Source organism: Crocuta crocuta, unplaced genomic scaffold, assembly GCF_008692635.1.
Source record: "Crocuta crocuta isolate KB4526 unplaced genomic scaffold, BGI_CrCroc_1.0 scaffold130, whole genome shotgun sequence".
In the NCBI taxonomy this organism is placed as follows: domain Eukaryota; kingdom Metazoa; phylum Chordata; class Mammalia; order Carnivora; family Hyaenidae; genus Crocuta; species Crocuta crocuta.
In genome coordinates this window covers 2,218,038-2,289,581 of record NW_027527920.1, presented here as the reverse complement: position 1 = coordinate 2,289,581, position 71,544 = coordinate 2,218,038, and the positions used below count along the sequence as shown (strand labels likewise).

General features: G+C 44.5%; 2 protein-coding genes and 1 pseudogene across 5 annotated transcripts in view; 1 reads left to right on the top strand and 2 right to left on the bottom strand.

The window, feature by feature from the left end:
* The window catches only part of BBS4 (Bardet-Biedl syndrome 4), a 56,353-nt gene extending 48,558 nt beyond the window's left edge, over window positions 1–7,795 (top strand). For all 3 annotated transcript variants that reach the window (XM_077746067.1, XM_077746060.1, XM_077746069.1), the window contains 8 exons: window positions 532–586; window positions 1,527–1,595; window positions 2,607–2,759; window positions 2,862–3,033; window positions 4,808–4,877; window positions 5,474–5,615; window positions 6,139–6,340; window positions 6,850–7,795. In XM_077746067.1, the coding sequence (XP_077602193.1) occupies window positions 532–586; window positions 1,527–1,595; window positions 2,607–2,759; window positions 2,862–3,033; window positions 4,808–4,877; window positions 5,474–5,615; window positions 6,139–6,340; window positions 6,850–6,959 (973 nt within the window). In that variant the 3' untranslated portion in view covers window positions 6,960–7,795. The remainder of the gene's footprint in view (window positions 1–531; window positions 587–1,526; window positions 1,596–2,606; window positions 2,760–2,861; window positions 3,034–4,807; window positions 4,878–5,473; window positions 5,616–6,138; window positions 6,341–6,849) is intronic.
* Window positions 7,796–12,155: 4,360 nt separating this feature from the next.
* ADPGK (ADP dependent glucokinase) lies at window positions 12,156–46,559 on the bottom strand. Of its 2 annotated transcripts, none has more exons than XM_077746038.1 (7): window positions 46,283–46,559; window positions 38,855–39,080; window positions 35,566–35,628; window positions 21,395–21,515; window positions 16,909–17,105; window positions 16,209–16,307; window positions 12,156–13,760 (listed from the first exon to the last, which is right to left on the bottom strand). In XM_077746038.1, exons 1-7 carry the CDS (start codon window positions 46,507–46,509, stop codon window positions 13,206–13,208), a joined length of 1,488 nt encoding a protein of 495 aa, XP_077602164.1. In that variant the 5' UTR covers window positions 46,510–46,559; the 3' UTR covers window positions 12,156–13,205. The 2 variants fall into 2 exon arrangements, with proteins under 2 accessions (XP_077602164.1, XP_077602174.1); XM_077746048.1 differs by having other exon boundaries at window positions 12,156–13,757.
* A 1,704-nt stretch (window positions 46,560–48,263) lies between these two features.
* On the bottom strand, window positions 48,264–48,341 carry LOC144219064 (U4 spliceosomal RNA; annotated as a pseudogene).
* Window positions 48,342–71,544: the final 23,203 nt, after the last annotated feature.

The following is a 71,544-nucleotide window of genomic DNA, read 5'->3' as shown; positions in this document are numbered from 1 at the left end:
TATCCTCCTTCTTTTGTTTAGTTTGGCTATTTAGTATGGCTTTTTGTTTACTATGGAGAGCAGAGCATTAGGGCCAGTGGGCTCCTAAATCACACAGAGAAGCCGGCTGGCTGGCATAGTCAGTACAGTGAGACCAGGAAAAAGAAATCCTACAAGAGGGAATTGGCTATAGCTGTGTGTCTTCTAGACTGACTTGATTTATGGAACATTAGTCTTTAATTATATCAGTATAATCAGGACAGTCACAGAATATTCCATAGGTTCTTCTTAGGACTTTGGCCCTAAAAATGGTCCTGAAAGGAGTCTGGATGCTAAGACCCATTTTTTTCTTGCTGAGCAGTCCACATTGTAGCCAGGCTTGAGATGACTTAATTTAGTAGGAAGTTTCCAAATCACCTTCAGGAATGCTCATGGGGAGTCGGAGGCACAGAAGTGTCCACCAGGTGCCGCATGAGCATGCATCACTGCGCAGGTGTCCTGCTGTGTCTCGTACACATCAGGTTTCCCTCTGAGCACCTATCTGTGTTGCAGGTTCTCACCTGAGAATACAGAACTTCTTACGACTTTGGGATTACTCTACTTACAGGTAATGAGAACCCTTTACTCATTCGTGCACTGGTGTTAGAAATGCTTTTTTGGATGTGTGTGGATTGTGGTTTCCCTGAATTTTGATTTTACTTTCACATATCTTCCTAAAAGGTCACGAGACACGTGAGCCTTACTTTCTGCATCTGATGTTCTCTGTCCGATAAAGGAAGTAATTTGCATTCAAATCAGAAGCACATAAGCCTGCTTGAGGCTACTTATCCATTTAAGGGAAGAGCATATATGAGAAATGACCGGTCAGTGGGCCGGCACCGTGTTGCTGGGGGAGAAAGCCTGATGCAGGCTGGCACTGGCACAGCTTTGAGGCAGAGGCCGTTTGTGTCACTTCTTCCAGGCCGGATCCTACAGGAAACAGAAGGCAAAGCGCTGTCTAGAATAAGAAGTCTCCTCCCCCTACAAGTTTTCCTGAACTTGAATGGCATTTTTTTTTTTTTTTTTTTGCACCTCCACTTCTCTGTATCAGCCTGTGGACCTGAGGCCTAGGGATCTCTGAGGGTCTCTCCCTGTCCCGCCCCCAGGAGGTCCCCAAGTTCCTGCTCAGCTGCTCTTCCAGCTCTGCCTCGATGGTGGCCTTTCTGGCTGTTTTGTTTTTCTTTAAAAAGAATCCAGAGCTTAACCCTAGGCCTCCCTGGGCTTTGGCTTGGGAGGTTGGCCCCAGGGGAATGAGGCCAACAGCCCTTTTCCTGCCAAGAGGCATTAGTGTGCAAAGTATGGCAGAGATGGTTCCTGGCAAATAGATACTTTGACCTTATCAGAGGACAAATCAACAAATATGGAGATTTTTAGTTTTCTTTTTTTATCTGGTATCTGTAGCTGTTTTCTTTTTAATCATGAGAACTCAACATGTTCAGGGCGTGGTTGGCCACTCCTTAACTGCCAGCAACCCCTGATGTAATTCTCTGGTTTACTTTTTCTCCAAGCTCGGCATTTACCAGAAGGCATTCGAACATCTTGGAAATGCGCTGACCTATGACCCTACCAACTACAAGGTATTGCAGACCATCAAACCCCAGAGCCTTTACTCAGATGCTCCCAGTGCTGCCAAGGGCGATCTGGCCCTAGAGAGCATTTTGGATACCTAAGCAATTACGTTTTTCTTAGCAAATTTTAAAATAGACGTGGCCCTTCTTATCTGAAGATGCTGTAAAATGTTAGCGCTCTGCTTCATGTTTTCTAAAAGAGCACCTGCGTTATAACAGGCCTATAACTTCTGCAGAGAGTGAGGTTGTAGTGCTCGTGGGGTTTGTGTGCCGCTTAGGAAGTGAGCAGGGCAGAGCCTCCACGACTGCCATCAGAGGTCATTCTGGTGACATGGCTTCTGGATTCTTAATGGATTGGTGATGACAACTCTTGTCCAGATATGACTTTGGGGCTGAGAAGATCGTGCAGAAGATGAACATGACGGAGGGAGACGCAGAACGGATTTGATGACAGACATAGACTCAGTCCTGTCTGAGAAGTCACAGAAGGCATGTTCGCCTGACTCTGTCAGCTCCCCATCTTGATCCCTTTCCTTGGACAGGTGCAAGGGCCGGCCTGATGAGGCCTGAAGCTCGCTCACCCTATCTGGTGGCTGAAGGAGCTGTACCTTCAGTGGCCAAGGACAGGAGCTTCTGAATTGTTTAGAGCACTTGGGGCTACCAAGTAGGGGGTGCTGGGGGGCAGATTAAAGGTGGTTTTTCCTTAAAGGGCCTTGACTCTCTGAAATGTTGACTTCCTTGACCAGAGGTAGGAAACAAATGAGCCGGGTAGAGTCACTGATATTTTCTCTTTTCTTTTTCTGGACTGTGCCGAGAAAGCCACAGTGAGGTGTGGGGACATTTGTCACCAGCATTTGTCCCAGTAGCTTGAATATGTCTTCTGTGTCCCTGTAAGAAGTTTTTTTATGTCCTGTCTATGCTGATGGGCCTGCTGAGTATCTACACCCAGAATGTCTACTTCACCGCTATAGCCATTTGGGAACAGCCGAATTACAAGCTGTCCATGTCCTGTGTTTTCAGGCCATCTTGGCAGCAGGCAGCATGATGCAGACGCACGGGGACTTTGACGTTGCCCTCACCAAGTACAGAGTTGTAGCTTGTGCCGTTCCAGAAAGTCCTCCACTCTGGAATAATATCGGGATGTGTTTCTTTGGCAAGAAGAAATACGTGGCAGTGAGTATCTCTCCACCTTCCCTGTTCGTGTTCGTACATGCGAGTTACTGGGTCTGCCGAGCCTAGCCCAGCCTCTCATCTCGTGTCCCATCTCTCCTGCAGGCCATCAGCTGCCTGAAACGAGCCAACTACTTGGCACCCTTCGATTGGAAGATTCTGTATAACTTGGGTCTTGTCCACTTGACCATGCAGCAGTACGCATCAGCTTTCCATTTCCTCAGTGCAGCCATCAACTTCCAGCCGAAGATGGGGGAGCTCTACATGCTCTTGGCCGGTAAGAGACACTTAGGTGGAGAACCCCCTTTGTGGTCTGTGAGGAGGGGAAAGGACTTAGAATCATAAGAGGCCAGTGGTTAAATGTCCCATAGAAGCCCCTGCCTTGCAGATCCCACAGGAATCTAGATTAGTGTCCTAGAGCCTGAAAAAGATGACAGAATAGCTAGTTGCTTCTAGCCTGGGGGCATTTCACTCAGAGACCAACAGGTTAAAATCAAGATCATCCCTAGTTCATCCCTTACCAGTTGTTTTCCCTTGGCTGACAGTCCATTTATATAAAGAAGAGGAGTGGAGAAAAAAAGAGCGAGAGTCCAACTAAATTCCAGATACCATCAGGTGTTAAGAGCTTGGCTCTAGGAAGGGTCCCGCTTCCACTACTTACTAGATATACTTCTAGTACAAGGGAGGATTACATAATAGTTAAATAACCAGTGAATAGTAACTATTGGTTTTGTTGTCATTATATCAGTGGCCTATTATTATTAGTGTGAGTGTTACTATAACATTAACGTACTGACTCATATTCTTTCTGGGGGATATTTCTCCACATACTGGCCTTAATAAGTGTAAGCCCAAAAGCAGTCTTTTGAAAAAAAGGATTTTTTTTTTAATGTTTTATTTATTTCTGAGAGAGAGAAAGAGAGAGACAGCATGAGCAGGGGAAGGTCAGAGAGAGAGGAAGATACAGAATCCGAAACAGGCTCCAGGCTCTGAGCCGTCAGCACAGAGTTCAACGCGGGGCTCGAACCCACAAACCATGAGATCATGACCTGAGCTGAAGTCGGACGCTCAACTAACTGAGCCACCCAGGCGCCCCCAAAAGCAGTTTCCATATTCTCATTGACAGTGGTCTTCAGGTAGTGGTGGTGATTATTAATTATTATTATTATTGTGGGGTGCTTATTTATTAGAGAACAGTTGCAGAAGCAAAGTGAATAGTGGTTAATTGGGGGTTGCCTGAATACAAAGCGAGCTCAGTTCTGTGAACAGATAGCCCTACTGTAAGGCATGAGCTGCATTTCTAACTTCCCAAACTGGAGCTGGCCTTCGTGCTGCATTTTGAAGGCTAAGCTGGAACTCACTGGCTCGGCAGGTGTGGGAACAAAGGCCTGCAGCCACGGACGCACCATGTGTCCTGCGCCGAGTGAGTGGTCGTCTTGTGCAGTGTAGTGGGGAGGAGTCGGGAAAGTTGCTCTGGGGCCACGTGAAGCGGGGGGCAGGAGCAGAATGCTAGGACTTTGGCCTTTTATCTTGGAGGCCGAGGTTATCTAGCCATATTCTTAGATCTCTTCTTAAGTGTCTGGTAGAGCTGAGTATATAGCTGGTGGGGATGTGGAGTGGGCCTGGCTTTCAGAACAGCTCTGTTTTCCTTTGTTTTATACATCAGGTTTCCAGAAAATGCTGATTACAAAGGAGAGTGTGTTCTGTTGCTCTACAAAAGTTTAAAGATCATGGTTATGGGCAGTGTATTCTTAAGTAGGTTGGTGACACGGTCAGATTTGTTTATAAGGCAGGAAGATGCCTGGCAGCTTGGTGACAACATGGATGGAGGCAGGTGGGGACACTGCCATGGGGAAGAAATGGAAAGCCTGAAACCGTCGAAGCAGGTGACACTGGGCATCTAAGCTGGGTGACCGAAGTTGGTGGTGCCAGGAGCTGAGAGGGCAAAGGAGGAGTTCAGTTTGGGGGCTGAATGAGCTGTGGTCTTGAAACATTCCTTTTGTTTTCCACACGGGGCTTTCCAACCACGGTGCCCACTTTCTTTGTTGCAGTGGCTCTGACCAATCTGGAAGACCCAGAGAATGCCAAGAGAGCCTACGTGGAAGCCGTCCGCCTGGATAAGTACGCTGCTCCCTCACGAGTGGTACTGGGACGGGTCGGATCTCAGAAGCCACCAGGTGGCGCCAGAGCCCAGTTTTGGGTAGGAGGTGCCTGACTGCGGAAGGATGTGGTCCCTAAGCACACTGGCTCAGTGGGAACGGACACTGGCTCTCTCTGAGAAAATGTTTCCAGCCCCAAGTTAGCAGGAGGCTGAGAAGGAGCTGGCAGTGGGCTTTGGGTGCTGATAGCCATGGGCTAGCTGGAATATCAGATGGGACTCTGGATTTAGTTTAAGATCAACTTAACTCTCCTGGGATTTATTCTGCTGGTAACTGCCAGGCAGCAAGGTAGAGATCCCCTTTCCAAACCTGACCTGGTGGCCTCCGTTGAGGGCTGAGACATCAGACTTGGTCCCAATACCTCTTGCTTTGCTGGTTGGGTGGTTACTTCCTTGATTCTTCTCCAAAGGTCCACGTGGCATGTGTGTTCTTACTTTGCTGTGGAATAGAGAAAGACAGTCTTTGTGTATTGTGTAATGAGAGAGAGAGAGAGAAAGAGAGAGATCTCTGAATGACACTGCTGCAGAGCCTGAGCCCCACAGATTCCATTTGCCACAGGTGTAACCCGCTAGTGAACCTGAACTACGCTGTGCTGCTGTACAACCAGGGCGAGAAGAAGGGCGCCCTGGCCCAGTATCAAGAGATGGAGAAGAAAGTCCACCTGCTGCAGGACAGCAGCTCTCTGGAATTTGACTCCGAGGTTTGTCTTTTATTAGCTCCCAGGAGGCTTCTGAGTCAAGCCCAAATAATCCAAAAATATAAGGTATTCTAGAGGTTCATTCCTGTTTTGGCTTTGATGTTCCTGGCAGCATGAAATCTCCAATTAGGAATAGCCTCAGAAATCACTTCCCTAGAAGAAAATAGTACGAGGAAGTTCAGGCTTACTGAGTTATGTTATTGATAATACAACTGCCATGAGGTCTTTGTCTCTTTGCAGCTCCTCCTCACTTCTCCTCATGTGGGAAAGGCAGGAGTTGAGCTCTATAAGGCACCAAAGTTGAATTGTTAGGTTTTGAGATCCTATATGCGCTCCCTTGCCGTTCACTGAGGGCCATCTGTGTTCTCTGCTGTTTGAGAATGACTTCCTTGCAATGAATACTTCCTCTTTCAAATACGAGTACCATTAGACAGAATTCCAGATGAACTCCCTGGTGGAAGAGGTGGGTAGGCGTCACTCTGCCAGTGATATCTGTGACTCTTTTTTCTTCCCATGTGGGCACAAGATGGTGGACATGGCCCAGAAGCTGGGAGCTGCCCTCCAGGTCGGGGAGGCACTGGTCTGGACGAAACCAGTTAAAGATACCAAGTCAAAGCACCGGACCACTTCAGCCAGCAAAGCCGCCAGTCTGCAGCAGCCCCTGGGCTCTAATCAAGCTCTAGGACAGGCAATGTCTTCAGCAGCTGCATACAGGAAGCTCCCCTCAGGTAGGAGGCTATGCACAGCTCCATGGAGTCCTTGTGGGTACAGGCTGCATGTGCCAATAGAGAGATGACCGCTGTAAGTGAGGCTGACACTTTTCAGACTCAGAACATGTCCAAGTAGTAGTTCCTAGAAGGGGAAAAAGCCATATGCTGGCCAAACGGGCACTTGCTTCCTTAAGGCAAGTTGTGTCGTAGGGAACAGGCCTCGTCGGATGGTTTACAGTATTCAAGTTTAGAAATATATGACACCACCTTCTGTTCTGCTAAAGCATGACAATTAAAGCAAGACCGCGTAAGTCAGCATGGCGCAGGTAAAGGTTTTTTTAGTGAGTCATTGAGACAAACTTGACTGTCGCTTTAATTCTTAGCTATGGTAAAACTTCATAGCTGCAAAAATACATCACAGTCCCCACTGGTCCTTGAAGATACAGGGGTTCCATTTGAAATTTGACAATAAGTGATTTCTTTGAGAAGCGTGGCACTGGAATCCAAGTGGTTTGTTTTGTTGCTAGGTGCTGGAGGAACTTCCCATCTCACAAAGCCACCATCTCTTCCGCTGGAGCCAGAGCCCACTGTGGAAGCACATCCAAATGAAGCATCAGCACACATCAGAGAAAAATAATATTTTGACCCCAGCGTAGGGGTTTCTCTGGCGAGGATGTAGCACATTCGGAGAGGTCACGTGACACAGGCAGCACAGACGGCATGTTCCCTGGGGCACCAAGCAACGCAGGATGTGCCGTGATGATCCCGAGGAGCCGGAGGCCGAAGCAGCCGCTCATCAGCCCCGTCTGCCGGGACCAGACAGGTCCTTTCAGAAGAGCAGAGGTCATGGCTCTGTGTTTATGGCTCTAGAAGCCGGCAGGGTACATGATGCTGTTTGTTTTTGAAAGGACTTTTGTCTCCTGGATGACTGCCCCCGTCCTTTGTGGAAGGAAAGTCTGAGACAGACCTCTGCCCAGTAGCCTTTTATGATGAAGCCTTGGCTTTGCCAAGGTGGTCCTCAGGCTGGGGGGCATGGCAGCCGTGAAAGCAAACACAAATCTTGGATTAGTAATCCAGCTCTAATAGTCTGTATTTAAGGGGAAATGATGAAAAACCCCTCATAAATTGAGGCCCAGTCTGTTGAATATTCCAGCTCTATTTGTCCAGGGGAATCCAGAACAAGTCCCTGCATCTTGTTCTTGAGAGAGGTCAGCGTGTAGAGTCAGATCATGTTCGTGTGATAAGAAGTAGGAGTGAAGGGCTGGTCTGGTGGCAGCACCAGCAATTAAAAGGAAAAGAAGAGCCTCTTAACTAATTTTTATTTAAGACAATCAATCAGTGACTATCAGCCAGATGCTATCAGTACATTATATGTCCTTTTTACAATTAAGATTATGTATCATCATCCCTTTGGGGAAAGTTGTTAACTTAGGTATAAAAATAAGAGATCACAATAAAAACTTTCTAGAAGAACCTATGATCACACTGTTCCCTTATTACCTACTTCCAAAACTAGTTTGAAACTAAAGAAGGAGCCTCAAGGCCAAGTTCCTATGTAGTGCGAACACGGCTTCCGCTGCAACAGCCCCGATGGATGGTAGGCTAGCAATCTGTGAGGGCCAGTCCCCATTTTGCACTTGAAGTGTCCTATAATTACTATAATTTGAAGGTGAGGACACACCTATTGCCAAGTCAAACTATGGAGTTTTTTATATTATGACTCCCCTATTTTGACATTGAAGCAGTGGCTAAGTGAGCAGGAAACTCTTCAGTTCCCATATCAGAAATAAACAGCAGTGCCCTGGCCCATGCAGCTGGTATGCAGAAGAACCAGCATTTACACCCTGAGCAGCTAAGAAAGCTCACTTTTATATCGGTGTGTAGTTTTTTGTGCCTGTGACTGAAAAGGTCTTGGTGAGAAATGATTAGGGTGTGAAACTGAGAGATGGGGAGGAGGGGGAGGGGCTGAGAGAGAGATTTAGGAGGTGAAATCAACAGAATACTATCGGGGACTGCATGTAGCAGGTACAGCGACTGTCAGATGGGCATCTGCTGCTGGGAGAGCCCACAAACCAGAGAAGAGGAACACGGGGGACTCTAGTGGAGGCTTGTGGGGTCTAGTTTTAGACCTTCTAAGGGTGTCTTTGAGACACCCAGATGGTGATACTACACACTGGAATAGATTTCAGATGTGAAATCTGGCTTGAAGATCAAGGTACAGGAGTGACTTCATTTGAGCGCTAGCTGAAACCACAGATTTGAAAGGAGCCCCCCAAGGAAAGCTAGGAAGAAGAAGATGGGGGACCCAAAATGGGAAACAGTATTTAAAGGGAGAAGCAGAAGAGCCCACAGAGGAGCCAGAAGCAAGTGACAGCGATAGAAGAGACAGAGGGTGGTGTTAGGGAATGCCACGGAAGAAAAGGTTCAGGACGGGACTGGCCTCACTAAACCCTTCCAGGATACTATTATCCCTACTCTGAAAAGGAGGAGTTGAGGTTGGGAAATGTGAAATGAATTTTCCAAGGTAAGTGACAGGATCAGGATTTGAACTCTGCCGCAAAGCTCCTGCTTTTTTTAAGCAGTAAAATATTGAGTACTTTGCCCCTAAGGAGAGGACCAAGGCAAGGATGTCCACTTTTATCACTTTTGTTCAACATTATACTAGATGTTCTGGTCAATGCTATAAAGGCAAGAAATAAAAAGGCATAGAAAAGGGCATGGTTATTTATATAGAAAAACCTAAGGAATCCTAAAAACAAGTAAATGAATATACCACAAGTGATAACCTGATTTGGTAAGGTCAGTGTACAAAAATCACTTGTTTTTATATACCATGAAAGAACAGTTTGGAAATGAAATAAAAAAAAAAAAAATCCAGGGGCGCCTGGGTGGCTCAGTCGGTTGAGCATCTGACTTCGGCTCAGGTCATGATCTCACGGTTCGTGAGTTTGAGCCCTGAGTCGGGCTCTATGCTGACAGCTCAGATCCTGGAGCCTGTCTTCAGATTCTGTGTCTCCCTCTCTCTCTGACCCTCCCCTGCTCACGCGGTCTCTCTCTCTCTCTCTCTCTCTCTCTCAAAAATAAACATAAAAAAAAAAAATCCATTTAAAATACCATCAGGTAGTATTGACCTGAAATACTTAGGAATGAATTTAACAAAATACATGTAAGGCCTGTACCCTGAAAAAACACTGCAGTGCAAAAGGCCAAAATAGAAAGGCCACGTTTACACACTGGAAAACTAACTCTTGCTGAGATCAAAATTCTTTCCAAATAGGTCTGTGGATTCCTATCATCAGCCCAACTGGTTTGGGAATAGAAACTGACAAGCTGGTTCTCAAATGTGAGGGAAATACAAAGGACTCAGCACATCCAAGGCAGTCTTGAACCAAGTTGGAGGACTTACGTTACCTACCTCACTTCCAGACTTGACCAAAATAGCAACCGCACGGGGGCAAATAGATCAGTCTGTCTTTTCATCAGTGCCGGAATGACTGGAGAGCAGTGTAGAAAAAACAGTGGATCTGATTCTAATCTGTTAGCATCCACAAAAGTAATTCAAAATAAATTATAGACCTCAATGTAAAACCTAAAATTTTATAGCTCCTAGAAGAAAATTATGAGACTACAGGCAGGACAGGAATAGCCCAGCGCGTGAGACCAATAAGCCATGAAGAAAATGAGTATCAGTCTACAGACTGGGAGTATATTCTGGGAAAACACAGTCACAAAATATATCTGACAAAGAGCTTATATCCAGAATATATAAAGAACTCATACAACTCAATAAAAAAAGTAACTACCCAAACAGCAGATCTAAAACAACCCAACTGGAGGGGGTGGGGAGGGGGAGAGTAGGCAGATTTGCACACTTCACAAAGATACATGAATGACCAATAAGCATGTAAAAAGAATGTTATAGATGCAAAACAAACCCTCAGTGAAATACCACTCTGTACCCTTCAAAATGGCTACAATTAAATGGACAATTCCAGATCTTGGTGACATTGAGAAGCCACCAGAGCTGTCCTACACCATTGGTGGGAGTAAAATGGTTCAGCCACTTTGGAGGGATGGGAACACTATCTGGATAGGCATGTGGGTTAGATGGGCACATGCATTTGTCCAACCTACTCAATGGTACACTTGCAATTTGTATAGCTTCACTGTATGCAAATATTTACTTATAACAAGACCCCAAAGTAAAATGTTTAATCATCACTGTGGTAGCTTCTCAATGTTTTAAAAACAAACAGTTCTAAAGAGACCAAGGATATTGCCTGTTCAGTTTAGTAATTGTAACTGACAATCACTGAACTTTTAAATATGTGCCATGTACTGTGCTAAATATTTTGCACAACATTCTCTCTTAATCAACACCCCGTTGTACAGATGAGGAAAGTGAGGCTCAGTACAGGTACTATGCCCTGTCATACAATTGCCATTGCAACACCCTGCATAGAATCTGGATTTCTTCTGATGACTCACTTCTCCCCACTAAACTCGACGGGATAAAATGCAAACTCAGTCTGCAAGATAGAGATTACCGTTTGGGCCAGATTCTTACCTCAGCAGTGTTTTGTGTGCTGACGCTTCTTGGGCATTAAATCAATCTCAAGCAAATATCAGAGTGAGTGTTTGTTAGAACATTTTTAGGAAGGCTCATTTCTCACCAGGCACCCTTTCCTAGTCCAGTGGATTTTTACACTTCTTCACATCAAGTCGGACGTGAAAATTTCTGTAAAATACATTTCGGAGCAATGGGTTGAGAGGCCTGAGGCCCCACCTGTGTCCTGCCCTGCCAGCTCACTTCCACAAAGTCTCTCCTAGGTCCCAAGAGTCCAGTCTTCCTTCTAAAGCTTAGAGGACTCCTCCAAAGGGTGGGCGTTCAGAGGGGCGCGCGTACGTTCCCAACTACACACACTCATTCAGGCCCACGTTAAGGCTTCACAAAACAATACTTGTCCGAGTAGGATGCATCTTTGTGTTAACGACCAAATTGATTTAGTGACTATAAATACTTCAAGACCCATCTTTTGAAAAACACTGCTCTAAGGTACGCGCTGTTTATACCTTATTGACACCACCCGTGCAAACTAGAGAACTTGTATAGACCAAGGGCAGGCGCAGTAGACACAATTTAGATGGGAAGAAAAAGTCACAGGGAAAACACCTCTGTTCTCTCCAAGTCTTAGGTTTACAAAAAGTAAACAATGAATGATTCCAATTCTCCTTGGGAAAACAGAAATCTCTTTTCACTTGAGCCTTTCTAATACAAACAGGCTAGAACGTAAGTGTTAATTTTAGAGGTTGGAAGCAGAGACACAGCAGCCAGAGATTTCCTTAATAAGCTACTTGCTTTGAATTTCAAGTACTAGGCTTAAATTTTCTTTAAAGGAGTAATCAAGCCTTTCCTTCCTCCCCAAAGCAGGGAAGGAGAGGTCATAAATGAAGCGCCTGAGGTAGCTTTGCAGCTCCAGAAGCTGCTATGAGCCAGGTATGAAACCATCACCCCTGACCTAAGTGGGCCTGCCACCCGCAGCCATGTTTATACTGTTCTTTGAACAACTGAGAAGGCTCAACAAACACTTAAAACTGCTGTTTCATAGCGGCTTTGCTACTTGAAACTACAGTCTTCTGTCACCTTAAATCAACAGAGGACAGACTTAATGGCTGAGGCTCAGTGTGCAGGACTGCCTACCCAGTGACGGGAAGACGAGATAAACACTTCAAGAGCAGAGTAACCTACAACTCACACCTTAGTCAAGGTCAGAATTCATACTTTATCTGGCTCCACAGTGGTGGTGGAAGAAACAAAATCATAGACTTACGATTCCTGAAATGTAAATTATTTTTAATATATTGAAAAGCACACAGAAGTCTCCTTGATTTATAAAAAAATAAATACATAACATGACATTTATTCATGATCCTGGGGCTCTTATGAGGTAAAACTTTTTAATGGATGTGGTGTGTTGATGTAAAACAAACATGATCCGTTACACACACAGAAGCATATTCCAGTTGTAAACGCAAATTCCTTCAAGGATCTGAATGAACAAAGATCAGTCCTCCCCTGTGGAAAGTGTGCCCAGAGCTGGGGGATGAGACTGGACCCAGGCATGGGGGCGTCTGACCAGCCAGCCTACAACCTCAGGAGCCAGGGCACGAAGGTAGGGCCTGGCAGCCCCCACGATCGCCCTGCAGGTCAGCTACGCTTCCGAACAAACACAGAACGCGGGGCTCCCTCAAAGGCTGCGCAGGGTCCCCGGCCTCTGCTGTGACTGTGATGCTCAAGAGTGATGGCTTTGTCTTCACTTGTGGCTCTCTCTTAAGGTTGAGAGCAGAAGACTCAGAAGGTGTGCTCATTAAATATTTTCATTGTAACACTGAATGGAAATCATGATCCTGCCCATGAGCGCGGAGCCCAGAGAACGCGGGACCCTCGCATCAGGCTTTGCTGGAGACTGGGAGTTGGGGTGAGCGAGCATGCGCTTATGCCCTTCTGCGGGGCGGGGGGCAGGGGGCAATACGGGAAGTGCTTTCTACACCTGACATGCTCTCCAGGGCAAAGTCTGGGCTAAGAGACTTGACAATGCTACATAAAATGGGGATATGGGAATCAAGTTTTACCCCTGTAACACACAACATAAAAAACCAAAAATCCAGTCGCGTTAGTAGACAGCTAAATTTTGATTAAAACCTGAAATGTTTCTGTGAAATCGTCAACAGGCTGGAATGTATCTGATACAGTTTAATCTGTTGTCTCTTTGGCTATCTTTCAATTAGATCTAGAAACTGTTCTGACACCCACCATCCTAGTTTTCCTGTAATTCTTAAACTGGCTAGCTCTCCCTCAAAAAAGTGACCCACAGCCACCTCCCTAGTAATGAGGGTGAACCTCTGAATAGAAGAGGCCTTCGGCGGAAATGGCATCTCCGAGGCCCACGGTTCGAACGGGATCTTTACACACCAGTACTGGTGTGAAGTGGAAGGACACCCCCTCCCTGTGCCACTCTGCGACCGGCTCGCTGGGGTCTATCACGACCCTGGAGCCTGCCTCCGAGTGGGAGGTCATGAACTCACGGGGTGCCCTCAAGGACACCCGGCTGGTGTCTATGGCGTCTGTCGCACAGGCCTGCGTCCCAGCCACGCGAGCTCCCGCAGCCACAGCTGCCAGCTGGTTGGCCCAGTGTCCATCTATGGTTGCCAGGATGTGATAGACCAGCGTGTGGAAATGGATCCTGGTGAGGTCTGAGGCTCTGCTTTTACTCTTCCCATGTTCCTTCAAGATCCAAAAGAGGATGTCGCTGACCATACCCACATCGGGGACGCCATTCCAGGAAGAGAGAGACGAATGAGGTCCGGATGCTGCCTGGGTGAGAAATAACAGCTCCTGTTCGTTCAGCCCAAGGGAAGTCACTGCGGGAAAGACCTGCTAACAAAAACAAAATGGAGGTTTCTTTCTGATGAACATCTGGCTCCCAAGATGCCTCAGGACACAGCCAATGACTAAAGTCAGGGAAGGCAGGCAGTACAGCATCTTTCTTCTTACCACGGAACTCCCCACCCCTGATGCACGCGCTGGGGAAGTGACAGACCACAAGCTGCTGTTCTATTACACCTCTAACTCCACCTTCATTATCACTCGGGATTTAACCAGAAAGTTGCAGTAACACCGTTTTAGACTCAAGTCTTGTTATATTCATCTAAGACAAAGGGCAGAGGGGACACCTATTTTCTATTGCTTTCCATGGGCCTAGCTTTCGCCTTTGCATGCACAGCAGACCCTCTTCTTACTGGTGGGACAGGGTTCTCCGTTCCTGAGTGCCAGCAGGGTGCTGTACTGGTAAATGGAAGGCCCTAGCAACACACAGTCAGGGTCACATGGTTCCGTGTACACTACCCCAAGAAGCAAGGAGAAATGTTTTAGGTTAGAGCTAAGCATTTTAAGCAGGTGCGGGGTAGGGAAGACTGTATTCAGAAATAACCATGTGCAAAAGGGTACTGAACGGGAGCCGCTGGGCCTGTTTCTGTCTTGAGGGGAACCACTGTGTCTACCTCACTACCTCTTACTTAGCACTTCTCTCCTTAGAGCCAGAGAACCGCACATAAGGTGAATGTGCAAGAAACAGGAGGCCCTGGAGGGTGGGCGGGAGGGTGGGGGTGTGTGTGGGTGCATCTGAATGTATTTGTTTAAAAACCAATGGCCTGTACCTTCGCCAATGTAACAGCACCTCCATTTATGGCATGTTCTGTGCCAGGCCCTGAGTGGATGGCTTTATTTCATTCCATTCTTACTGTAACCCTTTCAGTGGATGGACTGCCTCTGTTTTATAGATAAGGGGACTGAGGCTCAGAAAGGTTAAGTAGACACGTAGACACACAGAAAATGAAATAAAAATGGCTTTTCTTAAAAAGTGAAAAGATAACCTCAAAAGAGAAATGCAAATTAAAAACTCCACTGAGAAACAGCAAGTGCGAAACCCAATGTAAACCACGGGCCGTGGGCAGTGGCGACGCGAATGTAAGGTCGGGCACTCAGCTGCGATGCGGCAGCGGGGGGGGTGGGGGTGTGATGGGCTTGTGTGTGGNGCCGTGTGCTACTCACTTTTGCTGTGAACTTGAAACTGCCCTGAGAAGTAAAGTCTATTAAAAGAAAACACAACTATTCTCAAGTATTTTTCACTCGTCAGATTGGTAAAAGAATACACATTTCTAATCACGTTCTGGTGGTAAGGAAAAGAGGAAATAAGCACTTGTAAAGAATTCTAGTGGCGGTAAATGGGCACAGGTCTCATGGAGGGCATCTGGCAGCATTAAATTTACAAAGGCTTTTTCTGCTCCACCCAGCAGCTCTACTCCTGAGAATTCATCATACATACCTACTTGCTTGCAGGGAAATGAAACGTACAAGTTTCTCCCCTGCACCTCTTTACGGGACAGCAGAGGACAGAAACCAAGACGCCCATCAAGATGGTGCGGGGTAAACAACCTGGGGGCCCCACACGCTCCCTTTTGCCGCCTTACTGTGAAAAGACAGACAGGATGGTCCCCAAGGGATGGTGGAGAAAAGGTCTCCAAAGTCCCATCAGTGAGAAAAAGCAAAGTGCATAACAGTCGATGTGCAGTGCGCTGTGCTGTCTTTTGGGGTAAAAAAAGGATGAATAAGGATATATTCCCACGTTTGCTTATATTTGTACCCAGTGGCTGTGGAGGCATACACAGGAAACCGAGAACATTACTAACAGTGGGAGGGAGACTTCACTGTGTATGTTAGTATTTTTTGGATTTTGAACCACATGAATATATTACCCATTAAACAGGTTAAATACTGAAACAATGAAAGGTTAAGTAACTTGTCTAAGCTGATAAAGCTAGAGAGCGACAAACTGGCCTCCCAACGCCGGCTTCCGGAGTGTGTGTGCAAGCACTACACTCCTGGATCCACCTAAGTACTGCTGCCGTCCAGAGGCAGGAGTTGAATCCTTTGGTGCCTGGTGGTGAGGGAGTGCAGCTCCCCCAGAGCTCCTCTCCTCTGAGCTTCTGGAGGTCCAACTGAGAGCAGCTGAGCGCACCTGCACTTTCTCCTTGGAGTTCTACCACAAACACCATCCACTTCCAACTTCTCCATTTCAGGAGAAACAGGACCCACCAATCCACCAGTTACGCTGCCATACTTCTAACATAGTAGGAGATCCTGTTCCAGAATGGCCCTGGCTCCTTATTTGGATCTCCACGGCCCCGGGTCTGTGTGACAGAACATCCACCTCAGTAAGCCAGGCCCTGAGCCCAAAGAGCTGGCCCCATGGGACAAGGGCGCTTGTCAGCAAGGCCCACAAAGGTGAGGGCTCCAGAGGGCCTCACATGCTGCCCAAGTGGTTACCTGATGCACAATGCTCCTCATGAGCTCCCTGTTGGTCATACTGGCCAGCTCTAGGTGAACTGGAATACCAGTGGGTATGTCAGAAATGGAGGTCACAACCTGCAAAGAGAAGACGGCAGCAGTGCCATTAGAGACAGAAGTCATGCAAGAGGAAAGGGTCAAGGCTGACAGGCAGTGCCTCTGGTCACTGCCTTATTTGCATCATCATGAAAGCTCTAAGCCTCGGGGGTCACCACAGCTTCCAGACAGGGGTTGCTGTTCCCAACAGGGAGGCACTGGGGTCACAGACTCAGGGCACCAAGAACTGCCCCTGTGTGCTCATGGAGCCAGCCTATTCCCAGGGGCCTACACCGAGCGGTTGGCTCCAGTTGTGGTAGAGCCTGTAGGAGCCACGGCACAGCTGATGTGAAGAGACGGCACACACGACACAGAGGACGCAGACCACAAACACCGTGGCTGGCAGCCACGTCCAGCGTGGCGCAGGGTGCAGAGGCTCAGGCAAGAAGAGGTGCTCAGGCAAGCTGCTGCCCGGGCACCTGGAAGAGCACCAGGAGGCAGGACTCAGAGCCGGCTGCCGTGAACGCTCCTGGGGTGGCCAGGACTGAAGACCATGTGGCGCAAGTTGCATAGGCGGAAAGAGGCAGGAACCTGAGGAAAAACGGCAGCTGAGATCTGTGAGATTCTGTGACAATGCTATTACCTCCAAGAGCCTCTTCCTCTGGAGCTCCTTGCTTTGTCCCTCCATCATGTGCAATCCAGAGAGGACCACCAGGTCTGGCTGGAACTCCTCCAGGCTAGACACAAACACCTCCAGCATATTCATGGCCCCGTTGGAAAGGTCGTGGGAGAAGATGAAGCGGTTGGCATGTGGAGCTTTTAACCGGCCCCACTCCTCCCCTAGAAAAGCCCAGTCAACACAATGGGAAGAAAAGGAAGAGGCTTTAAGTCTCCTAGCTGTGGGGGCTCACGGAGGCCTCACTGGGGCCCTAGCTCTGGGCAAGCTGGCTGCTGGCTGAGTGGAGCCCAGCTACAATGGCCCAGCACAGCGTGCATCCAGGAGGACCGTGGTTGGTAATGAAACAAACAAACCAAAACCCAACCCCAACCCCACAAAACAACACACACGGCCTGGGTGCTCTATGCCTTTGGCAAGGGGCTGGCAGTTAGTCCCGGGAAAGCTCCACTGCCCACTGGGCTCTCATACAGGACACCTGTGCCCCTGCCCACGGGACATGCTGCCTTTCTCGAAGCACTTCCCGACTCACAGCCTCGCCCCGAGCACCTTTCATTTAGCAGAGACCTACAGAAGCTGAAATTCCAAAAGTCAGGCTGACTGCAGCCTTTCCTCCCGGCTGCTGTGGGCGGTTTCCTGCACTTGATCCAGAAGGTAAGAGTATCTGGCTGCTGTAGCTCTCTGTGAGTGAGCTGCTTTGGAATAATGACTGCTCAAGGCCAAGGTTAAATGCTACTTCCTTCCTAAGTGGCCGCTGACTGCTCTGGCCTGAGGTGTATCCACAGAGATCTCCCTTCACGTGGTTTGGTGAATAGCATTTTGCTTTGAGCTATCTCTTCTATTGTTCTGAACTAGTATTCAAACTTACACCATCCCTTAACTTCGCACACATTTGTGCCACATCTCCCCAAATGGAATGCCAGCTCTCTAAAAGGAACACTGTATGCCTCTGATTCTCACAGGACTTGTCACAGGCCCCTGTGGAGAGTCCCACTCAGCATCTGCTGAACTGACCCCAGCAGAGGGAGGAGCTCAGGATCTGGGCCCATCCACGGGAGTGGCTCTCAGCACCCGCCACACATCAGAATCTCCTGGGGAGCTGGGTTTTAAATGTCAGGTGGGGAGGCCCACGGTTGGAGATCCTTCTGTGCAGGTGAGCAGAGAGCTACCTATCGGGAACCTACAGCTGCCAAGCATTTATGAAGAGTGCACTACGGCTGTCCTGAAGCAGGACAGGTGACAGGTACCCTCCCCAGGCTCACCTGGTGAAGTCTCACAGCTGGAGCACAGCACTCTTTCTCTCAAGACTTGGTAGACTCAAGACTTGGAACCTCAGTCAAGCCAAGGGCCAGTGCTACTAGGCTTGCTTCTGCTTAGGGCAATTCCTAAATGAGCCCCTGCCAGCATGAAGGTAATTCTAAAGACTCAGCTGCAAGGCTTTATAATCTGGGTTTATATAGCTTTCCGCCCAAGTGAAGGATTCATCCTATTTACAAAATTAGAGCCCATACACCGAAGCCTGCTTTTATACTGGTTTCTATCATATTTCCTGGATGTTCCTTCAGAAAGATTTTCCCCAAGGCAGGCAGACCACAGCAGAGGCTTTCCTCCTACTTCAGGCTGATCAGCAAACCACTTCCTCCTTTCTAAAACAGGCCTCCCAAACCAGAAGCCTTGCCTCTCCATGGGGAGTATGCATGCGTGTGCAGGGCTTACTCTGGAGTGGGTGTGAAGGTGGGAGAGCCCATCTTTGCTTTGAGTTCAGCTTTACTGAATGCATTCCTCTGAAAACATTTTCTATGTGTATAAAAATCTATGAAAACAGAGAAAGACATTTCCTATTTACTAAGCCCCAACACAATGGTTATGTTGGTTAAAATGCCACATACTTTTCATTCCTGGCCCCCTTCTTACTATTTGTCCAAAGAACACACCCAGTAATGGTCTACACAGCTGAGTACAACACTCCCATCCTGCTTCATCTTGGAGGACCCAGAGCAAGTGCGGCCTCCCCTGCGAAGTCTGTCCTAACTCTGCCAACCCCAGTAGACTCAGCTGCTTCTGCCCCTGGGCCACGTGATTTTGTAATCATCTGCACAGGAGCCCCTGCCCTGCAGTGAGCTGAGCACAGGGGCCACATCTGTCACCAGCCCCTCCAGCCTCACACTGCCCCCGCATGTAGCGTGTGGACAAATAATGAGCAAAGGAACAAGTGCACAAGAGGAAAGACTGAGGACTTCAATGCCTGTGACAACAAAAAATGTGGGTATGATTCCAAATCCCACCCATGCCCCACAAATGACAAGACTCTGTACAGAGGAGAAATCTACGTCAGCGTCCTGCACAGGGCAAGAACCGGGAACTGACCCTTAGGGAGCAAAGCTGCCAAGAGGCACCGCCTAACTTATCCCTGGAGAAAAAAGCAACAGGGCACTCAAAGGGATTTCTTCAGGGAAAAAGAGACAGAGGCAACCCACGGGCCTTTGCAAGGGAAAGACAAGGAGGGAAGTGGAGAGCTGTTCCCTGGCTGTTCCCACAGGACACAGGACTGATGAAGTGGCCTCAGAGAGACAGAACAACTGGATCGCAGACAGGGTGAGCCAGGAACCTCCACGCCGCCCTGTTGTCACAGAGCTCTGAACGTGTTTCTCTTAAGTGAGCCCTTCACTCAATTTAAGTCCTGCCCTTCGGCCACGAAGTCAGCAAAACCTGTGCAGTGACTCAGTGGGTCCTTGGCCCAAAGCCTAGAAACAAGCTTCTCTGAGAGAGTCTGGCAGGGAAGGAGGAAGAAATGAAAGGTGACAAATCCTCTCTGGGAATTTATTCATCTAAATTTGAGAGAAGCTGGGGACAGACTTCTGTAAGGGAAGCAGCCTGAGGGCTTCTGCCACCAGACTAGATTCCCTCCAAGGGCCAGTGAGAATGTAACTTCATATCAAGTTTCATTTAAATGAACGTCATATAAAGTTCAACGGGAGGCCCTGCTTTGTTCTAAGAAAATAAGGCCCAAAGAAGAAAAACTGAAGTGCGGGGTTCGTAAACCCAAGGACGGAGACAGTCTCCTTTCAAGGTAAGCTGTGCCATCTTCTTACCTCCACACGAGGCACAGCTGTGAAATCCAACAGCAAAATCATACTGAAGACAGCAGTCTCTCCACCCTGCGGCTGGCAGGGAACATGAGAGAAACCAGGAACCAGAAAGGTCCCCAGTTCACCATGTGAGCACCAGCAGGGTGCAACTGACAGAAGCCTGGAACTGGCAGTAGCAGCACCTCAAAGGCACATCTTTAGCTCTTCTAGACCCTTCCAGTCAAACAGTCTTGTTCGTGCCTTCCACTGAAGGTGCTCACAGTACACAGTAATCCTCTTAATCCTCACCACAATCTTCAGGCAGTAAGAACTATCATTCTGAGTTTCTGAGAAACTCAAAACTTGTATATGATTAAATGTGAATTGCCTACTGCAAAATTCCGTCCATAATGTTCAGATCTTGCCCTTCCTAAAGTCAGGAAGCTTCCAGATTCCAATAAGCACCCAAAAGAGAACTAGAAACAAACAATTCCTTTTTCATACATGGAGGAAAAAAACCATTTTAAGAAACACTCAATTTCATATCTTAAAGTTAATTACTCCAGAAGGTGAGATTCTCTTAATTGACTTGGGAGCAGTTCACTGAAGCTTATTAAGTACTGCTTTAAGGGACCAATTAGTCTGTTTATATGCTTGAGTCTTTAATAATCTGTTGAATCAGAAATTTAAGAGTCGGAGTTCTGAGCAAAGGAAAGATCCAACAGAAAATATACAGAATTAAATAAGCAGTTAAAATATGTTTAGTATTTAGGATTCTCTAAGAATTAGATCTGTAATTTCTGTAACACACAAATTCTACCAGGAGGGACGACGGATGGGCTGGATTTGGACTGATAAAACACTGGAATATTATATAAGAGGAAATCTAAGTGTTGTGAAATACAAACACTTCCACTTCCATACCCAAGGGAAAATGAAATGCTTCAAAAGAAGTTTGCCAGAGGCTTGGAATCAATCCGAAACAGCTTGGAACAGTTGGCCAGAAAAGCCTAGAGCACAATCCAGCACAGTGCTGAACAGATGTTACCTGCCCTTCTCTTTCCTTAGTAATAAAGAAAAACTTTGTATATGTACGTTTAACACATTTTCATTCAAGATGCCTACTTTCTTACAGCTTGATTTCTCTTGGGTTTAGATAAGTTGTTTGCAGATCTGAGATTTTCTTCAATACTATAATACTCTGTCATTCTTGAGACAATGGTCAGTTATCAGCTCAGTAGAACCAAGAGGTCAGGAAACTTGCAGTAAGGCAAGAAAGGGTCCCACCAATGTACAAAGATAAATTTCCAGCATAGTCACACCACAATCTGACAACACACCTGTCCCTGTCCAGTCTCACACCATTACTTAGTCATTTCTCTTACCTGCTTGATACTCTAAAATAAGGTGGAACTCATCCACTTCCTGCAATGACTCTGGTGGAACAAACACATTATCATCAAGAAGTTCATGCAGCTTTGGACCAACTGGACCGCAAAGAAGAACCTGGAGACAAGAAACAGGAAACCTATCAGGAGGCCTGGCCCTGTCCCCATGGAATCAATATAATAACAGAAAAGGTACATCCAGACCACTCCTATTCATTTCAACAAAAAACTAGAATCCAAATCTAATTTCCAAAGTTTCTGGTTTGGAGGAGCTATTAACAGGGCTTGGGCCTCTGGAAGGAATGGCCACCAGAAATGAGGGGCTGACAAAAGACCCAAGTAATACATGTTAGGTACTCGTGTAGCTGCTGAATCTCATACACCCTGCTAGGGACTGAAAATTTGTGTCCTCTCCCAAATTCCTATGTTGAAGCCTAACTGCCAGTGTGATAGTATTTGGAGACAGGGCTTTTAGGAGGTTAAGTAAGGTCATAAGAGGTCATATGGGTGGGGTCCTAATCCAGTAGATTGGTGGCCTAAGAACGGGAAAATCTCTCTCTTTCCAGCATACCTACTGAAGAAAGGCCATGTAAGGAAAAAGCAAGAAGGTGGCTGCAAGCCAAGAAAGCAGCCCTCAGAAGCTGGATCCTGTTGGAACGTTGATTTGCCTCAGAATTGTGACAAAATAAATTTCTGTTCTTTAAGCTGCCCAGAATGGCATTTTGTTATTATGGCTGTTCAAGCAACCTAAGACCCACTCCACCACTTTCTTTTCTTCACTCACTCACATCCTATATAGGCAAACAAATGGGATATTGCCTGCTCAAAGTGGCCAGATGAAAGCAATTCAGTTTGACTTTTACACATTATAGAAAAGAGCCTCCCTAACCACACACAGGACCTAATTTGTCGGATTGGGCTCTTTACTGCACTCAGTTGTTACGTGAGCAGACTAGCCTTCCAGAGATGGGAATTAAAGAGCACCTCAATTCAGCAAGCTGGGGGAAGGGGCTCTGCAACACTCCCCGAACCTCTTCTTCAACTCTAACCTGAGCCTTTCCCTGGCTATTTCTTCAAGAAGTCATTTCACATGTGCTGCTGTTTTCAGTTCCCATAAGCTGCTGCTTCTGCCCTGACAGGTCTGGACCCCACTCCCAGCCAGACCAACATGCTCAAAACCACCAAACAATGAGGGCTTGGACAGGGATGTAAAGGAAAGTCTGCAGAGATGATCAACACCATTTCAGATTTAATATGCTCTACCTAGAAGCTTCAAAAGGCATTTACTTGCTAATTAACTGCTTGTTTGTACAGCTACCACTTTACTTCTCTTCTCTAATTCCTGGCCAGAACATAAGCCTCCAAGAGGAGATAACAAGGGCTAAATTTACCCTTCTGCCCAAAACAACAACAGAAAACAGACAAAATATATGAAAACAATGATTTTCAAAAACTTAAACATTTAGCAACAAAGGACAATGATCCATAACAGGGAAAAAAAAAAAAAACCCAAAAACAGAGTAAGACCTACAAATGCCCCATCAAATTACTTTTATTTTATTTTTTATTTATTTTTATTTATTTCTAGGGGGGGGAGAGAGAGAGAGAGAGAGAGCACGAGAGCGAGCGTGAGCAGGGGAGGGTCAGAGAGAGAGGGAGATACAGACTCTGAAATAGGCTCCAGGCTCTGAGCTGGCCGTCTGCACAGGGCCCGACGCGGGGCTCGAACCCACGAACTGCGAGATCATGACCTAAGCGAAAGTCGGATGCTTAACCGACTAAGCCACCCAGGCACCCCCCCATCAAATTACTTTAAAAGAATTTCCAGATATACAAAATCTGAAAGACTACATCACCAGCAGACCTGCACTACACAAAATGTTAAAGGAAATCCTTCAGGCAGAAAGAATATGATACTAGATGGAAATAAAGATCTAAACAAAGGAATAAAGAGCACCAGAAATGGTGACTATGCATAAGCATATAAGATCTTTTTCTTATTACTGAAATCTCTTCAAAAGATAATCAACTGCTTAAAGAACAATATTAACAACATAGTATGAGGTTTATAATATACACAGAAGTAAGCCATATGACAATAGCACTATAAAGACCAGAAGGGGGAAATGGAAGCACCCATTTACTACAAAGTATTTACATTATACATGAGGTGTGATATCACGGACAACAGACTGGGACAGCTAAAAAGTACACTATAATTCTTAAAGATTTCACTAAAATAACAAGGAATTATAACTAATAAACCAAAGAAGATAATATAAAAACTCAAAAGAGTGCAGAAAAAGAGGAAAAAGGGATGATAAAGAGCTTGGACAACAGAATAAATAGCAAGATGTCAGACTTAAATTTATCTAATCTATTAAGAAATACATTAAATGTAAATGGCCTAAACAGTCCAGTTAAACAAGACTGTCAAAGTGGATTAAAAAGCAAGCCCCACGGGGTGTCTGGGTGGCTCAGCTGCTTAAGCAGCAGACTTTGGCTCAGGTCATGAACTCGTGATCTGTACGTTCAAGCCCCATGTTGGGCTCTGGGCTGATAGCTCAGAGCCTGGACCCTACTTTGGATTCTATGTCTCCCTTTCTCTGTCCTTCCCCTGCCTGCACTCAGTCTCTCGCTCTCAAAAATAAACAAACATTAAAGAAATTAAAAAGCAAGCCCCAAATATATGCTGCCTACAAGAAATATATTTATTAACTAAATTATGAAATCTATAAGTCACTATTTTATGTTTTTATCTAGATATATTATTACTACTTAAAAATTTTTTTAATGTTTTATTTATTTCTGAGAGAGAGAGACAGCGTGAATAGGGGAGGGTCAGAGAGAGAGGGAGACACAGAATCCAAAGCAGGCTCCAGGCTCCAAGCTAGCTGTCAGCACAGAGCCTGACGTGGGGCTCGAACCCATGAACCGTGAGATCATGACCTGAGCCGAAGTCAGATGCTTAACTGACTAAGCCACCCAGGCACCCCTAGATATATTATTACCATTATTTTTAGTTTAATTTTTATTGAAGTATAGTTGACACACAATGTTACATTAGCTACAAGTGTAAAATACAGTGATTCAACAAGTCTATATGTTATGCTATGCTCACAAGTGTAGCTACCATCCCTCACCAGACTCTTTAACAATACAATCGGCTAGATTCTCAACACTATACCTTTCATCCCCATGACTTTTTCATTCCATAACTAGAGGCCTGTAACTTCCACTCCCCTTCACTCATTTTGCCCATCCTCCCACCGCCCAAGGAATAAATTTTAAAAATAAAGCCACCATGAGGGAAAAAAACAGAAAAATGGAAAAAGATATATCACACTAACACAAATCAAAAGAAAGCTACAAAAGTAAGTTTTAATCAAAATGGATTTCAAAGAATATAAAATGACCTTCTTTATCCCTGGCAACTGATAAAGGGGGTCAATTCATGAAGAGGATATATCAATCATAAATAGTTATATACTTAATGACAGAGCTTATAAATACACAGAGCAAAAAGGTACAGAATTGCAAAGGAAAAAGATAAATCTACAACTACAGATGTAGATGTTAATAACTGCCTCTCAATAATTGATAAACACACACAAAATCAATAAAAATATACAAGACCTGAGCAACATTCCCAATCAACTTGGCCTGACATTTATAGGATATTCCATTCAACAATAGCAGAATATACATGCTTTTGTACTTCACTAAGACCATTTTCCAGGCCATAAAAAGTCTCAATAAATTTAACAGGAGTCAGAGAAGCATATTCTCTGACCAGAATGTAATTAAAATAGAAATCAGTAACAGAAAGATATCTGGAAACACCCCCAAATATTCAGAAATGAAATCACACACTTTAAGAGAGGGAGACCCAGAATCTGAAGCAGGCTGATAGAACAGAGCCCGACGCGGAGTTTGAACCCACCGACTGTGAGATCATGACCTGAACCGAAGTCGGATGCTTAACCGACTGAGCCACCCCGGTGCCCCTAAATTACACAATTTTTTTTTTTAATGTTTTTTATTTATTTCTGAGAGAGAGAAGAGACAGAGTGAGCAGGGGAGGGTTAGAGAGTGAGGGAGACACAGAATCCGAAACAGGCTCCAGGCTCTGAGCTAGCTGTCAGCACAGAGCCTGACGCGGGGCTCGAACCCACCAACCATGGGATCATGACCTGAGCCGAAGTCGGACGCTTAACCGACTTAGCCACCCAGGTGCCCCTCACACACTTTAAATAGTTCATGGATGGGCTATCAAATAGTCCATCTCAAGAAATCACAAGGGTATTAGAAAGCACTTTGAATTGAATGAAAAGAAAAACACAATGTATCAAAATCTGTGAGATGCAGCTAAAGAAGCACTTAAGGGGAAATTTATAGCACTAAACCACTAGATCAGACAATGGGAAAAGTCTCAAATCAATGATCTTAGCTTCTACCTTGAAGTAGAAAGAGAAGAGCAAGTTAAACAACATAAACAGAAACCAATGAAATACAAAAGAAAAAAATAATAGAGAAAAAACCCAATAAAACCTAAGCTCATTAACTATTGAAAAGATCAATAAAACTGATAAACCTCTAAGCAAACTAAGGGGGAAAAAAAGGGATCATGAAGGGAAGCTGCAAAGTAGAAAGATCCTGAGCACACCTCCTCCCACAAACTGCATATAGAGCAACTCTCCCTGAGAATGACCTAAAGATTAGCAGAACTCTTCCACAAAAGGAAAAAGACATACTGAGATGAGCAGAAGGGAAAGAGACACGGCCTGGTCGCGAACCAAACTACCGATGTGCTGACCAGCAAGTGGGAGGGATATCACAGATGTGGAGGTCTTCCTGAGAAGTGAGGGGTGCAAACTCTACACTGGGCACTCCCTGCCCTAGGGATCTGCACTGGAAAGATAGGCCTCCATAATATCTGGCTTTGAAAATCAGAGGGGCTTGACTGTGGGGGAGCAGGAAGGTTATAGTAAATGGAGACTTCAATATCAAAGGGCCTGCACAGAATCTCAATCACTCCCAGATCCAGTGCAGAGGCAGCAGTTTGAAAAGCACCTGAGCCATAGAAGACATTTACTGACTAATTTTAGGACATGTGCTGGAGGGAAAGGGATCTGCAGGAACTTTCTCTGCGAACAGAAGCATTTGCAGGTACCATTTTTTTTTCCTCCTTCAGCATAGCTGTCTTGACACTAGGGAGCAAAAGTTCTAGCACTATCTATCTACTTCACTACAACTGCTGACCCTGTTCCCACATTCCCCTGCGGACCTCCTCTGCCCAGCCTGCCCACCTTGGCAGGCACCCCTCTGTAGTGGCTCTCGCCCTACCACACCTGGTAGGCAGCCTCAGCTGGGATCTGCGATCCTCCAAAGTGACTTCTGCCCTAGGCAGAGGCAGGCCAGCCCAACCACCAGTACCCCTCACTGGCTTGGCCTCTGAGCTAGCCAGGCAAAGCCCACCCACTAGCATGCCTACAGCAGTTGCAGCCCAGACACAAGAGGTGGATGTGTGCAGCCCACACAGGTGACACTCCAGAGTGCCCCTGCTTGACCAGAGGTGACTGCACTTCTGAGCCCCAAAGGATACCTTCTACATAAGGCCACCACCTTCAAGAGCATAAGATGTGGTTGTAAAACCTAATATATAGGAACAAACACTGGGAGACAGAAAATGAGACAGAAATATGTTCCAAAGAAAGAACACGTCAAGACTTCAGAAAAAAGAACTAAACGAAACGAGAAACAAGCAATCTACCTGACAAGAGTTCCATGTAGTAGCCATAGAGATGTTCACTGAACTTGGAAGAAGAGCAAATGAACTCAGTACAAGTTTCAACAAAGAGACAGGAAATATAAAAAAGAACTAATCAGAGATGAACAACAACTGCGATGAAACATAAACTAGAGGGAATCAACAGCAGCTTGGAGGACACAGAATGGATTGGTCTAAGAGACAAAGGGGCAGAAAACTTATTTGAAGAAAACTTCTCCAACCCAGGAGAGGAAACAGACATCCACATCCAGGAAGCACTAGCAGCCTCAGACAAGATGAAGAAGCCAAGTAGATCCACACAAAGACATAATAATTAAAATGCCAAAAATTAAAGATAAAGAGAGAATCTTAAAAGCAGCAGGAGAAAAGCAATTAGTTAAGCACAAAGGAATATCCATAAGAATATCTGCTGGCTTTTCAGTGGAAACTGCAAAACAAAAGGGAGTGACACGATATATTTGAAGAGATAAAAGAAGCTAAAACCAAGGATATTCTACTAAGCAGAATTATCATTCAGAATTGAAGAAAAGATAGTTTCCCAGACAAACAAAAGTTTACCACTAAACTGACCTTATAAGAAATTTTTTTAAAAAATGTTTTATTTATTTTTGAGAGACAGAGAGAGACAGCGTGAGCAGGGCAGGGTCAAAGAGAGAGGGAGATACAGAATCCGAAGCAGGCTCCAAGCTCTGAGCTGACAGTCAGCACAGAGCCCGACGCGGGGCTCGAACCCACGAACCATGAGATCATGACCTGAGCCGAAGTTGGACACTCAACCGGCTGAGCCACCCAGGCGCCCCTGACCTTATAAGGAATGTTAAAGGACTTGCTTAAGTGGAAAAGAAAAGGCCATAATTAGAAGAAAATTATGAAAGGGGCGCCTGGGTGGCTCAGTCAGCTAAGCGTCCGGCTTCGGCTCAGGTCATGATCTCATGGTTCATGGGTTCGAGTCCCGCATCGGACTCTGTGCTGACAGCTAGCTCAGAGCCTGGAGCCTGCTTCAGATTCTGTATCTCCTTCTCTCTCTTACCCTCCCCTGCACTCTCTCCCTCTCAGAAATAAATAAAACATTAAAAAAAAAAAAAAAGAAAATTATCAAAGAAAAAGACCTCACTGGTAAAAACATATAGTAAAGGTAGTAGATCAGTCACTTATAAAGCTAGTGTAAATGCAAAAGACAATAATAGTAAAATCAACTATATCTATAATAACTAGTTATGAGATAAAATTTTTAAAAATGTAAAATATGACATCAAATGCATAAAACATAGGGTGGGAGTGGAATAAAAATAAAGGGCTTTTAAAAAAATGTGTCCAATCACCAACATAAAATAGACGGCTATATACATAAGACATTATATACAAATCTCATGGTAACCAGAAACCAAAAACCTACAACAGATACACAAAAGATAAAGAGAAAGGAATCCAAGCATAACACTAAGGAAAATCATCAAATCACAAAGAAGAGAGCAAGAGAAGAACAGGGAATAACTACAAAAACAACAAGGAAACAATTAACAAAATGGCAATAAGTACATACCTATCAATAATTACTTTAAGTGTAAACGCACTAAATGCTCCAATCAAAAGACACAGGGTGACTAAATGGATGAAAACATCAGAACCATCAATATACTGCCTACAAGAGACTCACTTGAGACCTAAACATAAATAAAAACTAAAAGTGAAAGGATGGAAAAGATATTCCATGCAAATGGAAACAAACAAAAAAGCTGGGATAGCAATATTTATATAAAACAAAATTGACTTTAAAATAAAGACTTTAACAAGACAAAGAAGGTCATTACATAATGATCCCACGAGGGGATTTAACAATTGTAAATACCTATCCACCCAAAATAGGAGACCTAACATATAAAGCAAATATTAACAGACATAAAGAGAAAAACTGACAGTAATACATTAATAGTAGGGGATTTTAACACTCCACTTACATCAATGGATAAATCACCCAAACAAAAAAGAAATAAGTGGCTTTCAATGACAAATTAGACAAGGTGGACTTAACAGATATACAGAACACTACCAAAACACAGCAGAATACACATTCTTTTCAAGTGCATACGGAACATTCTCCAGAATAATTCATGTTAGGCCACAAGTCTCAATAAATTTAAGATGACTAAAATCGTACCAAGCATCTTTCCAGACCTCAATGATATGAAACTAGAAATTCATTCCAAGAAAAAAAACTGAGAAAAAACAAACAAACATGTGGAGGCAAACCAACATGCTACTAAACAACCAACTGCCCAACAAAGAAATCAAAGAAGAAATTTTATTTAAAAAAAATTTTTAATGTTTATTTTTGCGAGAGAAAGAGTACATGCATGTGCGTGGGGGAGGGGCAGAGAGAGAGAGAGAGGGAGACACAGAATCTGAACCAGGCTCCAGGCTCTGAGCTGTCAGCACAGAGCCCAATGTGGGACTCAAACTCAGGAGCTGTGAGATCATGACCTGAGCTGAAGTCGACTAAGCCACCCAGGTGCCCTACCCACAAAGAGGAAGTTTTAAAAAATAACCTTGAAACAAATGAAAATGGAAATACAGTGTTCTAAAATCTTTGCAACACAACAAAAGCAGTTACAAGAGGGGAGTTTATCGCAATGCAGTCTAACTCAACAAACAAGAAAAATCTCAAATAAATAATTTAACCTTGAAAAAGGGTAACAAACAAAATACAAAGTCAGTAAAAGGAAGGAAATGATACCAAAGATCAGAGAAGAAATAAATGAAATGGAGACTAAAAGAATAACAGAAAAGATCAATGAAACTAAGGGTTAGTTCCCTGAAAAGACAAAAGTGATAAAACTGAAGCCTGAATTATCAAGAAAAAGAGAGGTCTCAAATAAAATCAGAAATGAAAGAGAAGTTACAATGGACACCACAGAAATACAAAGCATTATGAGACTATTAACAAAAATTATGCACCAACTGCACAACCTAGAAGAAACGGACATACCGCTACAAACATCTTCCAAGGAAGACACAGAAAGTCTGGATAGAACAATTACTAGTAATGAAATTAAATCAGTAATCAAAAAACTCCCAAAAAACAAAGTCCGGGATCAAATGGCTTCACAGGTGAATTCTATCAAACATTTAAAGAACAGTTATAACCTCTTTCTCAAACTATTAAAAACAACAACAACAAGAGGAGGAGGATGAGAAAGGAATGATTCAAAATTAATTCTACCAGGCCAGGATTACCCTGAGACCAAAACCAGACAAAGACATTACAAAAACAGAAAATTACAGGCCAGTATCAATGATGAACATAGATGCAAAAATCCTCAACAAAATATTAACAAACTGCATTTAAAATACATTAAAAAGATCACTCATCACAACCAAGTGGGACTTATTCTAGGGACACAAGAATGGTTTAATTTCTGCAAACCTATCAATGTGACATACCACATTAACCAAATGAAGGATAAAAATCATATGCTTATCAACAGATGCAGAAAAAGCATTTGACAAATTAATGATAAAAACTCTTAACAAAGTGGGTACAGAGGGAACATAACTCACCATAATAAAGACCATTATATATGACAAACCCACAAATAACATCATGTGTTAAGCTCAATGGTGAGAAGCTAAAAGCTTTTCCTCTATGATCAGGAATAAGACACGGATGTATCTCTTGCTACTTTTATTCATCATAGTACTGGAAGTCTTGGCCACAGTAATCAGACAAGAAAAATAAATAAAAGGCACCTGGACTGCTAAGGAAAAAGTAAAACTATTACAGACAGTTGTCTGCAAATGACACAATACTCTATATAGAAAACCTCAAAGACTCCACCAAAAAACTGTGGGATCTAATAAATGAATTCAGGAAAGTTACAAGACACAAATATCCAAAAATTGGTTGCATTTCTATATGGTAACAGGCAGAAACAGAAATTAAGAAAAAAAATCAAATTTACAATTAGGTCAAAAGGAGTACCTAGGAATCAATTTAACCAACAAGGTGAAAGACCTGTACTCTGAAAACTGTAAGACACTGATGAAACTGAAGAGGACACAAATAAATGCAAAGATATACTACATTCATGGATTAGAAATATTTGTATTGTTAAAATGTCCATACGATCCAAAGCAATCTACAGATTCAATATAATCTCTATCAAAATAACCAATAACATTTTCCCATAGAACCAGAGTAATAAAAAAAATTTATATGGAACCACTAAAGACCCCAAATAACCAAGGCAATTTTGAGAAAGAATAACAACGCTGGAGGCTCAGACTCCCAGATCTCAAGCTATACTACACAATGCCATAGCAATTAAAACAGTATGGTACTAGAATTTTAAAAAACAGACACTAGATCAATGGAGCAAAACAGAGAGCCCAGAAATAAATCCACAATTTATATGCTCAGTTAATCTATGACAAAGAAGGCAAGAATATACAATGAGAAGGCAGTCTCTTCAATAAATTAGTTGGGAAAACTGGACATCTGCATGCCAAAGAATGAAACTGGGCCACTTTCTTAGATCATATACAAAACTAAACTCAAAATGGATTACAACCAAGCCTTCTAAATCTAAGATCTGAAACCATAAAACTCCTAAAATAAAACAGACATCTTAGCATCTTAGCCTCTAAGACTGATGTCTTAGCAATATTTTTTCAGATTTGTCTCCTTAGGCAAGAGCAACAAAAGAAAAAATAAACATAGGGACTACAACAATCTAAAAAATGTTGCACAGCAAAGGAAATCAAGAGGATGAAAAGGCAACCTACTGAATGGGAGAAGATATCTGCAAATGATTTTCTGATAAAAGGTTAATATCCAAAATATATAAAGAATTCATACAATTCACACTTAAAAAAAAATCTGATTTAAAAAATGGGCAGAGGATGGGAACAGACATTTCTCCAAAGAAAACATGCAGATGGCCAACAGACACAGTAAAAGGTGCTCTACATCCCTAAACATCCCTAAACAACATAAATCAAAACCACAATGAGAGACCACCTCATGCATCTCAGAATGGCCAGGATCAAAAAGCTAAGAAAAAGTATTGACAAGGATATGGAGAAAGGAACCTGGGCACCATCGATAGGAATGTAAACTCGTGCAGCTACCGTGGAAAACCATACAGAGATTCCTCAAAATTTTAAAAATAGAAATTTTTTTCTATTTTTAGAAATAGAAAAAATGATCCACATGATCCAGTAATTCTACTTCTGGGTATGGGCCCCCAAAAAATGAAACACTAATTCTAATTTTGCTGCAGTATTATTTTGTGTCAACTATATTTCAATAAAAAACCCAACAACAAAAAACCCAAGATGGGGTGCCTGGGTGGCTCAGTCCATTAAACAACCGACTCTTGATTTCAGCTCACATCATGATCGCACAGTTGTGGAATTAAGCCCCACGTCCCTCTGCACTGGGCATGGAGCCTGCTTTGGATTCTCTCTCCCCCTTTCTGCCCCTCCCCCATGTACACACATGCTCTATCCCCTTCTTTCAAAATAAATTAAATTTTAAAAAAAGATGAACTTCCCTCCAGACAATATAAATTACCAAATCAAGAATGAGAGAGATAAAAAAAAATCACTACAGATTCTACAGACTTTAAAAGAGTAAGAGAGTACTACGATTAATTTTATGCCAATAAATTCAACAATTTAGATGACATAAATTCCTTCAAAGATAAAACTATTGAAGACAACACCAGAAATACAAATTCTGAACTTCTCTATATCTATTAAAGAAATCAAATGTGTTGTTAAAAACCTTTCCACATCAAAAACTCCAACTCCAGAGAGTTTCACCAGTGAATTCTACAAACATTTAAGGAAGGTATCATACCAATTCTACTTTAGCTCTTTTTAAAAAAATACTCAAGTATCTCCTAATTCATTATTACCCAGATACCAAAACCAGGCAGATATATAAGAAAAACACAGACCAATATCCCTCATGGAAATTGATGTAAAATTTTTAAGCAAAATTTTAATAAACTGAATCTAGCAATATATAAAATGGAAAATATATCAGAACCAGGTACAGTTTATCCCAAGGATACAAAGTCAGTTTAACATTTGAAAACCAATGTAATTACCATATACCAAACTAAAAAACAAAACCTCAATCATATCAATAGATGCAGAAACAGCATTTGATAAAATCCAACATCTATTCCTAATTCCTGGCTAAATAATATACACTTACTAAACACACTCTTTATCCTTGCAATCTGGTTTCTATTCTACCATTTCACTAAATATGCCTTTGCCTAATTCACCAGGGTCTACTTCTGAAACACAATATAGCATGGTGATTAAAAATGTGCACTCTGGAGCTTTACTACTTGGGTTCAAATTCCAGCTCTACCCCTTACCAAGTGTGTGACCTTGAACAGTTGTAACTTTTCCATGCCCCATTTCTTCTATATAAAAAATGAGAATAATATGACTTCCTTTATCGGGCATTATGAGATTAAATGAGTTAATATATATGTAAAGCACATAAAACAGTGCATGGGATTTAGTAAGAACTATGTAAATGCTAGCTATTACTATAACCTTCGGAAAACACCTAGGCCTTAATCTCTGGTTGTTTTCAAATGATCACTCTGTCCATGTTGAGAAGCCTTTCAGGAGAGTGCAGTTATGGGTGGTGAGGTCAAGGCAGAGCTGGAATGTGAATCCTGGTTCAATCATTTACTGGCTAGGTGTCCTGGGCCACATTACTTAACTTCTTTGGGCCTCTTTCTGTCATGTCCAAAAAGGTAATAATACTTTATTTCTTCAGATTGTTGTGAAGATTGTGTAGATGTCCCTTTTCTTTTCTCAATCTCCTACTAAGGCCAGGCTTATTGTATCAGGATGCCTCCCAACTGGACTAGTCTTAGGCCCAGATATGCCAGGAACCAACAGTAAATGCTCTTTGCTTCTCAGGATCAGGCAGGTGGCCTTTTAGGGACCAAGAGTCTGATGGGAAGAATCTGGGCTCTAATGAGTTTATAATTGATCTTCTCTTCAATCTATTAACTGGCGATATTTCTGAAAGTCAGCTTTGGAATTTCTAATCTCTATTTGGGAGTTAATTACTACCTATAAAGAAACTGGCTGCAAAAAATTTGTATTTTTCACCCTCATATTTCATGAGAACTTTAATTTTTATTAAAATGCAATGTTCACACTTTTTTTTTTTAATTTTTTTTTTTAATGTTTTATTTATTTCTAGGAGAGAGAGAGAGAGACAGCGTGAGCAGGGGAGGGTCAGAGATAGAGGGAGTCACAGACTGAAACAGGCTCCAGGCTCTGAGCTGGCAGTCAGCACAGAGCCCGACGCGGGGCTCGAACCCACGAACCGCGAGATCATGACCTAAGCAAAAGTCGGACGCTTAACCGACTAAGCCACCCAGGCGCCCCGCAATGTTCACACTTTAACATGTTCTCACATCTATGCATATCCATCTCTTGGTGGTGTACAGTGTGGCTCCATATGAATTTTTTCTCCTCAACCAGCTGATTATCTGTATTTCTGGGTATATCTCTGGGGTCTTGATTCTGTGCCCCTGACACATATTTCTGTTTTCAGGCTGGTTCCCCAAACTTGAGGACTGTTTACAGCTCCCCTCCCTGTCATCAATAGCCACAACTATTTTGCACTTCTCAAGTTTGTTTACTCCAGAATCCTCTCTGTTAAGTCTATCTGCTTTGTCCTCACATAGAAGGGATTCCATTTTTGGAGGCTTTAGATACGTGGTTTCTCCCCTTCTGGCTGCTCTAATCCATTTTACAGCAGGACAANATAACAGAGAACCTGCTTACGTTATTTTGAACAGAGCAGTCATTTTTAATTCTATTTAAACCAAATGTTTGAAGACACCACCACTGACCTCTACCTGAGGCCTTCATTTTCCAACACCCTGGATCCAAGCTCATCAATACAGTCATCTACATTTTCTCTCGTCACTGCGTATTCCCCAGTCCTAGGTCCTGATTCTGGAGCCCACAGGCTCTTAACCATCACATGATATAGTATTTAAGGACGTGGGCTATAGGGTCCTGGGTTAGAAGATTCCATTTCTGATTAGCCATGAACTTCTTAATGCCTTCAGCTTTAAGAGTACCAACTGGGCTCCACTGTTGCCAGGACTGAGATAACTTATGTAAAGCTCTGTCAGGCACACAGTAAGCACTGAAAAAGCATTAGCTATTACCGCTGTCCTACTATTACTATATTGCCTTCTAACAAGCGACCTAGGGTCTGGCACATACTAGGTGGTCCTATATATATTGAATATTCATTCTTGCCCCTAAATTTATTGAAAACACTAGTAAAAGATGGAGGTTTTAAGCTGGGTATTTGACCTACCTTTAAATCTGAGTTGGCTGCAAATTTCTGTCCAATTAAAGCCGCATTTCCTCCTACATAGTGCTGTAAGACAGTTCAAAGTTATTAGACAATATTTTAGCACAACTATGTTACGCAAGTTTAATAATTTTTAATTTAATGAATTCATGGTCCATTTTCCCCCCAAAACATTTTGAGGCTACTTTATAACAATGCCACACAGATGAGGTTAATAAGATCATTAACCTCATAGGTTAACAGACACAATGAAGTACAAGCAAAGGTGGAAAAAAACCAAATATACCAACCATGAAAATCAGTATAACTGACGTAACTGTAGATCAAATCTGGCCTTGAGCTTCCAGGAAGCCATAACAGATAAAGGAAATATGAAAAATGTGGATAAATCTTATCTCCTACACTACAATCCTTCTAAAATGAATGTATGATCGTGTCATTCTCCTAAAAATCATTCAATAGATACTACAATGAACTAAAATCCAACTTCTAAGTGAGGCACACAGGTTTTTTTCTTTACCTGCCCCCTGCCCTCCTTTATACCCTCCTCTCCTGCCCTTTCCTCCCACACCATGCTTGCAACTGAGTCTGCCTTCCTAGGTCTTTGTGCTTTTAGTACACGCTGCTTCCTTTGTTCAGGATGCCTGCCCCTTCTCAGGCACTGGTAAATGCCCAATTACTTCTCAAGAAACAGCTGTACTCACCTCTTATGCCATGTTTTCTGTCCCTCTTACCCCACTGCCACCTCAGCCTCCACAGTCCCATTCCCAGACAGGATTATAGATCCCTTGCTGCCCCTATACTCAAACCTCCACTACAGCCCTTGTCCACTTTGGCTACTCTCATCTGGGTACATGACTAGCTCCCTCAGGGCAGGACTGGCTTCTTATAGTTAAGTGCTCAGTGAATGTTTGTTGCTCAGTTTTGAGAAAGATGTGTTAGAAAATACAAAGGCCTTCCTAGGGCCTGGGTGGCTGTGGCTTAGACGTCGACTTTGGCTCAGGTCATGATCTCGTAGTTCGTGAGTTCAAGCCTCACATCAGGTTCTGTGCTGACACCTCAGAGCCTGGAGCCTGCTTTGGATTCTGTGTCTCCCTCTCTCTCTGCCCCTCCCCCAACTTGCTCTCTCTCTCTCAAAAATAAACATTAATTAATAAACAAAATAACAAGAAAACAAAAACAAACGCCTACTTGGGAGCAAATCTAAGGGTAACAGACTCTAACACAGAACCTCTCCTAAATACCACCTCTCTCAGCAGCAGATCTGGTGATGGAGAGCAGACAACTGATGTTCCATGTTGCCAAGGATGGATCCACACGCTTTGGATACCTGACAGGTAAGAGTTAAGGCTGATGCTTGACTAGGAAAACTGAGAAGCCTCATCAATAGTCTTGCCTAGAGGGGATGCCACCACCTCACCTTCCAGTCCTCAGTCACATGCAGACACACAGACTAAACACACAATTCTAGATTCTAGACATCGCTTTCATCCTAAGCTTTGTGTCGGCCAATTTTCAGATTCAGATAAACAGTAACAGCTTCCTTTAAATAAACGTAAAGCTTTCTGTAATATAGGCTAAAATTTGGTCTTCTGACATCTTAGCATTAATTTATATTTGACAATGACAGCCAAAAGAACTTACCAAAAATCTTGGGGGAAAATATTAAGATTCTATGAAGTGGATTTTAGATTTTTCGTATAATAGTTATTAACTGCTATTTTATCAATGTGCCTTACAGCTTAAGGGAGTTTGAAAAGACTCCAAATTAAGTGTCACCCTAGTGGAAGGTAAATAACACATTTTAGGTTTCATAATTTTAACAAATGACTTGGACAATCAAAAAGCTAGGTGAAGTTTCTGTAGAAAAAAATTTTTTTGCATTATGAAACAAAAGGCAGGATCAAGGCAGAAGAGAACAGAAATTGAATTAGTGGTTCAAATACTATAATCATAAAGGCTTTTAGCAGCACACCTATCATCATGTTGTAACTATCAAGATTCTTTCATAAGAGATCAGAATCTCACTACTGAGTTCAGCTGTAAAAATGATCGTAGCTGACATTTTAACAGCTTGCTGTCCTCTTTACAAACTCGGCTGGGTAAAACCCATGCCCACTTCTAATGTTCAAATGGGAAGCTTCAAAGGAAAAAAAAAACCTTTAAAACCTTAAAAGTTCTCAAAATAAAAGTGGTCATAAAGAAAGGCCTGTGAAAGGTACCAATTAAAAATGGCATTAAGAGCTCCCCTAGCAAGAACCATGTCCAGACTGGGTGACTAGCCAAGGGAAGATTTTAGGTAAGATGAACTGGGGGTGGAGACAGGCTGAAATAAACAATCAAAATTCAGCCTCAGGAGGCAAGAGGGCACGTGTAGCAGCAGGTATGCTGGGGTGAGGGAGGGCCTGAGGTCTCTGGCCCCACAACTTCCTCTTACTCCATGTGAACCTCAAGAAAATATCTGGACCATGTGGGCACTCTAAGCTCTCTCCATCTCAGACAGGTTCTACCTGCAGACTGGGGGTTCTCAAAACAAAGTCCTCAAACAACAAATTCAGTGTAACAATGATTCTGTGTTTCAGGTCTGAGACCACTGATCTAGACCAGCAGTTTTCAACCAGTTTGCTTCTCTCCTCTCCCTAACCCTGGAAACAACTGACCATGTCTGGAGACATTTTTAATTGTCACACCTGGGGAGGGAGGGGAGTGCCACTGTCATCCAAAAGGTAGATGGCAGAGATGCTGAACATCTCACAACGTGCAGGGCAGCCCCTACAACAAAGAATTATCCAACCCTAAGAGTCAGTAATGTCGAGGTAAGGAGCCTGGCTATGGAACACTAGAGCAGAGGTGAGGACTCCCTTGCCATGTAAAAGCTACAACCAGTTCTCTGTGCATTTGGCCTTATTCTGCTCAGGAGGGACTCAGTCATATTATAATTACTCTACATTATCAGCCACAAGCAATACCCAAACAAGTTAAGAGGTAGGTATCCTTCCCACCTTAAACTTGGGTAATACGAAAAAAGAGAAATTTCATGGATGAACCAGAACCAAACTCTTAGTACCGATGCTTCATAAATGTTGGCTGAATTGAACCGACTGGAAACAGTGGAGTTAATGGAAGTTCAGACATACATCTTACAAACAGGGGAAAATGCTGTAGAACTGGATTCCCAACAATCACCCTTGGGAGAGAATGAAGGAAAAGTTTATCAGTTCTTTCTAGGAACCATACAAAAAGGTATCTTTCCCCACCTTCTCTTAATTTACTGCTGGTGAACCAAACAGACCTGGGCTCCTGGGAGCTCTGACGCAATCTGAGCAATGCCATGGAAAGCTTCCTTATCACTGAAGAAGCGCTCAGCTGCTGCTCCCTTCTCCATGAAGTGAATGAAAGTTTCTTCCAGATCATTCCTTGAATGCAGGATGGTGTGATCTTTCCCATTCCCAGGACTCAGACCAAGCGCCTGCAAGAGCTTCACTCCTGAGAGCACTACATCCACACAGGCATTGACTCTGGAAGGAGGAAAGAGACAGCATGAAAGAAAAAACCAGAAGCACCAGGGCAGCTAGTCTGCATTTAACAACAGAGAAATGTTTCCAGAAACTGTATTCAAACAGAAAAACAGATGAAGTGGATCTGAAACCTTAACTGGGAAGTACACAGCATAGGCAGAAGGAAGAGTCCTTTATTTGGACATATGCCAGAATATTTCTTTGGATCAGAACACGGGATTCTTTTCGGGGCGCCTGGGTGGCTTAGCCGGTTAAGCGTCCGACTTTCGCTTAGGTCATGATCTCGCGGTTCGTGGGTTCGAGCCCCGCGTCGGGCTCTGTGCTGACTGCCAGCTCAGAGCCTGGAGCCTGTTTCAGTCTGTGACTCCCTCTCTCTCTGACCCTCCCCTGCTCACGCTGTCTCTCTCTCTCTCTCCTAGAAATAAATAAAACATTAAAAATTTAAAAAAAAAGAACACAGGATTCTTTTCAATAGGTTGGCAAATCTTTATAAGCTACAAAGAGAAGACAAGTGCTCAGCATTTTAGAACAAAGATATCATGATAACACAAATACAGCACTTCTGAGAAAATGCTGACAGAGCCAAACTGTCTGGATTCATACTGGCTTTGTGACTTGGGCAAGTCAAATTTCTGTATCTCAATCTCCTCATTCATAGAATGGTGTAATATGGGTACTTAACTTATAGAGCTGTTTTGAAGATGAAGTTAATATATGCTTAGGAACACTGCTTAGTGCAAAGTAAGCAAAATGTAAGTTTTGGTCAAAAGTCAAATATCAGAGAGTTTCCCTCCAAAGACACATTTGGAAGGTGGTAAGACACTAAATACCTAAATGTCTAAGTACTCCCAGCTGAAACTCTTAAAGAGTTAAAGGTGCTTTAAAGACTTAGGCACACCTGCAGTCTTGTAACAACTTATCACTTGGCAGGGATTCATTAGATCAATCTATGACCTTAAAGGGATCATAAGAAACCAATGCTGCATCACCTGGTTGGCTCTGCAGACTCAAATTATAAAGCACTCTGGTTGTCTGGCATGGCCTCTCCCCTACGTGTGCACATCAAAGTTCTGGCTTATATTTTTAATGTTACTTTACTAAACGCCATCCCTTAAAAGAGAAGGGTCAAATAATTTGGGTAGCTAGATGAGGACTTCCTGTCCCCCACCCCAGAGTCACCTTTATTCCTGCCTCTGCCTATTGAGGATGTCATTCTTGCCAATGGGGCTAGATGACCACACAGGCAGCTTGTAAGCCTCTGAGAGGACCTAGGCCCACAGCAGGCCAACAAATAGCTCCTGTTGAGAAGGGGGCTGGGCTTCCAGGTGAAATCCAAGCAGCTTTGAAACTATAAAATATAATCAATAAAGAAGGCTCAAAGGATTGGATTCTAATATGGAATACACCTACAATGTTTCCTTTCTAGTCTCTTAAAAAACAAACAAACCAAAAAAACCTCTACATCTGGAAATTAACAAAGTCATTGATGGTGGTAATCCCTAAGAAAAATGGGATTGGGTAAGGGAGAGGAATTTCATTTTTCATTAGATTTGTTTCTAATTCTTATAAGCACGTATTACTTTTACAACTGAAAAACAACAATTTTTAAAAGGTTCATATGTAGACTAGATATAAGGTTTACAATGGCAAGGAAGAGACAGACCTCTCCTAGTGATACAAACTGACTACACTCTCATCATAAGGATGCTTTATTTTTCCCCTATGGATCACGTGCTTTAAAAAAGATTTCTGCCTACCGATCAGCATTTAAATGCTCAAATTTACTTTACATTGACATTCATACGGCAGGTGCTGAACTGTGTTTAAAAGACATCCCTTTCATAGTCCTGCATGACCATAAACCAAGCACACCTTAGAAACTGGTCTCAATTCCACCTCATACAGGGTGTTTTTTATTTCTACTGGATGCAACATTACATGTCTAAAGGGTAGACTCTTAATAGGAATACTATCCCTGGCTCTCAGATTCAAGTAGGTTCCCTAGTTTCAGACAGTGCAAGTTTGGACAGCAAGAGACCCTATCTCCACCAAAGAGTCCTATCTAGGAAATGTATCCCAATGGATTTGGGTACGGAGTATGGAGAACAAAGACACTGAGGAATGCCCATATTTGAAGACAGCGACTTCCACAAATACATCACCTTCATATCCGTATCATATCTATAAATATCCATAGGATACTAGATACTCTTGATTCTTTTTTAAAAATTTTTAAAAATACTTATTTATTTTTGAGAGAGAGAGTGAGAGTAACAGAGGGGCAGAGAGAGAGAGAGAGAGAGAGAGAGAGAGAGAGAGAGAGAGAGAATCTGAAGCAGGCTCCAGGCTCAGAGCTGTCAGCACAGAGCCCAATGTGGGGCTTGAACTCACAAACCGTGAGATCACAACCTGAGCTGAAGTCGGACACCTAACCAACCGAGCCACTCAGGTGCCCCCAGTTTGATTCTTTAAAGATGAGAATGGTGGAAGTTTACAGAAGTTACAAAAAAACAAAACCAAAAAGGAACAATGTTCAGCATATTTTGCAACATAAGACAAAGCCCAACAGAATTCTGATTTTATTCCCCCCCCCCTTAGAATTCTGATTTTAAAAAATGTAACTACCATAGGAACACTTTCCACCCCTCAACTTAATCATGCCATGAATACTAAGGGGAAAAAATCTTATAAAAGGAAAACATGTTATTTAGTAGCTTTTAATAATAAAAAGATCACTGAACATCTCTGTGCCAGACACCAAACTAAGTACTTCCCCATGTGCTTTCTAGTTACCCTTTGACCAGAGCAAGAATCTTCCTCTGCACTTACCTCAATTCAACAGCATCTGAAAATGTAAACAAGCACATTGCCTATGTCATTTTATTATCAGGGGAACTCAAGAGAGGGAGGGAGCAAAAGAACCACAAAATTATGCTCATTTGACTTTACGCAGAATTTCACAGTTGAGTAAGAAAGATATAAAAGATTATGAGTTTGGAGGAAAGGAAGACATGGATGAAATAATTGGAAAATAAAGCAAGGCAACAGATACTGAATGTCCAAACAAGAAGAAGAGCTATAAGGGCAGGGGAGCCTGGACTTCCAGGCCTTACTGTCAGAAGCTTGTTGGGGGGCATTGGTTGGGGGGAGAAGGGGGCACAGTTCCCCTTCTAGGCTGTAAGTTTTTTTAAAGGCAAGGATGGTGGTTCTCATCACCTCCCTTCTGTTTCATTATCTATAAAATGTTTCCTTAGGTTCTTCCTAGGTTTAACCCTATACCTGAGATATTTACAATAGGCAATCATAATCACCAGAGGCAGAAGTGCAGAGAAAAGAAATCCAAAGGGGCAGGGGCAGTGATCCCTGCGCAGAACTCTGGATGGTGCTCTGGACAGAGAGAGAAGGCTGGTATTTCTGAAGCAATGCATGGTAAGGCACGCATTTTCAGAGAGATCACTCTACTTTGCAAAACGCAGTAAGACAGGCAAGGAGTCATCACTGTTTTCAGTTGAGAGAAGCCGAGGCTGGAGGCTGACTAACATTCCAAAGGCCACAAATGGAGGGGCCTAAATTCAAACCTAGATTTATCTGATACTGAAGCCCTCACAGGCAGCGTGCACAAGCATAGCTGCAGATGATGGGATTAACTTTCTGTCTGGATACAATAAGAATGTGGATCTAGTTAGAATGGAGAGTTGAACAGAGGAGTGGAGTAAGACATGCTTCGAAAGGTCAGGGGAAAACCAGGTATTGAGGAATGAACACTAGGTTCATGATTCACCCATTGGGTCTTAGGCACCAGAGTCTGATTTTGGAGCAGAGGAGGTGGCACATTTTAGAAAGGTGTGGTAGTGTGCTTGCCACTGACCATCTTCTTGAAACTCCTCCTATCCAGTTTTTCTCTGGGCCTTGCCACCAGCCCCCTACATGCTGGTGACTCCCAGAATTCCACCCTTGCCATTTACCTTCCCTTCTTGCTCTCTTCCAGGGTGATCCTATCCAGTCTCTGACCTCAACCTAACTATTGGTATCCCCAAAGCCTGCAAGCCTGTTCTCAATATGGCTCCTAAACTTCAGCTTCACTGTTAGCTGAAGGCTCAGCTTCATTTGAAATCCCACAAGCAGGTACAGTGACCTTCCTCTGAAATCCAACCTGTTACCTTTCAACACAAACTTTTTCCCTTTTCTTAATCACTTTTGGCAGTAATGTGGCATGAACACGGTCGAAGCTAGAAACTGGCTTACTGTGACTCTGCTACTAGATGACAATATTTGTATCTGCCTATATAAGGTTATAAAATACCTGATGCTGAAAACTTGTCATTTTGGACTGCCTTTCTTTACCACACTCAACCTGTTAACAAATCTCACATCGAGTACAACTGTCAATGAAAAAAGGCTCTTCTCTCCCTTCATCCAGACCTCACAAAGGCCTCTTAACTAAGGTCAGGATGTCAAGACTTTCCTCCTTATGAACCACACTTTCATTGTGCATTGAGAGTGCAAGTGAATGTGTGTGTTCTCCTGAGAAGTCAAACTACAACAGCCCCTCCCCCAAATAAAATTCTAGTGCACGTACTGCAACTTCTCTCACCTATGCCTCGCATATTGCCATTTTTAGGGCTAAAATAAAATCACTTTGGGTAATGAAAAATGTTACCAACGGATGTCTGTTACCCACAAAAATGATGTGAAACTGTCAATGGGGTTAGAGCCACGGCTCAAAACCCATCCTTTACATTCCTTTCAGGAATGTAACGAAGAAGAACTTAGTCTTATTTACCTGCTTATAAAACTTTACTGCTCTCCCACCACCTTCCCTGATATAAAAGGCCCTTCTCAGCATCATTTACTAACCTCTCTCTACCATAAGGTCCTTCACTCAAAACACGGCCAACTTGCTGTTCCCAAACTGTTTACTTCACATTTGGTTCTCTCTGCTTCAGTAGACTTACTCCCCCACCCTTGTGTGGAGAAATCCCCTTTCTTCTTCAGGGCGTATATCCCATGCAGTATATCACTATAGCAGAATATATTTTCCAAGATGGCCACAAGATGTTCCATCCCACATTCTTTTTTACAACGTGACATTGACATTCCTCCCATCAAGATGCGCTCTAAATCCCAGCCCTTTGAAACCAGTTGGACCTAGGACTGTGGTAGAAGTTAACGCTATGTGCTTTGAAGATTAGGTGGTAAAAGGCATTAAGGTTTCTGCCTGCTCGTCTCGGGACATTGTCTCCTTACCCTGCTATGAGAAACCTACGTAGCTGCACAGAACGCCTGCTCAGGAGAAAACACCAGCTGAGGCCGTAGCTGACAACCACAACCAACCTGTAGGAGGATTCCAGTCCCAGGCACCATCTGACTGAAGCTGCGTGACAACGCACGTGAGAAGTGCCTCGCAGAGCCTAACTGAACCTCAGAATCAGAAAGGATAATAAAATGACCATGTTTTAAGCTACCAAGTTTTGGGGGGATTTGTGATTCAGCCATAGTAAATGTAACATCACTTTCTCAGACAGATGGAGCATTTTCCAAAACCTCATCCTGGGAAGAATCAGTAATCCTTTGGGACACAAGGCTACCTTGTTTTTAGCACTAGTTCTGCAAAGCACTTTTGATAATTGTTACAGACAGCACTGTGTGCCCCTGTCCCCCACCAATTCATATGTTGAAGTGCAAACCACAAACGTGACTGTTTTTGGAGATAGGGACTATTTAACCTAAGAGGGCTAAAGTCCACATAGCAAGAGGAAGAGACACCAGGAGCGTGCATGCACAGAGAAAAGGCCATATGGGTACATGGTGAGAAGGGGGCATCTGCAAGTCAGGAACAGAGGACCCACTAGAAGCCAATCTTGCCAGCACCTCACCTTGATCTGAGACTATCAGCATCTACAACTGTGAGAAAATAAATTTCTGTTGTTTAAGCCACTCAGACTGTGGCATTCTACTATGACAGCATGTGCACTAATAATGAATGTATCTCTTTTCAACAAATGAGGCAGGGATGTTGCTTCACCCATTTCTGCATCCTCAGAACTTAGCACGGACCTGACACATACCATGGAGGTGATCATTTTTATTGAATGTGCATTAACACCGGGAAGGACAATTAAGAAGCTGATAAGGAAGTCGGTGAAAGGGCCTGAACTTGAAAGAAGAGGTAAAAGGGGATAAATCCCAAGAAACAAGATACTGATATTAAAATATATATATCTATCTATCTGACATGCGAGTGCTCTTTACAGCAGACACCATGCTAGATCACACGATTATTGTGTCTAACCTTCAGGACAATTTTGCTCTGCCTTATTAGCCTTCCCCCAGCACTGAAAAATCTAGCAGAACACTTCACCGATGGCCTGCTTTCGTATGGTGCTTTTAGGGGGAGGCAAGATATTTAAGGCTAACTGAGCCAGGGTGTAAAGTTAGTATGAAGAGAATACATTTTTGGAGAGGAACACAAAGAAAGGTGGCACTGTGAGCTGAGAGAACCGTATATATGCCACGTCGCTGAAGTCAGGGGAAGAAGAGAGTTTCAAAAAGCGAACCTCTTTAGCGCGTGGAAGCCTGCAGAGAGTTGGGAACGAAAACTAAAATAAGGGCAACTGAACTAGAAAATCAACAAGTCACCAGTGAGTTTTGAGAGAGTAGTTTCAGTAGAGTGGTGGTCTCCCACACTTCCTTGTTCGGGAAGGGAAAACAAGGGAAATAAAATCGGCACTTAAAGGCAGCGAGCACGCCACTCACTCAAGAAGTTCAGAAGCAAGAGGATACGCGTCGTTAAGAACCAGGTGTCTTTGACCGCAAAAAGGCTGAAACAGAAGAGCTGAAACAGGAACGAAGGAGACTGGAACAGGAGGGTGTCAGGCTGCGCGGGATTTGCAAGAGGCTACTAGGCGGGTCCTCCCGAGAAGAGAGGGACGCAGAGGCTAGCTAGAGCAAGAAGCAGTCTGGTGAGTCCTTGCAGCAGCGACGAACGAGGCTCGTCCCAGACCTCCGACGCTTCTCGTCAAGGAAGCGGCGTGGACACCAGCGCCGAGGGGGCCTCCCGGGGACATCTGGGAACCCGTCTCTGCGCGGCTCGACCTCCCAGCTCCCCAGCCGCCCGGACTCCGCCAAGGTGGCCCCAGGAAGCCCGGAGCGGCCGCACCTCCGTGGAGAGACCCAGAGCCGCAGGGCCCGCAGGCACTCACCCCACGGCCACGCGGCGCCAACGCCGGGCCGGCCGTACAATGAGCGCGTCCCAGGCGGCCGCCAAGCGGCCCTCAGGGGAGCCGGGTCCCGGGGGCGCGGGCGCCAGCTGTAGCGAGCTCCACAGCGAGCGCAGCGCCGAGCCGGGCAGCTGCGGCTCCAGCAGGAGGACACAGCCCACCGCCAGCGCCAGGAAGCCGGCGTACGCAGAGCCGCGCCACAGCGCCATGGGGACTGAGGCGCCGCAGCAGCCGGCCAGCTCCTTTCCCGGCCCGCGCCTCTTCCGTCTCGGCGTGCGCCGACGTCGGCACGCGTCACGTCACGCCGGCGCGCCGCGGCCCCCGGGGGGCGGGCTGGGAGCCGGGCTCCGCCCCTCTCCGCCTGGGCTGACTCCGGCGCTGGGGGGCGCGGTTGCGCGGCCCTGCACGAGGTTGGACAAAGGCCGGAACGCCGAGCCGGGCGTCTTGCGCCGCGCGCCGCCGCAGAGCTCTAGCCCGTATCCAGTACGAGAGCGGCGAGGGCACGTTATTTTTCCCAATACGACGGAACGGACGGATTATGCAGAAGCTGGCCCACCTCACGTTAACCTTTGAGCCCGTCATCGTCCCCATTTGAGCAGCGCCTGCAGTTGCCTGGAGGGGCAGCAGTTACACTCCCCCTCTTTTAAGCCGTCCCTCCGCGTGTGTCCATCCTCCACTGCCGACTTCACGCTTCCTCTGCCTCCTGGGGGGAATAGGTTCAGACGGCAGCAGCGCCGCAGCGAGCCCCTGGGGCACGCTTGGCGGGGGGATTCGGCTCCTTTAGAGGGTAGCCGAGGCCTCCCGCCACTCGAGGCCCATGCCAAGACCGGAGAGCCAGCAGCGCTCCTCCTCGAGGGATGATCACATTGAAGCCTTAAGATAACCCTCTGGGGGGTGCTGTTCCCTTTAGCAATGTAAGAAAAATGCACAAATGCACACAGTGTGGTGTTAGGAAAGTTACAGAATTGGGTTAAGAAACACGGGGTTCTCCTCTTTTCCGTTTGATAGGGCTTCAACCCAGGTAGGCCCTGTCTTCCTCGTTGGGACCCTCTTTGTCCGAGCCCACATTGAAACCAGTGAAGCTCGGCTTGTTGCCAGTTCATTCTCAGTGGGCACCACGTACCTCCTGGTCTTCTTCCCTGGCCTGTTTCCGTTTTTGCCACTTCCGCTGGCTCCTGACGTTAGCTTTGTGTCTAATTTTCCACTCTGCCTCTGACCTTTGGACTTGGCAGTGAGACTTAATTTCCCTAGCTTTGATCTTGGGCGATAGGGTTTATTCCCCCACTTTCCCCACCCCTATCCCCCACATCACCTGCACTTCCCAATCCTTGGCCATTTCCGCTGGCTCCTGACGTTAGCTTTGTGTCTAATTTTCCACTCTGCCTCTGACCTTTGGACTTGGCAGTGAGAATTTCCCTAGCTTTGATCTTGGGCGATAGGGTTTATTCCCCTAGTTTCCCCACCCTATATCCCCCACATCACCTGCACTTCCCAATCCTTGGCCATCTACCTTCCCCTAGCTAACCCCACCCAGCCCACCTGATCGTAGCAGCCTTTTCAAAGGAGATGTTCACACAGGAAGAGATTGGGGCTGCCACGGAAAAGAAAGAAGCCAAGGAGCCAATAAGATTTGCGTGGAGCCACAAAACTGTCTTCTCTAGAGTTGCCTGTCCCTTCTCTCTCCTGAGATGTGTCAAATCAGTTCCTAAGATAAACTATTCCCTCTCATGGCCCCCAGTGGGCATGTTTCCCTACCATCCCAGAGATGACTGAACCAGCACTTAAAAGCAGGGAATCCACGGGGCGCCTGGGTGGCTTAGTCGGTTGGGTGTCCGACTTTCGCTTGGGTCATGATCTCGCGGTTCGTGGGTTCGAGCCCCGCTTCGGGCTCTGTGCTGACTGCCAGCTCGGAGCCTGGGGCCTGTTTCGGAGTNTATATATAAAGCAGGGAATCCACCAAAGGCAGAGAACACTTCTCAATTAGCAATAATTTTGCCTCAGACAAACTGCATTGGCTATGATATTGCCCCTGCAGAAAGGTCAGAGGACACTTTTCTCTACTGAGAATTTGGACCAAGAGTCAAGAGTCTGTTGCTGTTTTTGTCTGTTTTTCTTTTCCTTTTCTGGACCCACAAGGTCACATAGGCTTGACGGTCAGATACAGTTAGTTAAATATATTTCCAAGATGAAGTTTTAGGGGTACTCAGGAAGCTGAACTGTGGGGGGGACCATGGAGCAGACAGCCCTAGATATACAGGGAAATGCTCCATACAGAGAAAGCTGCCCGGGGCCTTCCCTTCTGGTTCCCAAGGTAGCTGCTGAACTGCCAGCACTTTGAACCTAATTCTTTTGCTTCTTTCTAGGCTTGCCAGAACTCCCCCCACCTCTAATCCACCAGTTTTATTAAAATATAATTGACATACCAGTTATAACACTGTATAAGTAAGGTGTCCAACATGATTTGATACATGTATATATTGCACAATGATTACAAAAAGTTTAGTTAACATCATTGCCTCCAATAGTTACAACATTTTTTCTTTGTATTTAAGTTGTACTCTCTTAGCAACTTTAAAATACATGCTACTAGGGGCACCTGGGTGGCTCAGTCCCTTGAGCATCCGACTTTGGCTCAGGTCATGATCTCACGGTTCATGAATTTGAGTCCTGTGTCGGGCTCTGTGCTGACACCCCAGAGCCTCGAACCTTCTTCGGATTCTGTGTCTCCCTCTCTCTCTGCCACTCCCCTGCTCATACTCTGTCTCTCTCTCTCAAAAGTAAATAAATGTTGGGGCGCCTGGGTGGCTTAGTCGGTTGGGTGTCCGACTTTCACTTGGGTCATGATCTCGCGGTTCGTGGGTTCGAGCCCCGCGTCGGGCTCTGTGCTGACTGCCAGCTCAGAGCCTGGAGCCTATTTCAGAGTCTGTATCTCCCTCTCTCTCTGACCCTCCCCTGCTCACGCTCTCTCTCTCCTAGAAATAAATAAAAATATTTTTTAAAAAAGTAAATAAATGTTTAAATTTTTAAAAAATACATGATACTAGAACTTTTTATTTAGCCACCTAGATAAAACTACAGCAGCTTGAACAAAATGGGGGTTTATTTCTCATGTAAAAGTCCACATGGGGTGCTGATACTCCATGGGCTGCAGCCATCTGCCCATTATCAAGGCTGCTCTGGGGCTCTTGCTGGTTGGTTGCTCAGTGTAGGTTTGCATTGTGGGTGATGGCAGGGCTGGAGAAAGAGTGTGGACATCACTTCCAGCTGAGAATAACAGGAGCTGCAGGAAGAATACCAGCTACATTTGCCAGTCGTGGCAGAGTCTAATGTGACTTCTGGTCACATACACAGTCACAGTGGCCTTAAATTCCTTCTCACTCATCAGGAGCTCAGAGGTGAGCATTTACCTCTTTTTAGTGCTCTCACCCCTCTTGAAATATTTCCTTAACGAAAAATAGTCATTTTGGATTCTGATCATCTTATCTGTTTAAGAGAGACTGCAATACATTGCAAGCTGTTTTTCTAGAGGTTATATTTCTGGGGGCAATTATCCAAAAGAGCCCGGAATGGGCAGCTGTGGCTCCATTCCCTAGGCTGAACAAAGAAAACAGGGCTGGGCAGGCCTCAAAGTACCCCTTCCCCCACTCAAATTGCTTCCAGACATGGCCTATTACTGTTGGTTCTCTCTCCTAGGATCTTGAAATGAGAGAAAAAAGCAATTTGGTTCCAGAAAATTCAGAAGCAAGTGGAGGCTTCAGATGTCCTACCAAGACTCTGACCTGGAAGGCCCAGGTGCAGATCCCATCTTTCTACAAGGAATTGGCAGAGTACCATCAGTGCCCAAATAACCTGAGCTTTTGGCTTTGACAGAAGCACAAGTCCACACCACCCATGTGATCTGAAGGGTTTTAAGGAGCAAGTTTGTTCCCACATTGGAACCGAAACTAAAGTGGTACCAAATAGTCCTTACGTAAGCCGGGCTAACCCACTTTTCCACATTTCCAGGCCTCTGGGGTTTCATCCAAGCTGCTCTCTGAAGTCCACACTGTGTCAAGGCCTTTGCTCTTGCCAGAGACACAGCCCACCACAGACCACACCCAAAGGCCAGAGAGAGCTCAGCTTTGAAGGTTGCAGAAAACTCTAAGGAGACAAAAGAGAAGGGATAAAGGATCCTAGGATTTGAAAAGAGAAAAGAGAAAGCCGTAGCCCTGGGCAATCACTCTCCTCCCTAACCTGCCATCAGGAGGACACTAGAAGAGCTAGGAGGATGGGGGGGGGGGGGGCCTGGGTGGCTTAGTCGGTTAAGCATCCGACTTTCGCTTAGGTCATGATCTCGCGGTTCGTGGGTTCAAGCCCCGCGTCGGGCTCTGTGCTGACTGCCAGCCCAGAGCCTGGAGCCTGTTTCAGAGTCTGTGACTCCCTCTCTCTCTGACCCTCCCCTGCTCACGCTGTCTCTCTTTCTCTCCTAGAAATAAATAAAACATTAAAAAAAAAAAAGAGCTAGGAGGATGGGTTGCTGAACAGGGAGAGCCAGAGTATTAAAGGCGCTGGAGGCAGGTGACAAGAATGTCCGCAGCAGAGCATGACAGTTCCTGGACAGCAACAGGACCTCCTGAGATTGGGACAGAGAACTTCTTGTGGGGGATGCAGGTGTGGTGGCCCTGGATTTCCACGTTGGGATAAACTGCTTTGGGCCAGGAGCAAGTGCTGAGTGAGGGCAAGTGGCAGGGCAGAGCTGTCTGGGCTTCTCTCCGGCAGGGGCCTATGAGCTTCACAGGGCAAATGAGTAAGGGAGCAGCATGAGGCAGGGGCCTGTCCCGCAGTGCTTTCTCCGATGTCCCACGCTTCTGGAACACAGCTGTCACCCTGGCTGCTGCAGCTGGTCACGCTCAGGGGCCCTCCAGCTTGGGGCTCCTCTACAGGCCGTGTAAACCGGCCCTGCTGTAGGCGCTGGAGCGTGTTACAGCCATCACATCTGGGTGCTGTAATATTTGCCACATACTTTTGGAAGGAAATGGCAAGTTTGCCTTCTAATGGCATTTCCTTCTCTCTCTCTCTCTCTCTTTTTTAATGTTTATTTGTTTTGAGAGAGTGAGCAAGTGGAGGAACGGCAGAGAGAGAGAGAGAGAGAATCCCAAACAGGCTCTGCACTGACAGCGGCACTTGAACTCATAAACCATGAGATCATGACCTCAGCTGAAATCAAGAGTTGGATGCTTACCCCACTGAGCCACTCAAGTGCCCCTAACTCTGCATTTCCTTTTTGTTTCAAAAACCCTAACAATTTTACATATATATATTATAAATTATATATACAAATGTTTATTCATTTTTTAGAGAGAGACAGAACATGAGCAGGGGAGGGACAGATAGAGGGGAGACACAGAATCCAAAGACAGGCTCCAGGTTCTGAGCTGTCAGCACAGAGACCAACGCGGGGCTCGAACCCACAAGCTGTGAGATCATGACCTGAACCAAAGTCGGACACTTAACCAACTGAGCCCCCTAGTGCCCCTAACCCTAACAGTTCTAGGACCACTGGGTCCAGGAGTTGTTTTCCAAAAATAAATAAAGGAAAAAATAAAAGGGAGCAAAAACATCCAAGTGGTATGGGATGGCGGGGCTGCTCTAGAGCGGCCGGGGGGCCAGGCTTGCTCCATCTTTTGCTCTGTCATCTGTAGGATGACAGCATAGAGGGGTGGATGTGCCATGATAAAATCTGGGGTTCTGAAAGAAAGGAGAGCTGGCGAATGGCCATTGCAAGGCAATCCACACCTTCTACTCCAGTGGAAAGAATGTGGGATTTGATGCCTGTTTTTAAATCTCTGTTTCTGCCACCCAGTCTCTGTGTATCCCAGGCAAGCCATTTAGCCTGTCTGACCCTCAGTTTCCTTGCCTGCAAAATAATTCCTACTGTACCAAATGGTTGTGAGAGCCTAGCACAATGTCTAGCACATGTTGGTACGTGACAGAACATTCCCTGCCATTGCCACAATAGTTTCCTAAGAAGTCTCTTTACTTTCTTCTCACCCCTGCTGGTCTGTCCTTTTCTTACTTTATAAGTAAGAAGACAGTATATAAAGAGTATATAAAGAGGACAGTCATCTCTACGTAGATCACTGTGTAGTGGCCTTTTCTATTTTTTGGCTGTTTGGCATCTATATAATATTCCATTGAATAAAAATACTATAATTTATTTGCCCAGTTTACTGTAAGTAGACCATCTGGAAATTTCCCGAGTTTGTACTGTTACATACAACATTGCTATGTACATACTGATGATACACATGCATGTAGGTTTCATCACGGTGTCAACCAAGAGGGAAATTTCTGGGTCATATGAAACAGCTGTCCTCAACTTTAATAGATAATGTCAGACATCCTTCCAAAGTGGTGTGCTAGCTCACCCATCAACTCACAGTATAGAAGACTGACTGTTTCTCCATAATACACACCAATGGGTTCTTACAGCTTTGCCATTCTGTAGGATGTGTAGTGGTGTCTCACTGCTGTCTTGACAACATTTTTGTTAGTTGCAAATATCTTGTCTTCTACCTCTGTCCCTTGTCTTTGCATTCTCCTTATAAAACCTTTAGTGGATAAAGTTCTTAATTTTAATGCTGTTAAGAGTTTCTTTTTCTGGCTGCTTTTTCCATTATCATTAGTGCTTTATGCTACTTGTTTAAAAAAAAATCTTTCCTTTCCCAGGGCCATAAAGATATTCTCCTATACTGTTCCCTATACTATACTACAGAAGCTGTATACTTCTCAGAGGTGTATGATTTTGAATTTCACATTAAGGGGTTTAATCTAATTTGGAGCTGATTTTTGTGTTTTATGGGAGGAATTCTTATAGAGCCCCAGTTGACCAGGTTTACTAGCCATTTCTCAATGACCTGCATTCTCACCTTTGTCCAATATCAAGTGTCCAGATACACGTGGATCGGTTTTGGGGGCTCTTTATTCTCTTTCATGGATCTATTTATTTATCCTTATACCAGCACCTCATTATATTGATATCTGATAATGTAGGTTCTTTGTATCTTATTTTTCTTTCTTTGTTTTTAATGTTTTATTTTTTGAGAGAGAGCAAGCAAGCGAGCGCATGTACATAAGTAGGGGAGGGGGCAGAGAGAGGGGAACAAAGATCCGAAGTGGGCTCTGCACTGACAGGCTGACAGCAGCAAGCCTGATGTGGGGCTTGAACTCACAAACCATGAGCTGAGTTAAAGTCGAACGCTCAACCAACAGAGCCACCCAGGTGCCTTGTGTACCTTATTTTTCAAAAGTATCTTGGCTATCCTTGGCCTTTTTCCATTCCCATATACATTTATAAGTTTTGACTTATCAAAAACAAACAAAACAGTTAGGATTTTGATCTGTTTCAGTTTGGGGAAGACTGCCATCTTTACAATACTGAGTTGTCCAATAGAAGACTGTGGTAGATCTCTTCATATTTAGATACCTAAATGTTTCACAATAACATATTCAACTTTAGTGTAGAGGCTTTGTACATCTTTAGCATGATTTATTTCTAGACACATAATGTTTCTTAACACCTTTATAGAGGTAAAATTTGACATATATGTCATATGTTGACATATAATAACTACACAATATTTACAGTGTATGATTTGATAAATTTACCATATACACCCTGACACCATCACTATAATCAAGATAATAAACATATCCATCACCCGCAAAAGACTCCTCATGTCCATTGGTAGTCTTTCCTTCCCAACATCCCCCCTCTCTCCTCTGTACCCAAGCAATCAATAATTGGCTTTCTGCCACTAGAGATCACTTTACACTTCCCAGAATTTGATATAAATTAAATCATATAGCACGTACTCTTNGCTCATTTTAGCCACTCTGACTGGTGTGAGGTGGTATCTCAGTGTGGTTTTGATTTGTATTTCCCTGATGAGGAGGGATGCTGAACATCGTTTCATGTGTCTGTTGGCCATCTGGATGTCCTCTTTGGAGAAGTGTCTGTTCATATCTTCTGCCCATTTCTTCACTGGGTTGTTTGTGTTTCGGGCGTCTACACAACTGTTTTGATTCATTTAGGTTACAGTGCGTATCAACAGCTGCTTTTTAGAAAAAACCTTTTATTTTGAAATAGTTACACATTCACAGGAAGTTGCAAAAATAATGCAGAGTTTCCCTGTACCCTTTACCCAGTTTCTCCCCCCTTGATCTCTGCATGCCTGGGTGCTTTCTGTCACTAATATCTCTGCTCAAATACAGTTTGCTCTGACCAGACAACATAATCTCATCAGCCTGTGGGTCTCCATCACCTCTCTCCCTGTTATTTTCTGCCTAGAATTTATTAACAGCTGATCTTTCTCATTTGTTTATTAATTTGTTTATTATGATCTCATCCTATTAGAATATGAATTCCATGAAAACAGAGACCTTGTCTGTTCCTAGTCAGTGACTAGAATAGTGCCTGGCATCAATAAATCATTGTTGAATAATAAAATACTAAATCTCCCAGCAACTGCATAATACGGATATTGTTCTGTCTATTTTACAGATGAAAAACTGGGTTGGGAAAGACAAAGTGGCATGCCCTAAACTACACAGTTTGTAGAAGTGGTGGTGGGGTTATTGGGTGCAGAGATGTAAATCTCTGATTTATATACCCTTCTTTAAAAAAAATTCTGAGACAGGAAGCAGGGCAGAATGAAGCTGATTGTATCTATGTTCTCCTATAGCAGTAGCTCCTGTTTATATCATAGACTCCGACCTCAGTGCGCAGACCAGGGACAGCTAACACCCCAAGTGGTCAGCCCTTGGGGTCACTGGCCCCTGTAGCAGTGCCAGGGCCTACAAGTCCCAGTGTGGACTTCCTTACTTCCTAGAAAGAGCAGGCAATTAATTTCCCCCATCCCTATTCATGCTTATGGGTTTTTAAAAAATGAATTAATACTTCTAGCATTTGTTTCTAAATCTTTTTTTAAAAGAGGTATTATAGTTCATTACCGTTGATTGCAAACAGTTTTCTTTAAACAAGTCAGTCTTGATGTTGAAACTAATACATGACTTTTTAAAATTAGTTTTTGGGCACTATTTACCATTTAGAACACTGGAGAACAACTTAAAAAAAATTTTAATGTTTATTTTTGAGAGACAGACAGAGACAGACAGTAAGGGGAGGGAGGGGCAGAGAGAGAGGGAGACACAGACTCTGTTTATTTTTTAATGTTTTTTTATTTATTTCTGAGAGAGAGACAGTGTGAGCAGGGGAGGGTCAGAGAGAGAGGGAGATACAGAATCCAAAGCAGGCTCCAGGCTCTGAACTAGCTGTCAGCACACAGCCTTATGCGGGCCTCAAACCCATGAACCGCGAGATCATGCCCTGAGCCGAAGCCGGAGGCGCAACCAACTAAACCACCCAGGCTCCCCGGGAGACACAGAATCTGAAGCAGTCTCCAGGCTCTGAGCTAGCTGTCAGCATAGAGCCCGACGTGGGGCTCGAATCCACGAACCATGAGATCTCATGACCTGAGCTGAAATCGGATGCTCAACCAACTGAGCCACCCAGGTGCCCCCGAGAACAACTTTTTAAATAAAAAGTGGATAGTACCTCACTGGAAAACTATTCTAAGAAATAGATTACTTTTATATCCCAAATCTACATATTTTTAGTTAAGGCTATATTAAAAAGTTAATTTCCAAAAAGACACAAGCTTAAGAAATCATGATGAAAGTTAGCTGGATTTTCTTGAGAAATGAAATTAGAAACAGACGGCACTGCTTACTTTTCAGCAAATTCTGCTTTGCCAAGTTTTGAAAGGAAAACAGCTTAACGGAGTTTTCCATGTTGTCTCCTGGCCTGGGAGAGTCTGGGGGACTTGCTCCTTTCTGACAGCCTACTTTATCATCGCTGCTTCCTGTCACAGCTGAATCTATCAACATGATGGCTTCACATACTCGCCGTGCACAGCCTGGCTTCACATACTCACCGTGCACAGCCTGGAGCGGCAAACCCCGGCTGAAGTAGAGAGCCCCCCCCTGCCTCTTCGACCGAGCTGTGGATTTCAGATCTCTATGTGCTCCCGTCAATTTGCATGAAGCTAGTACAAGAAAGGAACCACATCACTTACTCACGTCTGTGAACTTTTCTGGAACAAAAACCTGGCACATCAGTCGGTGACTTTATCCATTACAATGTGAGTACCCAGTAGCAATTTTTCTTCCAGAGCTTCTGATCCATAGCCAAATGTATGATCCATCAGTTGGGTCATGTTGCAAACTTTGTATTATAATCAACACTTTGGAAAATGTATCATCACTGTCCTATTCTTCAGAAGCATGATTCCTGTGAGGTTAGGGAAAAGAAATGCTCCAGTAAATCCTCTTTCCTACTGCCTTGAGCCAACTTTTTAAGCTGCCCTGTCCTTTCTGGGATGGATAAGTGAACACTGGGCCTTTTCCGCTTAAAATTAAAAAAAAAAAAAAAACAACCCATAAAAACAAAACGTGTGCAGTGTATATATATCATTTAGAAAATACAAAAAGATAGAAGTATTTTAAAAATCACCCTTTGGGCGCCTGGGTGGCTAAGTCGGTTAAGGCTCTGACTCTTGATTTCGTCTGGGGTCATAGTCTCAGGGTTCATGGGATCTCTGCGCTTGGGATTCTCTCTCCCTCTCTCTCTGCCCCTCCCCAGCTTGTGAACGTGCTCCCTCTCTCTCTCTCTCAAAAGAAACTTCAAAAAAAAAAAACAAAAACAAAACACCCTTGATCCTCCTGATTTCAGATTTTTTAAATGTGTGCATAGAGAGACACATCTTGACAGAAATATCATTTTATTATTATATATGTTGTATGGTAACTTTCTAAAAACAATACAGTTGACCATTTGGATATATCACCAAAATTTTTTATCTAACATGATTTTTCATGGCTGCATAGACTGTTTCACCTACCGGTAGAGAGACTGTTCACAAGTATTGGCTATTACAAACAATGAGAGATGAACATGCTCATTACAAAATGTTTTCTGTTTCTTTACTGTCTCTTTAAGGATAGTCACACAAGTGCCCGATACAGTTTCTCAGGCTTCCCTCGCGTAACCCCGTGCCACACGCACTCCTGTCCACACCGCAGCCCACCCAGCCAGCTTCGGGGAGGGATGGGCCAGACGACTGCTCAGGCTCCGAGCAACCCGGGGTAGAGGGCGCGCAGTGTGCACAGCAAGCCGTTGAGTCTGCGGTCCCACCTAAGCCCTCTAGGGCAAAGGAAGGGATCCCCAGTGGACGAGAGCACGGAGGAGGGTGGGCCCATGGAAGGGGTCACCTCTTGTCCCTGCGTGGCACAGGCTCTCTCTTTGAACCTTGCTTTGCTCATCTGCGGAATGGGGACGGGTTCCCTTGGTGACGGAGACGCGTGTATGTGGCGTCTTCGGGGTGCACAAAGCCGAGCCCCGCCTGCGGGAGCGCCCCGGCGCCTGCAGGAGACCATGGATCGGAGAGCCAGGCAGCGCCGGGAGGACGGCTCGGGGCCCGCAGGGGGCGCCGCGAGCCCACCGCCCGGGCCGCAGCGCCGGAGGGCGGGTGGCCGAGCCACCAGGGAGGAGAGGCTGGAGCCGCGCCGCCAAGCGTCCCGGCCCGCACCCGCATGGGGTCTTCGTCTCGGGGGTTTCATTTCCCGTGCAACAAAACCTCCAGCAGCCTAACAGGTCCCCGCTTGCAGGCCTTGGCTTTTTCCCTCCCTGCTGAGCCCAGCGACCGCGGGGGCAGTTCATGGGCTCCAAGTCTTGGCTCCAGGGATTCCAAACCTCCGCAGGGAGGCCTCCGCCTCCAGGGAGCCTTGCTGGACTCTCCGGGGGCTGAGAATGCGTGGCGCCCCGGGCGGCGCCTGCTTCCGCGAGTGTGCGGCCCACTTCCTGCGTTGGGCTGTCCCCGGGGGTGGGGGTTTGCTTCCCTACCCGAACTCGATTCCCTTATTGCCACACGCAGGCGCCCTTTGCCTCGGGCCCATCGTTAGAAGTGAGGGAGCCACCTCTCCTCCCCGCAGAGTGCAATCAAAGGTTCTCAGGAAGGGTCCATGTTGCACTCTTTAGCCTCTTTGCTAAAGGTCCCACTTGGGGCGTGTGTGTGTGTGTGTGTGTGTGTGTGTGGTGTGTGTGTTTGTGTGTATGGTGGTGGTGGTGGGGTGTTTCTGCATCTTTGTGGGAATTTGTGCAGCATGTCGGCAGGGTGTTTGTGGCAGTGTGACAGTACGCGTATTGTGAGAAAGCATCTTCTAAATGATCTCCGTATGGGGACAGAGTTCTAAATGAACTCAAGTGGGACTGGAAAAGATTCCAATCCTTGTTACTTAAGGATGTAGGTAAAATAGCCAAGAAATCTGAGGGCTGGGGATTAATACTGTATTCGCAACTACAGGCACCTAACCTTGCGCAATGTCTCAACCATTCTCAACTGGTCTTCATTGCCACTTTGGTAAAAGATAATTGTTTAAATGGAAAATCTCTCATAAAAATATGAAATGAGCATGTGTCAGATTTTAACTCCTTGATTAGCGAGAGAATAATATGCTAAAAAAGTCAGTTCAAAGGACAATACAAAAACCAGATACACCTACCATCAGTCAGGAATAATGAAATGAATTTGTTAGTTGATACAAAATTGGCTCCTTCCTCTGGCGGGGGCAGGGGGAGGGGGATCAATTACGCCTCCACCAGACAAAATTTATTTGCATTGCGATGGACACGAATCATTTGTATTATTTTCAGTTTTCTACAATTCACAGACTCAAAGACCATGAAGGGTGGAGAGTACCCTGAAATGATAGCCTGGAAGGGCACATTAGCCCAGTATTCCATAGGGCACTTTTCTTCCCCATTTCAAAAAAATCTCTCACACTTTTCCCTGGCAATTTATGCAACAGTTAGGTTGCATAAAGACTTTTTTCAAAGTTTTAGTAGTGCAACTCTTTTTCTAAGTGAAATCTTGCAGGAAGTCCGTGTGTGTGTGTGTGTGTGTGTGCGCGTGCGTGTGCATTTTAAATCTCAGTTAAAATCATTTAGTATAGTTAATTCATGCTAGTTGTAAAAATGTGGAGAAGTACAGATGGTTACTAAAGAAAAAAATTAGTCTTCCTTCTCTTCTCCCTTCTCCCTCTTTTTCAATTCCAGAGCTACCTACTATAAAAGATTTCTGCATACCTCAGAAGATACCCTCTACATATATATAAACATGTGGTTTTGAAAACAAATGAGATGAAAACAATTTGCTTTTCTGTACTTTCTTTTTTTTTTCCATTAAAAATATGTTGTGGACATACTTCCATGTCAGTTCATAGAGGTCCACCTAATCATTTTAAGTGGCTTAGTAGTATTCCATGGTATGGATACCCTCAACTTATTTGGCCTGCTTCTATTAATGGATATTTTGTAGCTGTTTCCAGTTTTATGGTATTATAAACAAATGCTGCAATGAACTTCCTTAATCAGTATTTTTGTGTGGTGATACATCTGTATCTATCCATAAAATGTTAGGACTGGAATCACTGAGTTTAAGGACAGGTGCATTTAAACATTTTGACATATATTGCCAAGTCACCTTCCCCAAAAGTTGTAATCATTTATTTTTTTCCCCTGCCAAATGGCATATCTTTACATTCCCACCAAGAGCAGGTATTATCAGACTTTTAAATCTTTGCCAATCTGATAGAGGGAAATGGCACCTCATAATTTCAGTGTACTTTTCTACAATTATCTTTAGCAGTTAAAAATCTTCCCCTTGATGAGAAATTGCTTCATTGTTTATGTGACTTTCCTCTGGAGAATAGCTCACATGGCATAATTTGAAAACCCTTGAGCTAGATTGGTTCCCTAGGATCTCACATTCCAGGAAGCAGATTCTCTGGAAGTGGGTGTTTGGCTCTGCTCTGTGTCAGTGTGGAGCTTCTGTGTCCCCTCTGTGGGTCTGTGTGCCAAGATGTTTGAGTGCCAGTGTGTCCATGCCAGTGAGTGTTCACGTCTCCTTGGCTTCAGGGGGAACAGAGACCTCACAATAGCACAGGTTTCCAGGGGAGTCATGTGGTCTCTCCCAGTTGGGGAAGAAGAGCAGCTGGACTTTCTAGCACTGCCAGTGAGAAAAGGACTGAGGACAGCAGCAACCTCGTGCTCTCTGTCTCTCTTGCCCTACTCTGCTTCTGCTGGGGTGCTGCTCCCTTCTCTCTGCAGACCCTTAAACCTGTCCGTGGGCCCCAGAGTAGCCACCCCAGTCTGACTCTGCAAACCTTTCAGGAGAAGAGGCCATTGCTGCCTGGAACAGTGACTCAGTTTCTCAAGAAATCACTACTCGGTGTGACTGGGGAAGAGAAAATAGCCACCAGCAGCTGTTGGTAGAGGCTGATGTAACGGTGATAAGTCTCTGCTTTGTAACCTGCTCCATTGTTTGGGAAGTGGCTGGAAGCTTGATTCACTGTCCACTGGCAAAGCCAGCTGTGCATCTGGAAGAAAGAGCAGAAACTCAGGAGGGAGACGGACCTGGGTTCCAAACTGAGCTCCGCCACTTATTAGCTATGTGGTTGAGGGTCAGTCACTTGATTTCTCTGAGCCGCATGCCCTCATCAATAAATCGAGGTTAATGGTAGCCACCTTGTGACATTATTGTGAGGATTAAATTAAATAATATATGCAATGGATCTTAATAAGTACNCGAGAGTAAGAGTTTGATAATCACACTTTTCAGAATGAACATCTCAAAGAACATCCCCAAACACCAGAATCAGAGAGGGTTCTTCGTCCTTTGGTGCGCCCATTCAACAGCAGCCTTGTGCCCATGTACTCTGTGAGAATGGTAAGATCTGGCTCTGCTTACCCTCCTGTGCCACTTGCTGCTATACACTTTTTTTAAAATACTGTATTTTTTAATTTTTAAAAATATTTTTAAAATGTCTTTTATTTATTTCTGAGAGAGAGAGAGAGAGAGACAGCATAAGCAGGGGAGGGTCAGAGAGAGAGGGAGACACAGAATCCGAAACAGGCTCCAGGCTCCGAGCTAGCTGTCAGCACAGAGCCCGATGCGGGGCTGGAACCCACAAACTGTGAGATCATGACCTGAGCTGAAGTCAGGGGCTTAACCGACTGAGCCACCCAGGTGCCCCTAAAGATTGTATTTTTAAGTAATCTCTACACCTAACATGGGGCTTGAACTTACAACCTTGAGATCAAGAGTCGTATGCTCTACTCACTGAGCCAGCCAGGTTCCTTCCCTTTTAATTTTAACCACATCTATCCTCCTTCATGCCTTGTGCCTTTGCTCACATGACTCCATCAGCCTGGAGCCTCCACTCTACTCACTCTCCACCTGGCAAACGATTACTTATACCTCAAGGCGTTATCAGGGCCAAGGATATATTATTTAACCTGACATATCTGCCTATTGTCTGGAATGGAGAACGTCAAAGTGGAGTCCTACCGTTATCATATACAAAAATCAAATTCCAGATGGATTAAGGGCTTAAAATGTAAAAAATAAAATACTAAACATCTGGCAAGATAAATCATGATGCAATACTAGCATATACCCGCTAGGATGGCTGATGAAAAAGTCAGATGCTACCAAGTACTGGGTGGATATAGAGCAACTAGATGTGTCTGACATTACTGACATGAATGTAGTTGGGAAAACTGGCAGTATCTACAAAAGCTGAGCATACACATAGCCTGTGGCCACAAAATTATGCAATTGGGTAAATATGCAATGAAATACGGACATAAATTCACCAAAAGTATGTACAAGAATGGTCATAGCAGGGCTATTTGTAATAGCCCCAAATTGGAAGCAAACCACATGAGCAAAACAAATTTAAGAAATGGTGAGACAAAAAAAAAATAGTAAAACAAATAAAGTGTAGTATACTTCTATAAAGGAATACAGCGGAATACAGCAGAGCCATGAGAATGAATGAATTACATGAATGGATCCCACAAGCACAATGTGAGCTGAAGCTAGACACAGATGAGTACAAACGAATGGTTCATTTGGATAAAGTTTAAACAGTAGCCTATGATGTTAGAAGTCAGGGTAGAGGTTAATTTTTTGGAAGGATGGTGACTGGAAGGAGACACAAAGGAGCTTTTAGGATGCTGGAGATGTTATGTTTCTTGATCTGGGTCCTGGTTACATGAGTGTGTTCACCTTGTGAAAAATCATGGATCCATAAAAATATATACACTATTTCATAAGTGTGTTATACTTCAATAAAAAATTTTGGCAAGGAGGTCTCATATAAATAAGGTTGAAGACCTTCTCAACCAAGGTTGGAAAATGTGGAGATCTAAATAATAGATGTTTAGATCTATATATAATCTATATATATAATCTAATATATAATCTAATATATATATATATGGAAGCATTTTTATGGCAAAAGATAGTGCAAGCAATGTCAAAAGACAAGCAGATTTGGCAACAAAAAATTTGCAATGCAGATGATAGACAAAGGTTAAAAGCTGTAATATGCACAGAACTATCAATTGATAAGATAAACAACCCAATAGAGAAATAGACAAAATGATATGAATAGGCAATTCAGAGAAGGAAAATATCTAACTGTATAGAAAGAGGCTCAAATTCATTAGAATTCAGGAGAATGTAAATTAAAGTAATAATAAGATACTAGTTTGCACCCTCCAGGCTGGAAAAATTAAAGAGAGCTTCTACATTTATTTTATGCAGAAGAGAAGTGTGTTCTTAATCATTGCTGGTGGAGATGTAAATTATTACAGCCATTTTGGAAATCAATCTGGAAAAATCCATTAAAATTAAAAATACATATGCCCCTTGACCTTGCAATCCCACTCCTGGGAATCTATTCCAGAGAAATAAAAGCATCCACCTAAAGGCTCGTGTACAAGGGTGTTTATTGCAGCATTGATCGTAGAGGTGCATGCATGATGTGTGTGTGTGCCGACACACACATGGGCGCACACACACAAACGCAGCCCAAAACAAAGCAAATACTTCCCAGCAGGGAAATGGTGTAAATGACTGTGCTCTCCCTTAGGGCTCACAGTCCTGAGGCTGGGGGTAAGCTGCGGTCTTTTCAGTCCACAGGAGGTCTCCTCCTGGGGCACTAGACAGGGGGGCAGTTGTGGATGATTAGAAGCCCTGTACTCCTGCCCATAGCTAGCAGCACTGATTCCATGGCAGAATTTGATGGAGTGATCACCTGGGACAGAGGCATTCCTACAGCACCTCTTGGCAGGGCCTTCAGGATCACAGAAGGGACACCAGCAAAGGAGGATCACAGGGGTGGCTCTAACAGATATTCACTCCGGGTCACACCAACAATGGCTTTTTAAAGCCATAGCCAGGCAAAAATTTCTTACTAATTGAAGGGATCAATTGCAAATAATTATTTCTAAAAACCGCGTCTCCCTTCTGATATTTGTGGTCAAGTCACGTCTCCATCCACCCGAGGCTCTCTATCTTAAGTGAATTAAAATGTGGGGGGAAGTCGCTAAACTCCAGTCAGCTCTCAGTGGCCCCGGGGCGGCCTTAGGAAGGCAGCTCTAAACAGACCTCCTAAATGGAGGCCCACATAGTATGTGTGTCAATATTTAAAGCTATAAGCCACGCCAATAAACTCTTAGGTAAAAATATTTTATCCTCCTGCCTTAAAAAATATGCCCTTGTGAGATAAAAAAATTTTTTGATGTAACACTACGATTTTTATAAAAATAAAAATAGGCAAAGCAGTAAAGGAGATATAATTTAATTATTTTTGCACACATTTCGATATTCTGTTGATCAGCTGCTGCTGTGTAGGTAAGCAATAAGATCAAGATACACATAATTCACAAATTATTATGTATCCTTTTATTAACTTAATTTCTCTTGCCTTCCTTACTGCAAAATTGTTACAATCAAGATTTTTGCACCATTTATGTTCTTTGATGGTGAGGCCAAATTAGACTATCTTTTTTGAGTTATAATTCTTAGGTAATTTTAAAAATTGATTTCAATTTAGAGAAAGTTTCAGAAAAAAGTAGGATATTGTCACAAAAAAAATCTTGAAAAAAATTTTTAAAAACATTTATTTATTTTGGAGAGCGACAGAGATCGTGTGAGCGGCGGTTGGGCAGAGAGAGAGGGAGACTCAGAATCCAAAGCAGGCTCCAGGCTCTGAGCTGTCAGCACAGAGCCCAGTGCAGGGCTCAAACTCACAAACCGTGAGATCATGACCTGAGCTGAAGTCAGACGCTTAACTGACCCAGGTGCCCCCACACACAAAAATTTTAAAGCCAGCATTTAAATTTGGAAATGAATCATGAATTGTACATATCCTGTACCAGTATTTTAATGGAGTTCTGTAATGAATTGATCGCGATTGCCCCAAATCTCACAAAATATTTTAATATCACAACATAAATTTCTGCCTCCTAAACTGTAAATTTCACTATCTCTTAAAGTAGTATCCAGATTGATGCTACGATGCAAAAAATTAGCCACACACACTGCATCCATAGTTACGTATATGCAGATTATAGAGGTAACTTGTGAATATGGCAAAATGTTCCTCAGTCACCATGTGCACCTGTCAACACCACACTAATTTGTGAGCACGTCCTGGACCATGAACTGGAACACACAGAGAAGCATGAAAATGGACGTGTACCCTACTGGGAAATGCTACTCCACTCTGTAAGAAACTACTGCATTCGTGCTATTTGAGAAAAAGGATTTGACAAGTTAATTAATTTGTCTTTTTTCTTACTTAAGTGCTTCTGCCACTCAAATCTTCCTCTTACTCTGAGGCTGCGTCTGTCTCCAGTGTTGGCGGAAGCACAGCCCAGAAACCTTTGTGACATTCAGACACAGTTTATTTTTGTGTTAAGGGCACGGGGGCAAAAGACCAAGGGCAGCGTTTCACTAGGGCCTGAACGGAGTCGGTGTTTAGGCTGCGGGCTGCATGATGCCAGTGCTGCGCAACAGATCCCGTGCGCTCCTTAATCACTTTATGTTTGGAGTATTCATGATATGCAGGACCTTCTAAGGGAGGGGTTCACAAATTAGCTGTGGTGCAGGATCGGTTTTCAATTTTCCAAGCCAATCCAGGCCAATTCTTTTGTACAAATCCAATAAAAACAAATCACTAGAAAGCAATGAATTTTAAAAAATCCATACAAAATATAAGGCTAACGCTTTAAAGATTCAACAGATATAAAATTACTCTCAGTTTCTGTGTGTTAAGACCCCAGTAACACACCATTTGTGGGCTGGTCTGTGGACAGGCCATTTGTGGCACTGCTCAAAGTCCCAGAAGCTGGGGTAGGGACCCCTCTTGCCTCTAAGGGTGGTACCAGAAACCACCAGCCTGAATCCGACCCCACTGTCTTTTTCAATCTTGGTTTGAGTACCTAGACTCTGAGGCTCTCATGTTAGGCCATCATCAAGTCCTCTGTCCTCTCGTTCTACGCAGGTATAGATCCCCAAGGTTTCTCCATTGCCACAAGCCTCTGTGGCCCCTGCTTCTCCCTGAGTCACCCACCACCGGTTTATGATGAGGGACCTTGAAAGACATACCTGGAGCAGAGACTTCTGAGCCAAGGGTGGCACTGAGAATATGATGTTGCATTTGACACAGGCAGGACCTCTCCAGCTCCAGAGACTGTTGGGAGAGGAAGTCAGGATCATTTGCACCTCGAAGTGAGAGGATACAGCTCCGTCTTTGGCAGGGCCACCTGCAGATGGCGGGTTCATTTCTGGGGTTAAGAAAACTGCTCACCTGTCCTTCCTCTTAGGGGCTGATGCTAGAACCTGGGGCTGAATTGTTTCACTTGTCTCTGATGGAGAAGTCAGGATGCTGCATCCACAGCAAATGGTCACGCATGCTGTAGGAAGCAGGAGATATTTGAATTTGAGTTGTTTATTAAGATCAGACCAGAAAGCCGATTGTAGGGCCCCAGACAGGCAGCTGGTGAAAGAAGACCATGTAGAGCTGGTCAGAGCTGATGTCTCACTATAGTGAGCAGAGCAAAAGGAAAGGGAAAGTAGGTTCCCAGAATGCTCTGAGCTTTCTCAGTAGAGGTAGGAACTCCCACCCACCTGGGGTCAGCAGCAATTCCAGAGCTTACATGCTTCCAGCTATCCTACGTAGGACAGATACATGCTTCTAAAATTTCTGCATGTTTTTTTAACCACTTACATATCTTTTATGACTTAGTTCAAATTTTCTCTCCTTTTCATTTCTCCTTCTTATAGACATTTTTGCAACAGGCTTAGCTATATGCATTACAAGCTACTGGTGATTCACTCAAGCTTTCTCCTCTAATGTTTTAAAATTACAAAAGGAATTCAGAAATATAGAAAGTGGAAGTCTGTATTCATCATCCCTACAGTCCTATGCTCCTCAACCTTCCTCCTAAGAGTTAAGGATTTTTGCCAGCTGTTAACAGTGTGTCCTTGCCAAGTCATGCTGGCATTTACAAACACCTGTCTCATCACTCACCCCAGTGAAAGCAATGCCATGAGCAACTCTATGGAGAGGCCCAAGTGGAGAGGAATTGAAGCTGCTGGCCAGCAACCATGTGAGTGAGTTTGGAAGCAGGTCCTCAAGCCCTCACCAAACCTCCGGATAACACTGTAGCCCTGGTCGACCTCATGACTGCAATCTCATGATGGACTCTGAGCAGGACCACCCTAAGGAATTCCTGACTCTCTGAACTCTCTGAAACTGTGTGAGATAACAAACGTTTGTTGTTTTAAGCTGCTAAGTTTTGGAGTGATGGGTTATACAGAAGTATAATTAACATAACTTTCGTTTCTCTCCAATTACAGCATTACTTTTTAGTTCCTCTCTGTCACAAAGCTTTTCAAAAGAGTTGTCTATACTCATCATCTCCTTTTCCTTCTTTCCCCTCCACCTAATCCTATCCTGATATGTTAGCCAACGTGTACTGTCTGTGTGATGAGGATGTGATAGGGCAATGCTGTCTTAGGTACCCATTGCAGATCCTAAGAGGAGGGTTCACGTGCAGATTTATCAAGGAAGAGTCCTTAAGAGAAACTGGAAAGCTAGTGGGGGAAGCAGCACAGGGAAGAGGGGGAAGTGGAGTAAGGTTGACATTTCAGGCAGAGTCCAAGTCCCATATTAATCCTGGACAGCTCTGCAGAAAATGATACCTTAGAGTTTTTTTCCACCTTGAGGCCAAAAAGTTGAGCTTTCATACTGCCATACCAGTCAGTCATTGTGTGGGCCATCCCAGGGGCATAAATTCTCAGATATTTCTGGCAGTCTGCATGTACAGGCAAAGCAACTGCAGTAACCCAAGGGTGATAGTCTAAAGATCACAGGAGGGGCGCCTGGGTGGCTCAGTCGGCTAAGCGTCTGACTTTGTCTCAGGTCATGATCTCATGGTTCGTGGGTTTGAGCCCTGTGTCAGGCTCTGTGCTGACAGCTAGCTCAGAGCTTGGAGCCTGCTTCAGATTTGGTATCTCCCTCTCTCTCCGACCCTCCCCTGCTCACTCTCTCTCTCTCTCTCTCTCTCAGAAATAAATGAAACATTAAAAAAATTTTTAAAGATCACAGGAGCAAGGTCTTGGAATAAAAACACCTAGACAAAAGGCGGGGGAAGAGAACAGAGAACCAGGTAAAGGATTTAAGGAGAGCTAGGCAAAGTATAGTCAATACTGGCCACAGCAGAGCTTCTTAAACTTTAATATGCATTCGATTCATCAGGGGCTCTTGTTAAAATGCAGACTGTGGCTTCATAAATTTGAGATGGGGTTGAAATTCTGCATTTGTAATGAGCTTCCAGGTGATGCTCAAGCTTTGAGTAGCAATGAACTACAGTACTATTCGTGGGAACTTATTATAGGAACTGATCCTTCAGTGAAGGACTATCATGCATTTCCTGGTTCCCTACTGCTGTGGATCAAATCACCCTCAAAACAGAGTGATCTAAAACACAGTTTACTATCCTGTGGGTTGATTGGGCTCAGCTCAGTGATTCCCACTTGGGGTCACTCATGCAGTTGCTGCCAGAAGTTGGCCGGAGCTGTGGTTTCCTGTGCTGAATGTCCAAGAGGGCTCACTTACATGGTTGGCAGCTGACACAGGCTTTGTCAGGGAGCTCAGGTGGGGCTACTGACCATCACACCTTTGCATGGCTTCTCCATGTGGCTGGGGCTTCTCACAGCCATGGTGGCTGTTCTAAAATGTACCCAGGATTTGTTAATCAGATATGGTAGGACATGCAGACATGGGAATGACTGTCATGGAAGAAAGAGTTTATATTCACTCTAGATTCCTAGAAACAGGGGGCACAACACACCATGCAAAGTCGCATAAAAAAAGCACCGGGGTCATTGGGGAGGCAGAAAGGAGGGAGAGGAGAGCATGGCCCAGAGCCTTTACTGGGACTTTCATGGGAAAGCAGAGTAGATATGCTGAGTAAGTTTAGGATTGGATACTTAGAATAATTTTGGTCTCTGGCTATAAGGGTGGTCTTTCGTTGTCTGACACTTGGCTCTGTGGTGACTTAGGGCAGGGGGAATATTGGCTTGGTGTGTGGGAATTGTATAAAGGAGATGGTTGGGAAGTGGGGGCTCTGGATAATTTGGTTTGTATATCAAAGCCACACTCATGACGGAGGCTCTAGAAAAGAACTAACCCTAGGAGGGGCAGTCTCTCCAGGATCAAATGCCAGAGCATTAAGAATATAGAAAACGAGACAATACAATCAATATAGAAGTTGCATTCTGAAAGGGATGATCTCAAGACTGACTGTCCCAAGAGGCAGGAAACAGAAACTACATGCACAGTTAAAAGCTGTGCCCAGAACTGGCACAACATCACTTCTGCTGTATTCTGTTGGTTGAGGCAGACACTGGACAGCTCAGATACAGGATGGAAATAAACTCCTTTTCCTGATAGGGGTGTGGCAGTGTTACTCCACAGAAGGACATGTGGGAGGGTTGATATTGAGGTGGCATCTTTGGAATGTACAATCCGTCAGCTGCATATCCTAATCAGTATAAGTATCTATATAAATGTCTGACAACATCCAACTTGGTGGAGTCTGCAGGTAAAATGTTCCCAAACAAAAATATGCCAATGTATGAAGGCTCTGCACCCCCACCAGTCCGAGTAGCCGGAAGTCCAATCCTTCCACGGGTTTCACTGCTGGTGTTTCCAGTTTCCAGGGATGCAGTCAGCCTACAAACTACTCATGGTTCTTCCTCACTGCTGCCCCCTGATGGCACATCAGAAATCAGACACTCCTCACCAGTGGGGACTCCGAACCCGTGCTCCCCACCCTCGTCCTACCCCAGGGGACCCTAAGTCACAGGCTTAGATTCGAGTGCCATTAAGGTGAGCCTCTCCTAGGGGTTCTGAAATGAGACATCTGGCTGGGGCTTCCCAGCATTGGAATGTGCTTTTCTACTTTCTCCCGTTGAGTGAGAGGGATAGTTATTTGTTTTCCCCAGGAACACACATGGATACAAACAGATACTGAAGACTCAGCTCAATTCTACTGCCGACAGCTTTCAGGCCCACCCTTGTGGAAACAGCTATTTTGGATGGAGCAGGTACCCCAGCTTTCCCAGCTGGAAATGAGTGGGCAAGGCTTGAAGAGGAGAGGAAGGATGTGGTTGTCTCCTTTTCCCAAGGCATGTGGGAGCCCAGTGACTTCCCAGTTGGAATGTTCCGTGACTTTAGATTTTACAGAAACTGCCTTCAGGTGATTGCTGCGTGGACATCTTTTCCTGTGAAGATCAATCATTCCACTTTCTTACTTTAGTCTGAGCCTCTGGTGGTGGTCTGGTGAGGCCTGCACCCACTTCTGGGTAGAACTGCCCCTACTAAGGCTTTCAGAAGGACCTCAGGGCAGCTTCATGTCTGCCTGGAGAGCAAAGCCCAGAGGGCTCTGGGAAGATCCCGTGGCCAGAGTGACCACTAAACCTGCTCACTCATCCTCAGCCAAGCCTTGAACTGCTCCTCATGGAGTTCTGGTACTCCTTCACAAGGGAAAAAGGTGTGACTTCAAAAAACATCGTTTGTTATTTACAATCACTCCCTGCATTCTAAAGGGTATAGAGCACAAAGACTGTCGAGAGGGTCCTGGGAGGGAGCCTGCAAAACTGGAAGTAAGGCAGGCAAGGGTTAAATTGCTCTGCAGAAAGAGAAGGAAGTATGTATGTATAGGCGGTGGTGGGAGCAGAGACAGAAGTTCAAGGGCGGTGGTGGGTGGGAGGAATTTGTGTGGCTGAGAAGAAACTTGCAGGGAGAGTGGAGATGTCTAACTAAAATTTTCGTTGAGTTGCTCTGTGCTTCACCATGTGATCCTCTGTCTCCCTTGTTAAAACTTCAGGACAAAATGCCTCCACTCCAATGCTTTGAGCAGTGAAGTTTCTCACTCCAATGCTTTGTGCAGTGAAGTTTCTTTGGAGGAATAGAGTGATACAAGGTTGGCGAGGGGTGGACCAGAGGCTCCAAAGTGGGAGAGCACCAGGCCCAGGTTCAAGGTTACATGGAGCCCTGGGTAGATCTACACTGTGGTCTCCAGTCTGGCCATTCCCTTCTTTAAGGAAAAGAACATTTAAAGGAAGGACACAACCAGGGCAAAAGGTGTGTTTGGAAGGGAAGGGAGAGACCTGTGTAGGTGGGGAATGTCTGAGATGTTGGGAACGGTGAGGAACAGAGGTGGGAGATGATGTTGGTAAGTCGGTTAGGGCTCTGGGTAGGGCCTTCCTTACCTCCCACACCAAAGGTTCTCCCAGATATCCTGGTTAAAGTCTAGGGTAATCCAATAGCTCTCAGTGCGGCATGTGGCTCAGGCTTGATTCAGCATTATGCTCAATGCAACACAGTCGTCTTCATCTTCATTGTGTAATCCCCGTAAGCTCCAATCATTCACTAGCTTCTTCCAATGGAACCCTAGGTTCTATAGCCAGGAAAGCTCCTGCAGGGGCAGCCAGCACTTGGGAGCTTGGCCAAGGCATTGGACAATCCTAGGCTACTCAGGACAGTTAGTCAGGTCTATTCCAGTGGGGGGTGAACCAGTGGTGGAGAGAGAAATGCCCCTCTGGCTGCAGGGAGGCCTTTTCGGACACCTCACTTCCCCCTGTATGTTCTTGCAAAGGTCCCCAGAGAGCTTCCTGGCAAAGACTTTTCACACTTTATAACTACTTGGCAAGTAGTTGACAAATCCTTGTAAATACCTGCAGATTAGTCTGTGGAAATCCAAAACTTTAGAAAAAAATTAA

Excerpts from the sequence above, each read along its gene's own strand:
- ADPGK (XM_077746038.1), bottom strand. The coding sequence starts at position 46,509 with ATGGCGCTGTGGCGCGGCTCTGCGTACGCCGGCTTCCTGGCGCTGGCG. Across the intron at positions 35,629-38,854 it reads CAGAGCTCCCAGGAGCCCAG|CACTATGTAGGAGGAAATGC; the intron begins GTCTGTTTGGTT and ends ACTGTCTTACAG. Across the intron at positions 13,761-16,208 it reads TGAGGAGCATTGTGCATCAG|CAGGTCTTTCCCGCAGTGAC; the intron begins GTAACCACTTGG and ends TGTTTTTGTTAG.